This window comes from Nicotiana tabacum, chromosome 5 (assembly GCF_000715075.1).
Source record: "Nicotiana tabacum cultivar K326 chromosome 5, ASM71507v2, whole genome shotgun sequence".
In the NCBI taxonomy this organism is placed as follows: Eukaryota; Viridiplantae; Streptophyta; class Magnoliopsida; order Solanales; family Solanaceae; genus Nicotiana; species Nicotiana tabacum.
This window is the reverse complement of record NC_134084.1, coordinates 19,225,857-19,297,945: the sequence shown is the minus strand read 5'-3', so window position 1 is coordinate 19,297,945 and position 72,089 is coordinate 19,225,857. Positions and strand designations below refer to the sequence as shown.

The window sequence follows — 72,089 nt, the reverse complement described above, 5'->3', positions numbered from 1 at the left end:
AACCATCATGTAGGGAGTAGCCCCAGTTGATGTGCATACTGTGGTACGATAACCCAGTAAGGCGAATGACAACTTCTCATGCCACTGTTTGTGCTTTTCAATCATCTTCCTTAGTATCTTCTTGATGTTCTTATTGGCTGCTTCTACAGCTCCATTCATTAGAGGTCTGTAAGCCGTATAGTTCTTGTGTTTAATCTTGAATGTTTCGCACATTGCCTTCATCAGGTCGCTGTTAAGATTAGAACCGTTGTCGGTGATGACTGGTTCCGGAACCCCGAACCGACAAACCATACGATCTCGGACGAAATCTGCTACTACTATCTTGGTGACTGCCTTATATGATGCTGCTTCAACCCATTTAGTAAAGTAATCAATTACCACTAGGATGAACCTGTGCCCATTTGACGCGGCTGGTTCAATTGGTCCAATGACATCCATTCCCCAAGCGGCGAACGACCATGATGAGCTTGTTGCAGTAAGCTCGTTTGGAGGTACCTTTATCATATCTGCATGTATTTGACAATGGTGGCATCTCCGGACGTACTGGATGCAGTCTACTTCCATAGTCATCCAAAAATATCTTGCTCGGAGTATCTTCTTTGCCAAGATGAAACCATTCATATGCGGTCCACAGGTCTCTACGTGCACTTCCTCCAATAGTTTGGTTGCTTCTCTTGCCTTGACATATCTTAATAATCCCATATCAGGAGTCCTCCTATACAGGATTCCCCCGCTGTGAAAGAAGTTGTTGGATAATCTCCGAAGTGTCCGTTTCTGAGTAGCATTGGCAAGCTCTGGGTACTCTCCTGTTGTCAGGTATTTTCTGATATCGTGGAACCAAGGTTTCCCGTCAACTTCTTCTTCGACGTGAGCACAATAAGCTGGTTGGTCGTGAATCTTGACCTGGATGGGGTCAATAAAGTTTGTATCTGGATGCTGAATCATAGATGACAAAGTGGCCAGTGCATCGGCGAACTCATTTTGTACCCTGGGAATATGCTGGAATTCCGTCTTCCTGAACCTCTTTCTCAATTCCTGTATGTGATGCAGATAAGGGAGTATCTTGGGATTCTTGGTTGCCCATTCTTCTCGAACCTGATGTATGAGTAGGTCCGAGTCTCCGATTATTAGTAACTCCTGAACGTTCATATCAATGGCCAGTTTAATCCCTAGAATGCAGGCTTCATATTCGGCCATATTGTTGGTGCACAGGAACCTGAGCTTGGCGGATACCGGGTAATGCTGACCGATTTCTGATACCAGCACTCCTCCTATGCCGACTCCTTTGAAATTTGCGGCTCCGTCGAAAAACATCCTCCAACCGTCATAGGATTCTGCAATGTCTTCTCATATGAAGGTTATCTCCTCATCAGGAAAATACGTCTTTAGAGGTTCGTATTATCCTCCTACAGGATTCTTGGCGAGATGATCTGCCAAGGCTTGTCCTTTGACTGCCTTCTAGGTAACATAAACGATGTCCAATTCACTTAACAGTATCTGTCACTTGGCAAGCTTACCGGTTGGCATGGGCTTCTGAAAGATATACTTCAATGGATCCATCCTGGATATGAGATAAGTGGTGTAAGCACAGAAATAGTGTCTCAATTTCTGAGCCACCCAGGTTAGGGAGCAACAAGTGCGCTCTAATAAGGAATACCGAGCCTCATACGGGGTAAACTTCTTGCTGAGGTAATAGATGGCTTGCTCCTTTCTTCCCGTCTAGTCATGTTGTCCCAAAACACAACCAAATGCCCCATCCAACACTGCAAGATAAAGCAATAGGGGTCTCTCTGGCTCGGGTGGAACCAAGACTGGCGGTGTTGACAAGTATTCCTTGATTCTGTCGAAGGCCTTTTGACAATCATCAGTCCATTTAGTGGCGACATCCTTCTTTAGCATCTTGAAGATGGGTTCACAAATGACAGTGGACTGAGCTATGAATCGGTTGATATAGTTGAGCCTTCCCAGAAAACTCATTACATCTTTCTTGTTCTTTGGCGGTGGCAACTCTTGAATGGCTTTGACCTTTGACGGGTCCAATTCTATTCCCCGGCGACTCACAATGAAACCCAATAACTTTTCGGCTAGGACCCCAAACGCACACTTGGCGGGATTCAGTTTTAAGTTGTATCTCCTCAGTCTGTTGAAGAATTTTCTCAAATCTCCCATGTGATCTGCAGCTTTCCTAGATTTAATGATGATGTCGTCCATATACACCTCGATCTCTTTATGTATCATATCATGAAAGATTGTGGTCATCGCTCTCATGTAGGTAGCACCAGCATTCTTTAAACCGAACGGCATCATTCTGTAACAGTATATTCCCCACGGCGTGATGAATGCCGTTTTCTCTGCATCTTCTTCATCCATCCATATCTGGTGGTATCCAGCAAAACAATCGACGAATGACTGGAGCTCATGTTTGGTGTAGTTATCAATCAGTATGTGTATATTTGGTAAAGGGAAATCGTCCTTAGGACTGGCCCGGTTGAGATCCCGGTAGTCGATACAGACTCTAACTTTCCCATCCTTCTTCGGTACCGGCACAACGTTGGCTAACCATGTTGGATACTCCACTACTCTGAGAACCCTGGCTTTGACTTGCTTGGTGACCTCTTCTTTGATTTTCAAACTCATGTCTGGCTTGAACTTTCTGAGTTTCTGTTTGACTGGTGGGCATGCCAGATCCGTTGGCAGCTTGTGAGCCACGATGGATATGCTGAGACCGGTCATATCATCATACGACCAAGCGAATATATCCTCATATTCTTTCAAAAACTCTGTGTATTCTTCCTTTTCTGATGGTGACAAGTGTACGCTGATACGTGTTTCCTTGAATTTTCTGCGTTCCCCAAATTGATGACCTCAGTTTCGTCTAAGCTAGACTTGGGCCTGTTCTCGAAATTCTTGATCTCCCTGACAACCTCTTCTGGTATCTCATTCTCTTCTGAGTCTATATCTGTTATCGCACTGTCTCATTGCAAGTCACAGTTGTTGGTTCATCATCAAGATATGTAATAGTAATGCTGTGTAAAATAAAGTAAATGGTAGAGAAAATAAATGAGAGCGAAACGTAAAGATAAACTTGGAAAATGCTTTTTTATAATCGTTTAAAATATTGGAGCTCTTTTCAAAAGTAAAGACAATGCGGAGAAGTAAAATCAACTAAAGTAAAGTGTGATGCATATGTGTCGTTTAGCCTTGCTACCCCGAGGCTCTCCGGGCACTGGTGGTCCTGATTGACCAATTGGTGAGGTGCTCTCCTTGGTTCATAGCTTGAATGGAAGGACCTTCCTCCACTTCCTCCTCGAAGATAACACAACAATCCATATCATCTTCCAGAAACAGGTTCTTTATTGCTGCTAGTGCCTCGTCTTCCTCTTATCCGTACGAAGTGTCGGCTGGCTGAAAAATGTGTTCCAACTGAGGTATAGGGTGCTCCAGCGGATGGTATGGTCTGCGCCATGGGGGTGACCAGTGGTTGAACTCCTCCCAAATGTACTCATACCCTAGGCCAAAAGTGGTATCGTGCTTCTTCAGCTTGATAGGTTTGGTGATACCCTGCAGGTTCTTGCCAAGTCCTTTTCCGGGTTCATACCCGCTCCAATTCAGGATGCTCTCAATTTTGTTATCCCACCACTTGTCTTTGTCTATGGCGTTGACTCGCTCGATGTGATGGTATGTTTCTCCGCCGATTTCCTTCTACCTCCAATCATCGGGATGGCCTGGAGACTATATATAGGGTTGCTACCATCGCCATGAATGATTACTTCCTGATGATTCTATTCAAATTTTACAGCCTGATGCAAAGTTGACGTCGTAGCCCCGGCGGCGTGGATCGAGCGTCGTCCTAGCAAAAAAATTGTAGGATGCTGGTACGTCAATGACTTGGAACTCGACATCGAACCAGGTGGGTCCCATATGCAGGCATAAGCTAATTTCTCCAATGGTGGACCTCTGAGATCCATCAAAATCTTTGACAGTGATAGCCCCGTCTTTGATCTCGTGCAATCCCTTACCCAATGTCCTGAGAGTTACCAACGGACAGATGTTGAGGCTGGATCCCCCGTCGACTAGAATCCTGGTGACAAAGTGATCCTCGCATTGCGCAGTGATGTGCAACGCTTTGTTGTGACCAAGCCCTTCTGGCGGTAATTCATCTTCATTGAAAGTGATCTTATGGCTTTCCAGTACCTGCCCCACCATGTTTGCTATTTCGCCTCCTGTTATGTTGCTGGGAACATAAGCTTCACTCAGTACTTTTATTAAGGCGTTTTTATGTGCCTCTAAGCTTTGTTGAAGAGCCAGAATAGAAATCTGTGCTGGCGTTTTGTTCAATTGCTCGACGACCGAGTACTCTTTGGCCTGTACCTTCCTCCAAAGGTCATCGGGTCCAGTTTCAACAGCCCACCCGGAGGCCTGCTTGCTGGACTCAACCAAGTGTTCTGGGGTGTATACCCTGCTTGTCCTGGTCATGCCCTGTGCGGCAATCGCTTCCCTAGTATGTCTTTCCCTTCCTTCTAGCCTCGGCGGTGTAATCCCAAGGTATAGCATTTGTCTTGAACGGGGTTACGTCTATCATGGAGACTAGAATTGGTGCCTTAGGAGGTAACACAGTAACTTCAAACGGCGTAGGCACCCTTGGAACTCCGAACTCAACCTCAATTGGTTTTGGCGCCTTTGAAGGTGGTGCTTCAAACTCGAGTGGTACGGACACATTTACCACGTCGCCCTCAGAGGGCTGAATCTGGACAACAATGGGATTGAGAGTAACTATTGGCTTCTTAGGCTCGTCTCCTTCAGCTATCAACCCGATTGACCCCTTGGGGTCCCAATCATCTTCGATCTCGATCATGTGGATGCCTCTACCCTCGTGGTCGGGCAGAGGATTGTTGCAGACATTAGGAGCGGGCTCCTTTGCTATAATGATCTTATTGTCAATCAGGTTCTGAATCTTGTCTTTCAACGAGCGACACTCGTCGATGGTATGGCCCTTCATCCCGGAATGGTATGCGCAAGTCTTGTTTGGGTTGATCCACTGGGAAGGATTTTCTGGAGTTACGGTTGGGATAGGGGTAACGTAACCAGCTGCCTTGAGTTTTTGATATAATTGGTCAATTGGCTCGGCTATGGCGGTATATTGTCTAGGAGGTTTGCGGTCGAAGTTTGGTCTAGGTCGAGGGAAGTTTTGACGGGTAGGAGGTGATGGGTAGTGAGAAGGTTGGGAGTTATATGCTTGGTATATAGGTGCGGGTTGGGAATATCTGTGTGAAGCGGGTTCATACGTAGGTGGTGGAGAAAGTGATGGAATTTGGTAGGTGGGTGATGGTGCTTGGTAATTTAGGGTAGGTTGATATGTGAGTGGAGCTGAGGGATAGGTTTGGTACTTCATAGGGGAGTTGTTCCTTTGCGCAGCCATCACAGAATTCACATCCTTTTTCTTTGATGAGCCACCAGACTGTAAAGCCTTGTTGGTAGCTTGCAATGCCTCGAGGTTAGTGACCATACCATTTTTGATGCCTTCTTCGATTCTTTCTCCCAACTTGATGATTTTGGAGAACCTTTGGCCCTCTATTAGCATCAGCCTCTCGTAGTACTGCGGATCCTGAGCACAGACGAAGAACCTGTTCATTTGTTCTTCCTCCAAGGCCGGTCTGACCTTAGCAACTTCTGACCTCTAACGAGTAGCATACTCGCGAAAGGTCTCTGTGGGCTTCTTCTTGAGATTCTGGATATAGAACACATCTGGTGCGTTCTCCGTGTTGAACCTAAACCGATCCATAAAGTCAGATGCCATGTTCACCCAACTAGTCCATTTCTTTGCATCCTGGTTAATATACCATGATAAAGCATCACCCTTCAAACTCCTCATGAACAGCTTCATGCGAATCTTCTCGTCCCTTCCGACTCCTACCAGCTTATCACAATACATTCTGAGGTAGACCCTGGGATCAACTATACCGTCAAATAGTTCGAACTTGGGAGGTTTGTACCCTTCTGGGAGCTCAACATCTGGCTGAACACAGAGATCTTCGTAATTTAACCCTTCAACACTTTTGTTACCTTCGAAATCTTGGACCCGGCTAGTTAACTTCTTGATCTTAGCGGCCAAATTCTGAATGAGGGAGCTCTTGTCATCTGTCTCGATTGAACTGGCGATTGGCTGACTGTAATGTGGCATGGTGTCCACAAAGATTGGAGTGTTATGGTCTTTTGTGGTATTTTGTGTTTCAGGAACGTGCAGTGGAGTGTTGTTGCAGGTGTTGCAGGCTTGGGCATGAGTGAGTTGTGCTGGTGGTGTAGTATGGTTCTGGTTGTTGGCATCAACAGCGGCAAGAGTGATTGACAGACTTGCCAGGTTTCGAACTTGTTCCAATTCTTCTTGAAATCTTAGCAAAGTTTGCTCAAGATGAACAACAGTTTCCTTAGTGATTGAAGCGTTCTGAGAGGTTTCCTCGATTTCCTTTCTAGCACTTGTATCTCCCATTTCGCCTTTGTTCCTGTTTCTGGTAGGACTTGGAGGAGGAGGAGGTGGAGGACCCTTGGATCTTGTTGAGTATACTGATGGTGCCAGAATATACGAACTAACCTTTGGGGAGGGGAATAAAAATAATAAAAGAAAAAAAAGGGTAAAAAGTTAGCGCGGATTCTGGTAAATAATATTGCAATATTTAAACACATTGTGCTGGAATATAAATCGCTTCCTGATTTGGGTGTCTCGTTGTGCCCGAGGTAAGCCTAGCGACAAATTAAATTTGGAGAACGTATAATGCTAAATGCCTCATTTTATTGATAAAAACAAGACGAGTCTTAAAACAACTGAATGATAAAATATCACTAATGGCCAGTGGCCTTATTACATTATGAAAGCAGAAAATAAGAGTCCTACTACTTGATCCCAGAAGGACCTTCCCCAGATTCGGTACTCTTGCCTCCTTCGTACAGCTGCACCAGCTCGCGCAGTCCCAGCAGCAAGTAAGCTCGGGCCAGGTGCCCACCTTCATTACCCTCAGCATTCTGACAATCGTCGATCCTCTTCAGAAATTTACCTTCCAATTCCACTAAGCCTCATTCCAGATACACCAGCCGGTTGTTGGTGTTGACAGCCATATCCTTCCACTTGTTGATCAGCTTCTCGTGGGCTTTCTGTATTTCCCGATGTTCGTTCTCGCATTCTCGCATCCTTTTGCGTAGTTGATTGTATTTAACCTTTGCTGCAGTCTTTTCATCAATAAGCTTATGACCAGGGACAAACCCTGGGTGACCCAAACCAATGTGATCATCTTCCAGCCAACCTGTGTAGTGCGGCACACACCCGGCATGATACCTGTCTGGTTCAATAGACTCCTTCCCTAAAATGAGCTTGCAGTGCCACATATGCTGAGCGTGACACCTGTGCGGGCTATCATCATCTTGAAAGTCAGCCCTGAAATGACTCATTTTCTCTATCCTGGGTATGATTTGTTTCCTTCCGGCTTGCCTCATGACTCGGAGGGGGAAGTAAGGGTGAGTTCCCCTCAGGCCAATGAGTATGAGGAATGGTGCGTCTCGGGAACGGATAATGAACTCCCCTGTTGGGAACCACTCGAACATCCACTGAATCTTCTCTTCTTTTAGATTCTCAAACAACTCTACCCATCCACTGGCGTCCTCTGGCTGAGCGAATATATTGGGCGTGAAGTTCATTCGCTTTGGGTGATGAAAAGCTATGTGGTCATCCCAATCCCTGCGTATGATTTCCTATCTGTAGTCGCCTTTCTGAAGGTGTTCTATAAGCCAAAGCTGAAGTAACAGATTACAACCCTCGAAGTGTGGAGCCCCTTGTTGACATTTTCCCAAGGCTCGATAGATTTCAGCGATGATCATAGGGAAAATTATCATGCCCAAGAAGCAAAACATGAACACGAACACCCTTCTATGTATTTGCCCCAAAGAGGTGAGGGCGAATTCGTCCATGTAGGTGCGATAGGACTTGCTGTGGCCATACCTCTCGTATAAGAAGTCGAAGGGTATGTAGGAGTCCTTCAAGCAAGAAAGGTTGGGGTTTTTCTTGAGTCCCATCATCTTAAGAAAGCCTCTACTTTTGCGATTCTCCGGCATAAGCAAACCCAGAGTTTCCCAATGGATACCAGCTAGGCCCCCTATCTCTTCTAGTAGAGGGGTCATTTCCAAGTCTCCGAAACGGAACACTGATCGATCACCATCCCAAAATAAAGTGGCAGCCTCAATGATCTTGTTATTGGGTTGGATTTCCAAAAGTGAGGGTAAATTCCCTAAGTACTTGCGGACGAGTGTTTGATCACTACTATGAAGATCTTCCCACCAGCTTAGTAACCTTGGGTGGATGTTGGATACCATACCGAATCTGGGGACCTCGTACCTCATTTTCTACAAAACAAAATGTTAGGCCCTTAACCCCCACCGGACTCGACTATTTAAATCAATAATTAGCAAAAGGGCATTTAGTTCTCCAAATAAATGCACATAACGTGGAGGTGTCCGTTTGGGTTTCGAGGAAACCCGATGGACTTTGGTTTAGGCTATCTTAATGAGTCATTATGCGGACAACATAACTGACTCGACTAAGTTTGACCATGATGCATGAACAGTTTAATAGAGTAAGGTTTCTACTTTGAAGTGCTAGACAAGGTACCCTTGAGCGGACAACTCAAGAGGGAAAGGCGTGGAACCGTCGACTACACCGTTGATCGACTGGTTTTACCGCAAATATGCCTTTGCCACATTTAGGGGTTATGATATCGGAAGGGCTCAACCACTCATTATAAGCGTTGCTATAGGATTTGTTTTGGCACGAGTGGGATATGATGTTGAGAGATACAATTACAATAATAAAACAAATCACATGTATTTTCACGTTCATAAAGTAAAGATTACAATAAATGCTCGGAAATGAAAACAGAATTGAGATAATGGTAAAGCAGTAAAGGGGAAAGCAATTAAAGGAAAAGAAAACACAAAGAGTCAAGTTAGTATTCATGGAGAAATGATTAAAAGCAGGAAATAAAGGTAACAAAGGAAGCAATAAAGTCATAAAAAGAACATAATGGTAAAAGCCTTAAAGCATCTCCCCAACAGAGTCGCCATGCTGTCGACGCCCCCCTTTTTCCCTGCTAAAAGAAGGCGAAATCGGGTTTACGACATTATGGGCAAAACAACTCTTATTCCCCTTTCGAGTAATCGGGATATGGAATTTGAAGAGTCGCCACCTAATGATTATAGTGCATTAGGACACTTAAAAAAGGATTTTGAAAGATAAACCAGAGTTCGGGTAAGGGCTTGAGATTATCTCGAGGGGAAGGTGTTAGGCACCCCTCAAGATCCACTAGTGTGGTTCCCGGCCGTGCTTAGTTATGACTTTAAGAAGAGTAAGAATAAACAAGCAAAGTTTGCACATAGGAAGTATAAACAAGTTGAAAAAAAAATTGAAAGAAGAAGGACACAAGTGATTTTGAAAAGAGAAAGCTTAGTTGAAGAAAACATTAATTTAAGAAAACATTAATAACTAAAGAAGGAGAAAAGGGGTCCTAGGTTTAATTATAATATGAATTAGTTTGGTGCAATACCCAGCAATCATTCTTGCACGAGATATTAGCGCACCGTCATCATCTCCATATTCTACCCTTCCCACCCCGTCAAGGTATTAAACGCGATTAGTCTCGTTTTGCTTATTGCATGCTAGTACCCGTCCCGACCTATTAGTCCCGGGGTATTTGGACTTCTAATCCTAAAAGGAAAGAAAGGGGTAGAGGCATATATGGGGTTTAAAAGGATAAAATACTAGTTTCGACAACCAAAACAAATAATAAGTAAGGGGATTGACAAACAAACATGCAAGGCTCACATGAAACCCCGTAAATCAGATAACACTTAGTTTAACATGCCTTACACATACTAGTTTGGTCTTAAAATTAAAACTTAAGCGGCGAACGGATCAGTTTAACACATAGAACTAGATAAAAGGTCTACATTAGGCAACTTGGATCCAATTATTAGGATCTGGAGTATTTTACCAAATTGTTAATTAAGGACTAACATAAACAAGTTTTGAAAGAAGCAGAAGTTGCAGAAGTTCAAAAAGATTTAGGAAAATCACTGTGACTGTTTAAGGAAATGTACAGCAGAGTTTCAGAAGTAAAGTGTTCATAAAAAGGGGCGAGAGTTTGAAAGTTGTTTGAAAGTATCCTCATGAATAAAAGTTTAGACAGAGAGTTGGAAAACAATTTTAGCAACAGAAATACAAGTTCTTTGCAGACAGGTTTGGACGAATTATGTTGAAAACATTGGGATAATTGCCAGATTACTAATTATACGACTTAAGCGAGTTCTGAGATCCTATGGGCAGGATATCTATTCCAATTTTTTTTTTTGCTATTTTAAACGTTTCAGGCAGGCGATAGTTGTGTTACCCTATTGTTTGTCTATTATTATTTCGATTCTATAGGCATGACTTCTATATATGCTTGAATGAAGAAAAATGCAAGCCTATGGACATGATCTCTAGGTGATTCAAACGTTAAAAGTCTATAGACATGATATCTAGCAATTCAAAGTAGTAAAAGTCCTATAGGCATGGTATCTGGGCGATATAAAGTATTAAATCCTATAGGCATGATTTAAAGTATTAAATCCTATAGGCATGATTTCCACCCTTTAACATGCAAACAACTAAAAAAAACCCTCCCATACCCTTTACTACTATATTCCCCAAGTTTTATTACAAAGTTATTATTATAGAGCCAAAAGGTAAAAATAAAATACATCATAGCCCACAACTAGATCCAAACTGCCTACTGCAATCTCGATATCCAATTCATGTGTTTTACCAAATCTGGGTTTCAGATTCTAAGGCCTTCTCTTAGAGTGTTTCAAAGTTCCAAGGAGCTTCAAGAGCCCAGGCAATGCTTACACCCTAAAGAGTGAATGTGGTAACAGAGTAGTGCAATGTGTGGAATTACCAGCCCTTAGGCATCCAAGTTCAGAGGGAGCTCTAGGGTCCCTAAGCATGGCTTACCAGAGGGGGGTAGAACTTAAGAGCTAGGAGTAAGTGTGAAGTGAGGGAGGAACCTTAGCAGGAGGTGGTCATACCCAGCCATGGCATAGACTGGCACACCCCTAACCCCTTGCTTAGATTCAAACAAATAAGAGCAGACTCTTAGAGAGTCAAACTTAGGTCTGAATGGTGATTAGGACACCACCAGACCCAAATTAGAGCTCAGCACATTGAGGGGAAATGGAATGGGAAAATAATCGAGTAAAGACTCAGAAGAGTCTAGTTCTGGATCACAGATAGCAATTCATAGTGCTGCTATGACCCAGGACAATACTCACATACAAAGGGAGTAGACGGAAAGGGATTAACATAACATAAGAGACATAACATGCTTGAAGGTAATTAAATAGTGCAGGATAGCATAAATAAACACATAAAGAAAGGGGTAGAAGCAGAGAAGTTGAACAGGGATGCTATTTAACATAGAAGAACATACCAGTTATAAATTCTAGAATAGCGGGATAGTAACAACAAACAGACAGCCAGGAACAACAGGAACAGACTCAAGAAAACTCCCCAATTGCTTAGAAGTTCAGACAGCATGAAGTACAGATATAGAATGCTCAGAAGTAGTGTAGAGAAATAGAGAGTAGTAACAGTAGTAGTAAAGAAGACAGAGAGATGAATTCTGGTTTTGATTTTTAGTCAGAATTCGATGATGAAGTGAAAATAAGAGCATGTATTTATACTTGAAATCAGTCATGCAAGCAAGGAAAGAAAATTAGTCGAGTATCAATTAACAGAGGTTCCTTTAATTAAGGAATCCCAATTTGATCAGTAAAGGACGAAAAATATTTAAGGAAAGGGGATCAAATAAACAACATGTGCATAGTATACAAATAAGGGTGAATACATAAAAGTTATTTAAGGAAAAGTTTTTTGAAATACACGGTTTGTGCAAACAAGGTAAGAAGACCAATTAACAAACAGTAAATCAAAGGTCTGAGATTTTTATACGAATGAATCCAGTCTGAAAAGAGAGAAGGGCTTTACTTAGGTCGAGTCACGGGCAAAAATGGAAAGAAATCAATAAAGCTGTATTCAGAAGAAATATTGGACTAATTGCAAATTTGAAATACCATTTAGGGGGAACATCATAGTATATAAGGAGCATACGAACACTTCAAACATGAAAGAAGGAAAATCTAGCTTTTGGCAAAAAGGTCAGAACCATATGAAAACAGAGATGACTTTCAGAAATTGAAATCAAACTAGTTCAAAGGTGAGAACATGCAAGTCACATACACGTGGTCTGAAAACCCCCAAATTCTAGGGTTTTCGTCATTAGTCTAGTGTAGTGACGAAAACGATCAGATCAAGCAAGAGCAAACATAGAAAACCCAAATGAACTTAATTGTTCCGTGAAAACATGCTGAGGGAAAACACAGTAAAAGAAAATAGAAGGAAACATTAGAAAAAAATACATAGGAGTCAAAGTAGAAACAAACAGGAGTCACAGTAAGACGAATACAGTAAGAAACCACATAAAATCACAGTAGAACGAGTAAAATCAAAGAAACCCTAAATCGAAGAAGATGAATAGCTTTGAAACCAGACTTTTGAAAGAGATTTAAGAAATCATTTTGTAAACCTTAAAACAAGCATGGATCTAGAGAGGATCTAGAGAAATATAGGAAAACCTAGAAGGGCTAGGGTTTCAGAAGAACCCTAGAAGTGAGAAAGGCCTGGAAAAGGGTCTGCTCTAAGCCAGGTGAGCCAGAGATAGGCTCATAGGACCAGGACATGCCGGAGATGGCCGTGAAACTTGAATCGGCGACGATCTGAGCGAAAATCTTCAAGGTCAGACCTTGAATCTTCCAGTAGCAGGTGTACAAGAGCACATAGAGGTGAGTACAGGCCACCCAGGGCTTGAAGATGCCATGGGTTCCGGTGAAACATGGCGGAAGCCGGTGGGAGAGGGCTAGGTTTTCGAGGGGGCTAGAGAGGATTTAGGAGACGAAGGGATTTTAGGGCGGCTATTTGTGAAAAATGAATTAGGGTTAGGGGTAGTTGGGAAATTAAAAAGGAATGGGGAAATCGTGGCTGTTGATCAAAATGATCAACGGCCTGGATTAAAACAATGGCCGGATGGGTTTGGAAATGGGTCGGGTAATTGGGTCGTTCAATTAGGTTAATTGGGGTCAGAATTGGGCTGTAATTGAAATCAAAAAGAGGCTAAAATTGAAATAGCCATTTTTCCCTTTTGAATTTATAAAAATAGTAAAAGATGTTAAAAATCAAATTAAAAATACTGGGTTGATAAACAATATATAGGTATTAATTTAAAAATATTAGGATTGATTTTGTAATAAAATTGCTATTAAATCTAGAAGTAGGCTAAAATTGCAATTTCATGCAATTTTAGTTTAAAAATACCAAATGGACTTGTAAAATCATGCAAAAAATCATGTAAATTGTATTTTGACGTAAATGTGAGAGTGAAATAAATTATTCACCAAAATGGCAAGTTTTAGGAATAATTAATGGATTTTATAGTGCAAAAATAGGCCATAAATTGGTTTTAAAAATCCTAAAGAATTTGGGAAAAATACCAAAACCCTTGGGGATGCTTATATATACATACATATGCTATTTTGAAAGTATTTTGAGTATAAAAATACATAGGAAAAAATTAGGTATCAACAATAACTGAAGTAAAGGAACGCCAGTACGAGGATCCTGTGTTAGTTCATTATAGGGATACCACCCTTTAGAAGGAGAAGACACCGTTTGAAATTACAGAAGATGGGGTCCTCAAATATCGAGAACAATTATGTGTCGCTAATGTTGCAAGGCTACATCGGTAGGTTATGGCAGAAACTCACTATTCTCATTATTCTGACCATCCAGGAGTGACCAAGATGTATCATGATATCAGGGAAGTGTATTGGTGGGATGGAATGAAAAAGGATATAGCGAAATTTGTTGCTCAGTGTCCTAATTATCAGCAGGTTAAGATTGAGCATCAGAAACCCAGTGGGTTATAGCAAGCTATGGAGATTCCGACTTGGAAATGGGAAGTAATCAATATGGATTTTATCGTAAGCTTACCTCGTACCCAGCGTAAGTTCGATTCGATATGGGTGATTGTTGACAGGCTTACAAAGTCAGCCTATTTTCTGCCCGTTAAAACCACATATTCCTCAGAGGATTATGCAAGGCTTTATATTAAGGAGATAGTACGATTGCATGGTGTCCCTATATCTATTATCTCGGATAGAGGAGCTCAATTTACAGCTAACTTCTGGAGTTCCTTCCAAAAAGGATTAGGGACTCAAGTAAGTCTTAGTACAACATTTCATCCCCAGACAGACAGACAGGCTGAGCATACTATTCAGACACTAGAGGATATGTTACGAGCTTGTGTAATAGACTTCAAAGGTAGCTGGGATGATCATCTACCGCTTATTGAGTTCGCATATAATTAATAGTTACCATTCTAGTATTCAGATGGCTCCTTGTGAAGCGCTTTACGGACGGAAGTGTAGGTCACCTATAGGGTGGTTCGATGTTGGAGAATCTGGATTACATAGGCCAGACCTGGTTCAGCAAGCCATAGAAAAAGTAAATCTTATCCGGGATCAACTATTGACAGCTCAGAATCGTCAGAAGTCATATTCTGACATGCGACATCGAGATAGAGTTCGGGGTTGATGATTGGGTATTTTTAAAAGTGTCACCTATGAAGGGTGTGATGAGGTTTGGCAAGAAAGGTAAACTTAGTCCACAGTATATTGGTCTTTATAGGATCATTCGGAGAGTGGGCCAAGTAGCTTATGAGTTAGAATTGCCCTCGGAATTGGAGTCTGTCCATCCGGTTTTCCACGTATCTATGTTACGGAAGTACATTGGCGATCCTACCCGAGTGGTGCCCACAGATGATGTACAGGTTACAGAGGACTTGTCATACGAGTAAATTTCAGTTGCCATCTTAGACCGACAAATCCGCAAGCTACAGAATAAGGAGATAGCCTCCGTGAAAGTAATTTGGAGGAACAACAATGTGGAAGAGATGACTTGGGAGGCCGAGGAAGACATGAAGTCTAGATATCCCTACTTATTTCCTCCTCCAAAGAAGGGTCTGACTGAGACGTCATAACCATAAGGTACGTGTATAAATTCTTGTGTTGGTTATTGTCGTTGGTCATGTGAGGCCATTGTCGTTATTCATAATTATGGTCTTGTGTGTCGTTAGGTTATTAAGCTTCTACGGGGAGAGTTGGTAGTGGTGTTGTTACAGAGGCGACCTTGCCAAATTTATATAGATCACGGGGAGTTGAACATTCGAGGACGAATGTTTCTAAGGGTAGGAGGATGTTACATCTCGCGTTTTTGTACCTTAAAATTTCATTTTTAATTAACCGACATGGACTCGGGGATGAGATAATCTCGCGATTAACGTATTTACGCTATTTATAGCAAGCTATAAATAAGTATCATGAAGGATAAAGGGTATTCGAATTAAATAAAACGAGTTTCGTTGAAAGTGGCCGATTTGGGATAAAATACGGGTCAAGCGATAATACTAGATAATTATGAACTAGTACCATACAAGGTACTATATGGTCGTGATAATATGATATATATATATATATATATACATATGTAAAGTATATTAAAAATGAGTAGTGTTTTTAAGTAATTTGAGATAATTTTTAAATTAAGCGGGTAATTGATTAATTATCGGATAACAGGATATTACCCAGTTAACTAATAAGTGGGTAAAGATTAATAATCCCCACCTCACTCCCCACGTGGCAGTAGGCCACTATTCAAACATATGACTAATTAAGTCATAATGCTTAGTGGCTAAAACGTGTAAGCCACTGAAATTTTATAAGAAAAACTTTGGTCATTTTAAAACCTTGGTCATTTAAAAGCTTGTTTTCTTTGAAGATTCGTTCATTTTGGTCATTTTAAAAGCCTTGGTCATTTAAAAGCTTGTTTTCTTTGAAGCTCCATTCATTTCTTTGTCAGAATGAAATTTCATTCTTGCTTCCTAAATTTAACTTTCCAAGAATAGTGAAGCTTCGTTCATTTTTTTTGTTAGAATGAAATTCCATTCTTGCTTCCTAAATTTAACTTTCCAAGAATAGACGCCAAGTTTCAAAAATTCCAACGGAATTCTTGCAAACAGTTATAACAAGAATTGATTAGAACCGTAGCAACGTAAAATTTTGCGATTCTAAAGGAGTACGGTGCAATCTTCTCCAAGAATATTATATAGAGTTTTTCCTACTCCAGGTATGTTTAGGCCATCCCTTCTTTCTTTTGGCATGGTCCAAATTATATAGAATAAACGAGCAAACACACAGTTTTCATAAATTACTCTATTCATAGAAATAGTAGGGGTGTCTATATTCTTGATTCCCCATGAGAATTATTATTTTCTGTTCATGGGTCTCAGAATAATACGCAGTTGAAAAGGTTTATCCGGAAAGAATATTGAGATTATTACGTATTTTTCATGCATTTCACCCATTTATACATGTGCATTGACCCATGACCAGTTGGCATTATATACACGTATATATGTAAATATATGTATATGGGATATGGGAAAAGGTTACGACGTTATACATGCACCACCACCTGATCAGCTGGTATATGTTGATGATGTTGCCCACAGTGGCCGAGACGATATGATGGGATGCCCTCAGTGGCTTGATGATATTATGTACACCCATACCTATGCATGACACGACATTTATACGCATGTGCATGACATTATAAACGTTTCAGAATTTACAAAGTCATTCAGATTTAAAGATGTGTTTCTTTATTCCATGGTTCATCTATGTCTTTTACGTACTAATTTTCATGCCTTACATACTCAGTATATTTTTCGTACTGACGCCCTATTTTACGGGACCTGTGCTTCATGCCCGCAGGTGCAGGTAGGCAAGCTGACGGTCCCCCTTCTTAGGATCCCTGATCAGCGAGAGTTGGCGTGCACCACTTGATCTGGAGTTGCTTTTGATTTTGGTATGATACGTTTGTGTATATATATATCAGTCTCGTCTTTGTACAGTTATGTTTCTATTAGAGGTTTGTAGGCAGTATGTCTAATTGGGTTGTATGTGACCTTGTCAGCTTTCGGTTTTGGATGTATAGTTGTCTATAGCAGCCTTGCTGGCTCGTCCACTATATTCTGCATGTATACGTATATATGCCTTGTTGGCAGGTCTCCTTCATGTGTGTTATTTTCGTAACAGCAAATGTTATTCAGGTTCATATCTTAGACACATGCTAGGGGTGTTTGACATGTAGGATTCAGTCACCCGTCGCGGCCCATCGGTTTGGGTCGTGACAATCCCGAGAAGGCGGCGGTGCTAGATACGTGGGCCTGCTAGACTGGCACCTCACAAACTGACCTTTGCCCCCAGACGGAGCACCACTGAACCCTCCAGAATATCGAGACCGCTTGTCTCTGCTAGAGCCGCTCGAACTGACCCCGTAACTCTTCTCTCTAAGAGGGTGGGATATATCTCTCCAGAAAGAGACATGTGAACTGGTCCAAGTCAAAGGAGGAGAACATACTGGTCTGCTGAGAAGATAGGACTGCCACCATCTACGGGCCCTGCCCTTCAGCTAAAAGGTCGTAAAATCCACCCTGTGGGACTCTAATACTCTCATGTTGTGCTATCTGTCCCTGCAATGATCAATAAAGTCTTGGGAGTCCTCATGTAGCTCATTGCCAAAGGCAGAAGGATGTAACCTGGTCCATCTATCCAATAGCTTTTGTAGCTCGCCTGTCGCGGCTGGTCTAGGCTCTGGTATAGCCACTGCAACTGGCCGAGCCCCATCCACGGGTAGTGAACCTGAGGTCTGATATACGGTAGGAGCATGCCCTGGAGCCTGAGCGGTAGGGGTCTTTGCTCTCCCTCTCGCCTGAGATATGACTGGGTCCACTAGAAATAAACTAGCCTGCGTCATAGAGTCCGTGAATCGCAGCATATAGCCTATGACCTCTTGGAATGGTGTGAACATGAAAGATGCTGGGGCAGGCTCAACTGCAGGTACCTCGCCCTGCTCATCAATAACATGATCCTCCACTGGATCAACTGGTGGCACAACTGGAGCAACTCTAGGATGCCCTTGTCTTCTGGCAGAAGCTGGAGCCCTCCCTCGGCCTCTAGCAACATAGGGAGTAGCTCTTCCACGGTTGGGTACATCTGCCGCACACGTTCTCATCATCCGTGAGAGAATAATAGAAAGATACTTAGCACAACATTAATTGCACGATAGGAGATGAAGAAAGAGAAGTTTCCTACCACTCTATAGCCTCTCGAAGATAAGTACGGACGTCTCCACACCAATCCCAAGACTCTAGTAGGCCTGATCATGACTTGTGAGACCTACGTGAACCTAGTGCTCTGACACCAAGCTGTCACGACCCAATTTCTCCTATAGGCCGTGATGACGTCCAACGTCGCCACTAGGCAATGCAACGATGGATTAGTCATGAAATTATTTTTAAAATAATTTCAAAGTATTTGATTTTATTTATTAAGAGAATGATTAGTAAAAATTTATAGAAAAGTAAAGCATAAACTAACGAAAGAGTAAATACAGTGAATTTAATACTCAAAACCATAAAGTGTCTACTAGAATATTCCCAAAACGCGGTGTCACAAGTATATGAGCAACTAGTAGAATATACAAAACCTCTTATACTACTGTCTGGAATAATATAGACAGAAAATAAATACAGAAGAGAGGCTGTATGCGCTGCAGAATGGGCACAGAGAGAAGCTCACCACTATGCCTCGGGGTAGCGGGGGTGTGCGCCTGAATGACTACCAGATGCACCTGCCTCAGATCCTGCATGGTTAGTGCAAAAGTGTAGCGTGAGTACATAAACAACATGTATCCAGTAAGTATCTAGTCGAACCTCGAAGAAATAGTGACGAGGAATCGACATCGACACTTACTATGGGCCAATAAATAAAGTACAGAAATTCTAAATAGGCATGGAATACATCAATAGTAATAACGCAGTAATGAACAATAAATAAATGATCTTTTAACTAGATGTCAATTTAAGATCTCCAATTAACATATAGTAACTTTAACCAACATGAGCCATCAAGTAAATTATAAAGTCTTAAGTCATGTAAATAATAAAGTGTAATCGGACTTCGAGCATTATGCCGAGGTCATACCCAGAATAATATATACACTGCCGAGGGTCGACCGACGCAAATTATAGATGCATCTATTATACTGCCGAGGCGTTTGGCCCGCTCCACAAGAAGAGAGAATACTCTACGAACTCCAATATAACAGCTACTACAAGACTAATACACAAGGAGGCACAATTTCTACCAACGGTCAAGTAACCCGCCAAAACTCAAAGTAAATGAAATAAACTCAAAGTAAATGAAATTCGGTCTTTATGAATCCTTCATCAAGTTTCAATATAATTTAAGCACTTAAATTAAAAAGTAGAGTACAATTAATATAAGTATTACATCATAGAGTCCTAAAACTACCCGAACATAAGCATGATTTGTAGCTACGCACGGACCCTCGTCACTTCGTGTGTACGTAGCACTCACAATTAGTAGCAAATAGTAATTTAGAACACCTATGGGGTAAATTTCCTCTTACAAGATTAGGCAAGAGGCTTACCTCGTTCCAAAGTTCACTTTTCGATCCCCAAATCACTTTAAAAGCCTCAAGTCAGTGCCGAACAATCCAAAACTAGGCAAATATTATATAAATTAATCAATATATACTCAAAAGTTCATAATTTAGCTATTAGAGTAATTATCCAACTCAATTTGGAAGATTCCTAAAATTCATCCCCGGCCCACGTGCCTGAATTCCGAATTTTTTTTTAATATAAAAGTTACCCATAACCTCCCCGAACTCAAATATATAATTTATTTCAATTTCCACCACCAAAACCATGATCAACCTAGTTTCTTCACAAAATCCCACTAATTTCACAATTTTTCTATATTTAATCTACCCGTAATTCTCGTGTTTAGCTATAGAACTGATCGGGATTGTTTACCTCTTGATATTGATGAAATTCCCCCACAAAATGCTCTCAAAATCGCCTAAGACCAAGTAGAAAATGAGGGAAATGAAGCTAAGTCCCGTAATAAAAAGCCCTTGTACTAGTCGCAGATGTCGCAACGTAAATGCGATGGTCGCAAATGTGACAAAAGCATCGCAAATGTGAAGACTGGCCATCTCTGTCAAGGTTGCAATTGCGACCAAAAAATTTACAATGCGAAGATGGGCAGCTCGCAAAAGCGGCAGGAATATTCGCAAATGCAAAGACCTCAGTGTTTTCCCCAACCTCGCAAATGTGAGGTTCGCAAATGCGAGTAAAACCTCGCATTTGCGAGACCTGCAGCACCAGACCAAAACTAGAAAACTAAAGTTCCTTCAACACTCCAAACGCGCTCGAAACTCACCCAAGCCCCCGGGACTCCACACCAAACATCCACACAAGTCTAGAAACTTCATACGAAATCGCTCGCATGATCAAAACATCGAAATAACATCTAGAATCACGAATCAGATGCCAAAACGCATGAATTCAATCATGAAACTCAAGATCCTCTAGAAACACGTCCGCATGTCGGATTCCTACCAAATCAACTCGGAATGACGCCAAATTTTGCGTACAAGTCATAAATCACCATACAAAACTATTTCCAATCTCGGAATCCTAAACGAACCTCGATAACACCAAAACCTACTCCAAACCAAAGTTAAAGAACTTGAAATCCTTCAATGCGCCAACTTTCATCATTAAGCGCCGAAACGCTCCCGGGTCACCGAACACACGCCCAAGTCCAAAATCACCATACAAATCTATTGGGACCGTCAAATCCCGGTTCCGAGGTCGTTTACTCAAAACGTTGACTCAAATCAAACTTGGCCATTATGGGCCACTATTAAGGAACTAAGTGTTCCAATTTCAACCTGAACCCTTTCAAACACGAATCTACCATCCTCGCAAGTCATAAAACAGTAAAGACACATACGTGGAGTCTTAATTAGAGGAACGAACATCTAAAAAGTAAAATGACCGATTGGATTATTACAGTGTCCTTCCGTTAAGTGGACTAAATCTGCTCAACTTTTACAACTTTGAAGAAAGATATATGCTCACCTGTATATATAAATGATGAAAATGACTTTATCTCCGGACATAAAGGATAGTTTTGGTTATGAACTCATACTTTTAGCGAATAAATTGGCTCCAACCTTAAAATTTAGTTCAAGGCTTGTGGTGGAGTAATAAATACTGTTTTATCTTTGTATTATGAAATTATCCGCGGTAATAACTCCCTAGTGAAAAAGAAACTCAAAAGTCGGCTTCGGCACATATAAAGCCACATGTTCTACTTGCGTGCCGTTACATAAACCGTCCACGTAATTCTCTCCCTCTAACCTTTAAATATACATAGCAGCAGCAGCAGTACAGAAACAATTCGCAGCGCTTAGCAATTCAAACGAAAGGTGAACGGATCATGTCACGTTTAATCCAAGCTCGATTTTCTCTCTCCAGATTCTCGTGAGCTATTTTTAGCCCTAATTTTACATTTCATCTGTTTGAATTGGTCGAATGTGAAGTTTATTTTATTACACTAATCAGAAGCTAAATTTCTCGGCTGTTTTGTTAATTTTCTGCATTATTAATTGTTTATGTGTATTGTGAAATTGTGGATTTTGTTCTGTGCTATTCTTAATGTGTTCAATTTGGGATTTCTGTTCGAGCGTATGGGAAATGATGATCGTTATATTTATTGACATTTGTTTCTTATTCTTTAGTTAGATTAATTGAAGATGCAAGTCTTCGTTTGGACAATTTGTTATTATGTCTTTTTTATCAAGCAAAGAACAATTTCTTTAGGGGTCGTTTGATTTGTGAACAAGTTATACTTGGATTATAATGCGAGACTATAGTGTGGGATAAAATAATGATGCCATTATTTGGTAGACACTTGGCAGATGTTTAGTTCATTGGACTAAAAATGAGGTATACAGGATATCATATAAAACATTGTTTGATGTAAACTAGATAAACTTGGATAAACCTCTATTTCTAATTTTACCTTGACTTTCTTAAAAGACTTTGAGAGAAAAGCTTGGGAGAATGGCAATGTGTCATTTTGTTGTTTTTTTCCCGTGATATAATCCCGGGATTGTAATCCCACATAGAGTGCGGTATAAAAGTAATACCACAATTATGGTATAAACAATCCCAGGAGCAATCCCGGAATTAAAAGAATTCTACTGAACATAAGATAAAAGTAACATTTTTCCCCGGGTTGTAATCCCTTATCCTTGTAACCCAAACGACCCCAATATTCTCCTAGAGTTAGTTTGCAATGTTCTTTTCTTTGTTCTCCTGTTGTTAGTTTCTTGCAAAGTCAGATCGTTAGTATTTCTGAGGCAAAATGAAAAATATGGGAATGTGTAACAGTGGCTGTAATACATCATAAGGACTTTGAATTTTCAAATATAATGCGTCTTGGGCTGATCTCCAGGATTTTAATTGAGTTAACAAATATTTTGCCTGATAAGAGGTTTTAAATCTAAAAAGATGGAAGGAAGATTACTGTATGAGCAAATATTAAGCAAATGTGCTAAAACATTCGTATATATCGCCTGAGCATTTGGTAGATTCCCCTGTAGATTCTCTTATTGGTAATTAAATGCATTGGTTTTGGAAGTTTAAAAAAAAAGAATTCCATTTGTGCATTATATGCACAGCTGAAGCGATATTTTTCCTGCAAGATAACACAAATGCTATTAACAATAAAAAAAGACACCACAATATTGAAGGTGTAGTTGAAATATGGGACATGTTCTTGAGTTTCCAAGTTATTTATTGATAAATTAGACTACAACATCGGAAACAATTTATTTCTGTTGCAGATACAATTCTGAGTATCCCTTTACCTCCATATTATTCCTTGAACTTCTGTTTTAATATTTTCACTGGTCTTGATATTATTTTTGTTTAGATATCAGTAGACTATCTTTACACCTCGAGGATTGTGCATATGGTGATTTGACTTCTTTTCTCATTGTTTCTTTATTCTTAATTCTACTGGGAAACCGTTAATTTCTTTTGTTGTAAAAATGAGGTATAATTTCAATCATTGGGAGACAATATGTTTTTCTAGCTTTGCTGATTTACAATTTTTTAAACAGGAGTGTCGCCTCATCCAGAAATGTTCGGTTTTTGTCATCGGAATCCAATAAAACAGATGAGCCCTTTAAAGTTGAGAAAGCGACTGAGTCCAATAAAAGAGATGACTCCTTTAAAGTTGAGGAAGCAGAAACAGTAAATATGCCTCCACCCCCAACAGAGAAGGTGTTGACGTTTTAAAGTTTTATCAGGACTATACCGATGTCATATGTTATTGCTTGCACTTGCTCATTTGAAGTGACTCTTTAAACTTTCACTTCAGTTACTTGTGCTTGGTGGAAATGGATTTGTCGGCTCACATGTCTGCAAAGAAGCTCTGGATCGTGGTCTTACAGTTGCTAGTCTTAGCAGGTATTTTGCTTCACTTCCGCTGTGTCAGTTAGTTATGTATGTCTTCTACACTGGAGCATGAGCATTTCTCTAAGAACTGTCTTGTTGCATACTTCTAGGTTTCGCAGAGTTTGTCCCTTTTGTTTTGGTTAGCTCCAGCTGTGAAAGTGTGATTTGACAGACTATTAGTGAGCCTGTCATTTGAATATTATATTGAGTTTTCCATGGGCTCTTTCTTTTCCAATTGAGCATTTGCATATCTAAGATGACTTGACACATTACGTCTTGAACATCCGAAACTGCTATTTTACCAACTGGGAAGACACCTGAACTGCGCATTGCCCATGCTGGTTGAGCAGGATTGGCTCTTTGACTAGAGTAAAGGATATTGCCTTACAGGGAAAAGGGAAAACAAAATCATATTGGCATCCCACCTTCCCATAGTTCACATTGTTCAGATTAGTTTACCTTCTCCCTGCTTCCACGCATCTAAAGCATCTCCCTACCCTTTAAAGACCTAGATGAAAGAGATAAGGAAAAGGAAAACGTATTAAGAAAGACTGAAGAACATGAGAAGTTGCAATATGAACAAACAACAAAAGAAGAGTATGAAAACTTTGCAGTGTGAGATGAGTCTAGATATCTGAATTGTTTGCATTTAGGTACTGTCATTCTGTATAATCTCACCTCATCTTCATTCACTTATATTGCCAAAATTTATAGTATGTATTCAGTTTTATTTCTAATTTTCCTAAAATCTCTACTCTCTAGAGTGCTTCTCTATAGTTCAAGTTTTGCTTGACATCCTTGCTAGTTTCGACTAATATAATATTGTCTGCAAATAGTATACACTGTGGGACTCTATCTTGTATATTGTTAGATAGCTCATCCATAACTAGAGTAACAATGTAGGCGCTCAAAACAAATCCCTGGTGTAAACGAATAGAAGAATTTCTTTGTTTATCCTACCACTAATGTGGCTGTACCTTCATACTTACCCTTTTTATGAGATTCATATATTTGATATGAATTTAGTTCTTATGGAATCCTAACAAAAGCCTCCTTTTGATTCCCTTTCATATATTTTCCTCTAGGTCAATGAATATCATGTCTAGATCTATTTTCCGCTCCTTATAATTTTTATCTTTAGCAAGAATCATAGCATCAGATAGCAAGTAGTATTGCCAAAAACTCATCTAAGGCGCGCTTAATCCCTGAAGCTCAAAAAAGCTCAAGGAGGGCGCTTTGCCTCGCTTTAGTTGCGTTTTAGTGTAAGGCAAGGCACTAACGCGTGCGCCTCATTGCCTATGAGTTCTCTCCTGAATCAAGAGGCACTAAACAACAACTATAATCAGAAATAAGTGTATTAGCTGCTAAGGGAAACAATATGAATGAATTTGTTACTTTGTTCTTGAATTACATATAAATTTTAATTTATTTTCTTCATTGCGCCTTTTTTAACTAAAGCCCATACTTTAAGTCGCTTTTCACTTAAAGCCCAAATAGACCTAAAGCGCTTGTTAGAGCTTTTTGCCTTTAACAATACTTATAGCAAGCATAAATCTAAATTGGTTTCTGGCTCTAAATCTAAGCATTGTCATTATTTACCACGTTTTCATTGTATAGCTCAATAAGTTTGCTCCACTTGTTTGGCATCCTTCCACTTGCTAGTATAAAATTATATAGCTTGGTACGTTGCACTACTCCAATCTCTCTGAGTCACTAACAAATCTTTAGAAGGTAGATTCATCAAATGCAAGTTGCTTATGATCATTTAGAGGAAACAGTTTTGTCTATAATGCCTCTCAATATTAGGCACTAGGTTTTGTAGGTTCTTTTTCCTTCCCCTTTTTGTTTCCTTATGTCATTGAAAACGGATGCATATCATGAATTTTTTTTTAATTTTTTTTGAAGTTCATTGTGCATGACCGCTATATGTAATATAAATGTGCTTAAGATAGTTTCGGACTCAATCAAAGTGTGTGGGGCAATCTAAGAGTGTCCGGTTGTGTCTTCTATTATCTATCATATTCTTCTAAGGTCCCCTTGGCTGCTTCTCTAGTTGGCGGATTTTTATTAGGGTTCCTATCTGTAGGTCATGTGTCGACCTACAGATGCGTCGACATGTCGGTGCGAAACTATGGTGAGTGAAGGTGTTAAAGGGACGTGGTAGACCTAAAATCACATGGAAAGACTCGAAAGACCTACAACCTCTTGGAATCAATGCAGACTTAGCTATAGATAGAGCACAATCGAGGAGACGATCCATATAGATGATATCTACTAGTTGTGAATAAGTTTTATAGCATGTATGGCCAAGCTTCTAAAATCAACTTATTTTGCTAAGTGTTTTTTCTCAAAAGTACTTTTGGTGAGAAGCAGTTTATGTTGGCTAATTAATTTCAAAAGTACTTCTGAGCAGCAATTAGTATTTGGCCAAGCTTTTAAAAAGTGCTTCTAAGTGTATTTTTCTCAAAATGCTTTTCAGAAATGTGCTTTTGGGGGAAACCACTTTTTTCTGCTTCTCTAAAATTGTGTCTGCTTCTACTCAAAAACACTTTTTTTTTTCTTTTAAAAGCTTGACCAAACACTTCAACTTTGAAAAAAAAATACTTTTTTTTTTGAAAAAAGTGCTTTTGGCTTTGGAAAAGCTTTGGCCAAACGGGTTATTAATCTTGTTAGAGAACTTCTATCATTATTATTATTATTATTATTCGCTTTTATTGTATTTGATATGATGATGACATGAGTTGAGGTTAAATGGAGAAATAAGGATTCATATAAACGATCCCTACTTGTTTTTTGGGAATGAGGCGTAGTAGTTGTTTTGTTTTGTAGAACAGGAAGGTCATCCATACAAGATTCTTGGGCTAACAATATTATTTGGCATCAAGGTTTGGCTATTCTCATTGTGCAGCTACTTTTGCTCTCCTTTTGTATTGATTCTGATTGGCGTCTATGCATTTTCTCCTGCTGATAGGAAACCTACTTTCAACTGATTCATGGAAGGATGCACTCAAGGGAGTAACTTCTGTTGTATGTACTGCCTTTAACCCTGGATTTTACCATATTTGCTATCTGGAATCTTACTGTAGTTTAAAGCACACTGAAGCAGAAATGCTACTACCTATCTTTTGTTGTCTCTGTTTAACCCTGGATTTTACCATATTTGCTATCTGGAATCTTACTGGAGTTTAAAGCACACTGAAGCAGAAATGCTACTACCTATCTTTTGTTGTCTCTGTTTGTCTGTTCTTTTCGGGTGATAGAGGGGGTGGATCATTTGAAAGTTTCGGTGGTTTCTGGCAAGATTCTCTTCCTTATCTTAGTCAGTGACCCCGCCAAGAAAGTTGTTGACTGCGATTTTGAAGGCTATTTCCTTTTCTTAAAAAAAAAATAGTAGATTACTATTTGAAGGCTATTTCCATTTCTTAAAAATAAATAAATAGTAGGTTTAAATTTTTTACGAGATGCGTGGCTAAGTTGTGGTATTTCTAAAAAATCGTTTTTATGGAGAAAGATGCTAATCTGTGGTAATTTCTGAAGAATTTTTTTGGTGAAATATGCTAATCTGTTTCTTTTTATTTTAACCGGAAATCTTGAGAGTTTATGCTAAGAACAATTAAACCATGGCCAAAATCTACAGAAAACAAATAGCTTCCTTTTGGTAATTTAGGTCAGAATTAGCTTTCTTTTGGTAACTTGTGATGCGAGCAGGGATAGCGGAAGACTTTTAAGTTAGAAGATAGAAAGATAGGAGGATTGAATCCTTGAAAGAGATGAACCCAAAATTCAAGTATATGAAGTTGAATCCTTGTTCAATGCTCAAAGAAGCAATGAATCAAATATAAAAAAGAAGAAGAATCAGAGGTGTAGATAAATCAAAGTAGACAGCTTACCACTAAAGACATCCAAACTTTGGCTCAAAGTAGGATAAAAAAGCAAATTCCTACAGAGAACCTTACAAAGGTCTCCACAAGCCTCAAGGCTGTCAAATGGAATGTTCACTCAACTACAACGAGAAGGCAGCCGATCATGCCATCAAGAAACCTTTGACTTTGACTGTGACAACAACAACAATAACAAACCCAGTGTAATCCCACAAGTGGGGTCTGGGGAGGGTAGTGTGTACGCATACTTTACCCCTACCTTCAAGAAGGGAGAGAGGCTGTTTCCGGTAGACCCTCTGCTATGAAAGGTAAAAGGAAGGGCAACAACAAGCACACCAATTAGAAAACCGAAGCAAAAATACAAAACTAACACTAGGTACTGCAATCAGAAAGTTGAAACGAAAGCAACAATCACAGAAGTCCAGGAATACGAAAATACACAAATAACACTAAATCATGTACTAAAGCTACTGTTGTTACAGATAAGGACAATGCTCGGCTACCTATCCTAACCCTTTAGGTTTATTTTCAACCTCCGCACGTTCTTATCCATGGTCATGACACACCTCCTCACTGGTTCATCTGTGCATCTCCTCTTCACATGCCGGAACCATCTAAGTCTCGCCGTCCACCTTGTCCCGAATAACTTCATGACTAATTCTATTTAACCTGGTATGCCCGCACATCATCTCAACATCCTCATTTCAACCACCTTCGTCTTTTTGGGAGTTCTTGACTGGCCACACTTCGCCTCATACAACATAGTTGGTCTGACCACCACCCTATAGAACTTACCGTTAAGTTTTGGTTGCACGTTCTTATCACACAAAACACCGGATACAAGCCTTCATTTCATCCACTCCGGCCCAATACGGTGTGTAGCATCATCGTCGATTTCACCATTCCCTTGTATAATTGACCCAAGGTATTTAAAACGGTGTCTCACAGGGATGACTTGCGAATCAAGCCTCACGTCTTCATTCACTACCTGGTCCGCACCACTGAACTTGCACTCCAAGTATTTTGTCTTGGTCCTGCTCAACTTGAAACTCTTAAATTCCTGGGTCTGCCTCCAAATCTCTAACTTCTCGTTAACACTGCTTCGCGTCTCGTCAATCAGAACAATGTCATTTGCAAATAACATGCACCACGGCACCTCTCCTTGTATGTGGCACGTGAGTGCGTCGATCGCCAAGGCAAATAAAAATGGACTGAGGGCTAACCCTTGGTGCAACCCTATCTTAACTCGGAAGTGTTCTGAGTCCCCTCCCATGGTCCTCACTCGAGTCTTTAATAGCCCTAATGTATGCAACATAAACACCTCTAGCCTCCAAACATCTCCACAGAATCTCCCTTGGCGCTTTATCGTAAACCTTCTCTAAGTCGATATATGTAAATCCCTCTTCCTCTCCCTATACTGCTCTATCAACCTCCTAACAAGATGAATAGCTTCCGTAGTCGAACGTCCCAGCATAAATCCGAACTGGTTTTCAGAAACAATCACAATCCTCCTCCATCTCAGCTCCACCACCCTCTCCCAAACTTTCATAGTATGGCTTAGTAACTTGATGCCCTAGTAGTTGTTGCAACTTTGGATATCATCGTTGTTCTTATACAGCGGGACCATCGTACTCCATCTCCATTCTTCGGGCATCTGCTTCGTCCTAAAAATGACATTAAGTAACCCAGTGAGTCACTCCAAGCCCGCCCTACCTACGCTCTTCCAAAATTCCACCGGGATCTCATCTGGACCGGTCGCTCTACTCCTGCTCATCTTACGTATAGCCCCCTCAACTTCCTCGACTCTTATATGTATACCTACAATACCCAAAGTCCCGACGACTCACAGAGTGTTCTAAGTCACCTAGCTTAATACTCCTATCCCCCTTTTCGTTCAAGAGTTAATAGAAGTAAGTCCGACGAAAAAAATGACATTAAGTAACCCAGTGAGTCACTCCAAGCCCGCCCTACCTACACTCTTCCAAAATTCCACCGGGATCTCATCTGGACCAGTCGCTCTACTCCTGCTCATCTTACGTATAGCCCCCTCAACTTCCTCGACTCTTATATGTATACCTACAATACCCAAAGTCCCGACGACTCACAGAGTGTTCTAAGTCACCTAGCTCAATGCTCCTATCCCCCTTTTCGTTCAAGAGTTAATAGAAGTAAGTCCGACATCTTCATCGAATAAGTGCCTCATCCAACAACACTCTGCCTTCCTCGTCCTTGATGCACTTCGCTTGGTCCAGGTCACGGGCCTTCCTTTCTCGTCCATTGGCTAGCATGTACAACTTCTTATCCCCTCCTTTGCCTCTTCATATAGGCGTTTAAACGCGGCAGTCCTGGCCGCAGTAGTAACTGCTAACTTCGCTTCCTTCTTGGCCATCTTATACTGCTTCCTATTCGTCCTCTTCACCTCATCGTCGACGCTCTCCAGAAACTTCAGATATGCCGCTTTCTTGGCTTCCACTTTCCCCTGAACCTCAGTACTCCACCACCAATCCCTTCTGCGGCCACCAAATGAGCCCTTTGAGACCCCAATACTTCTTTAGCAGCCTCCCTAATGCAATTCGCAGTCGCGGTCCACATACCACTTGTGTCCCCACTACTCTTCCATGCTCGTGCTCTCATAGCCAGCAACTTATCTCCTAACTCTTGTGCTCTGTCTTTAGTCAAATCTCCCCACTTGATCCTAGGTAGACCAAACACAACCCTCTTTCTTCGCTTCCTCATGATCTCTAAGTCCATGACCAGAAGCCTATGCTGAGATGTAAGGTTCTCACTCGGGATGACCTTGCATTCTGCGCACAGACCTTTTTCAGACCTTTATCAGACCACTTCCTGAAGAGTAGATAATGAAGAGTAGATAATCAATATGAAGAGTAGATAATCAATCTGGGTTGTGGCCATCGAACTCTGAAAGGTGACCAAATGCTCCTCCTTCTTAGGGAAACTAGAGTTAGTTATCACTATATCAAAAGCCTTAGCAAAATTCAGCAGTGAAGTACCACCTCCGTTTCTAACTCCAAAACCGAAGCCGCCATGCACGTCATTGTAGCCCCCAGACGTCCCCCCTAATGTGGCCATGAAATCCCCTCATATGAAAATCTTCTCAGTGTGCGGAATACCACGCACAACCTTGTCTAAATCCTCCCAGAAACGCCTTTTGACCTCCTCGTCCAAGCCCACTTGAGGTTAATCACGTTTAAAGTAAAACACCCAACAACTAGTTTAATGCTCATCAGCCTGTTGTTCACCCTCCTAACGTCCATCACTAGCTCTTGAGATCCCTATCAACCAAGATACCTACCCTGTTCTTGCCCCCCATGCGCCCAGAGTACCATAGTTTAAACCCGTCTGTATTCCGTGCCTTATCTCTCACCCATCTAGTCTCCTGGAGACAAGCTATATTGATCTTCCTCCTATAGAGAATCTTCGCTAACTCTATAGACTTTCCCGTCAAAGTCCCTATGTTCTAAGACCCAACTCTCAACCTGGAGGCATCCTTACCACCCTTGCCCCCCAACCCCCTATCTCCTCGGAGGACCCTCCCGAGGACATGACCTTCCCCCGCCATTGTTTGGTACAACCACTATAATCTTATACACACTAAGCACGAACTACCACAGAAGTAGCGGAGAACTAAAAAACAGTGCAAGTAGTTCGAAACTAAAATGCACAAAAGTAGGGACACAACTAATGAACTAGGAATGATAGTCGCAGCAAGGTATGTGAGACCAAGTACCCTAAAGAATGCTAAAAGGTCCGTAGACAAATACAAATGAGCTAGACAGATTAACCACCATTAGAGGGAAACGACTATAAAGAGCACACTAGAGGCAAATCAATAGGTGACGGAATATCGAAAACGGAATGTAACAAAACAAGAACACATCAGGAACAAAGCAGCAAGTTTCAACAGAATATATTGAAAATAGAGTGCAACAAAACAAGAACACACTAGGAACAAAGCAACATGTCTCACATAGTTTAAGCAACAAAATATTTTATATATATATATATATTGGTATTTTAAGCAAATTGATGTGTATAGAAAGTACATATATTAAACGAATATAGTAATAGACTACATTGTAAATAAAAGTATTTTAAAACTTTGAAAAAAAAGAAAGAAGAAACATTTGTTAATTCTAGTTGTCTTCTTGTAGTAAGCTTGAAAAGTACGTATTACAACTATCGAAGGCATCATATGTGTGAGGTCATTGTCTTTCCCATTCATAGATGAAAATGTTGGTTTATGTTTAGTTAACAATGACATGCTGAAAATGTTGGTTTATGTTTAGTCAACAATGACATGCCAATTGGAAGAGTTGGTGGAAAGAGTTGGTGTGGATGCTAGGAGGAAGCTTCCTCCTTTGATGTCACCCATGACATCAAGAGGAGGTAGTTTGATGTCACCAATGACATCAAGAGGAGGTCTTTACCTCTATAAATAGATGCACTCCTTCACTTGTAGAAATCATCCCAAAATAATACAATACATTGTAGTGAGTAGAGAGTTAAGAGAGAAATTCTCTTAAGTGTAATTGGGAAATCTCCCCTTCCTTTGTTAATATTAAAAGGGCAATTGTTCTCTGGTGGACGTAGGATTATTTTGATCCGAACCACGTTAAATCTTGTGTTCTTTCTTTTACGTTTCCGCTAACAATTGGTATCAGAGCGACAGGATTCTTTAACGATCCAAGGAGAAAGAACAAGCAAATATGAGTTCCATGAAGTTTGAAATTGATAGATTCACTGGACGCAACAACTTCAATATCTGGAAGATCCAGATGATGGCGTTACTGCGGAGGGAAGGTTCAATCCATGCTATTGACGGAAAGTATCCTACGGATATATCAGCTCCCGACAAGGAGAAGATTGAAGGGGATGCATTGAGTGCAATCCAACTATCCCTTGCACCTAACGTGCTTTGTGAAGTGAGTACGGGTACCGAAGAGACGGCCAAACAGTTGTGGGAAAAGCTAGAAGGGCTATACCAAGACCGATCAGTGACAACAAGAATGTTGTTACAACGGCGTCTTCACACATTTAAGATGGGGTCAGGTACTTCGTTACAAGATCATTTAGATGCGTTTAATAAACTTGTCATGGACTTACAGATTGCAGGAATTAAAAGGGAGGAGGAGACGCTTGCATGTGCTTTGCTATTTTCATTGATTTCAGGATATCGTGATATTGAGAATTCAATGATGTATAGCAAGGAGCCTATCAAGCTTGAGCAAGTGCGGCAAACACTTAACTCTAGTGATGTGCGGAGGCACATTGAAGGAGATAGAGATGACCAGGCAAGTGGCCTCTCAGGGAAAGACCAAATTAAAGCACAGATCAAAGTCTCGTGTGAACAAGAAGAATACAGAGTGTTGGGGTTGTGGCAAGAAGGGGCACTTTGAACGAGATTGCCCAATGTCAAAGTCCAAGGAAAAGGCGAGTGCATCTACAGTTGAACAGGTACATAATTTTGATAATGATTATGTACTAACAACATCGTGTAATAATAATAGTAGTTATGAAAACAAATGGGTGTTAGACTCTGCTTGTACTCTGCATATGACGTTCCGAAAAGACTGGTTTAGCAGCTACGAGAAAAGTGGAGGAACCGTAGTAATGGGCAATAATGCAACTTGTGCAATAGTTGGCATTGGCTCAGTTCGGGTTCGCTGCCATGATGGAATCGTGAGGACTATTACACAAGTCCGTCATGTTCCTGATCTGAAGAAGAATTTGATCTCCTTGGGTACTCTGGATGAACAAGGCTACAAGTACATGAGCGAAGCAGGAACTATGAAGGTGACTAAAGGTTCTTTAGTCATGCTGAAAGGCAAGCTGGAGAACGGCCTTTACACATTGGCCGGAAGCACCATTGTTGGCTCTGCAAATGCATCTACAGTGCAGTTATCTAATGATGACAAGGCAAGACTATGGCACATGAGACTGGGTCATATGAGCGCACGTGGACGGGAGATGTTGAGCAATCGTAAACTTTTGGAAGGTGAGAAGATCAGCACGCTTGACTTCTGTGAGCACTGCGTTCTAGGGAAGCAGAAGAAGGTCAGCTTCAGCACTGGCAAACACAAGACAAGAGGAGTGCTAGACTACATCCATTCAGATTTATGAGGTCCTTCTAAACTTCCATCGAAGGGCGGAAAGAGGCATCTTCTCATTTTTATTGATGATTTCTCACGAAAGGTTTGAGTGTATTTTTTGAAGGCAAAAAGTGATGCTTTTGAAGCATTTAAAGAGTGGAAGATTTTGGTTGAAAATCAAATGGAGCGGAAAATCAAGTATCTTCGCACAGACAATGGCTTGGAGTTTTGCAATGAAGAGTTTAATGAATTCTGCAAGGTTCATGGGATCTCAAGACATAGGACTGTCAGGCATACCCCACAGCAGAATGGAGTTGCCGAGAGAATGAACAGAACTCTTCTTGAAAAGGCTCGTTGTATGCTCCTACAAGCCAAAATGTCCAAAGTATTTTGGGCTGAAGCAGTTCACACTGCTGCTCATATTGTCAATCGATCTCCAGCATCGGCAATTGACTTTAAGACTCCGAATGAGGTATAGTCAGGTGAACCCTCTAACTATTCATACTTACGAGTATTTGGGTGTCCAGCTTATTATCACGTTAATGAAGGAAAGCTTGAACCAAGGGCTAAGAAGGCCATATTCGTAGGGTATGTGGATGGAGTAAAAGGGTACAAACTTTGGTGTTTGTCTTTACTCAAATTTATAGTTAGTAGAGATGTCACCTTCGATGAATCCTCTATACTTGATCCCCGTAAAGTTTCCGTGGAGTTTTCAGGAAACAAGAACAACGAGCAGGTGGAGCTTCCGGTGGAGCTTGCCAAGGAAAAGGATCAAGAGACTCAGGTTAAAGATGAGTCAGAAGATGTAGGCGTTGAAGAACTTGCTGTCAATGAACCATACACAATTGCGAAGGGGAGGGAGAAGAGGCAGACACGAGAACCGGAACGCCTTATAAATCAAGCAAACTTGATTGCATATGCGTTCGTAGCTGCACAAGAAGAGATTAAAGATCTGGAGCCCTCCTCGTATATTGAAGCAACTTCTTGCAAGGATGCCGCACAATGGCGGTTAGCCATGACTGAAGAGATGGAGTCTCTTCACAAGAATCAGACATGGGTCTTAGTGAAAAGACAAAAGGGGAAGAGGACAGTTGGATGCAAGTGGGTCTACCGAAAGAAAGAGGGAATTCCTGAAGTGGAAGATGCTAGGTTCAAGGCGAGATTGGTTGCAAAAGGTTTCAGCCAAAAGGAGGGAATTGACTACAATGAGATTTTCTCTCCGGTCGTGAAGCATAGCTCAATTCGCGTGCTACTAGCATTGGTTGCACAATTTGACTTGGAGCTTCAACAGCTTGATGTCAAAACTACTTTCTTACACGGTGATCTAGAAGAGACAATCTATATGGATCAACCTGAAGGTTTCCTAGCTGAGGGAAAAGAAGATCACGTATGCCAACTAAAGAAGTCTTTGTATGGTTTGAAGCAATCCCCTAGACAGTGGTACAAGAGGTTTGATGCATTCATGACTACACATGAATTCTCAAGGAGTGCATTTGATAGTTGTGTGTATCACAAGAAGATGTCTGGTAACTCAATGATTTATTTACTGTTGTATGTTGATGATATGCTTATTGCTGCTAACAACATTACAGAGATAAATGCTTTGAAGAAACTATTGAGTAAGGAATTTGACATGAAGGATTTAGGAGCTGCAAAGAAAATCCTTGGTATGGAGATTTCAAGAGAAGACGATGTTGTACATCTTTCTCAGAAGAGGTATATTGAAAGGGTTCTCGAGAGATTCAATATGCAAACGTGCAAGCCTGTAAGTACACCATTAGCTCCTCATTTTAAACTTTCAGAGTCACAAATGCCTCAGTCCGAGGATGAGGTGGAGCATATGTCAAAGATTCCTTATGCCAGTGCAGTTGGTAGTATTATGTATGCTATGGTATGCACACGTCCAGATATTGCTCAATCTGTAAGTGTGGTAAGTAGATACATGTCCAACCCAGGAAAGAGGCATTGGGAAGCTGTCAAGTGGATATTGAGATATCTCAAAGGAGCTTCTGGTGTTGGTCTTACCTTTCGAAAAAGTGGTACAGGTATTTCAATTCTCGGTTATGTGGATTCTGACTATGCAGGAGATCTTGACAGAAGAAGGTCCACAACTGGATACATCTTTACCCTCGTTGGCAGTGTCGTCAGTTGGAAGTCGACTTTGCAGTCGATTGTCGCTTTGTCTACGACAGAAGCAGAATACATGGCAGCAGCGGAGGCGGTAAAGGAAGCTATCTGGTTGAAAAGTTTAGTAGCGGAATTGAGTTTGGTTCAGCTGAAATCAACTCTTAGATGTGATAGTCAGAGTGCTATTCATCTAATGAAAAATCAGAGATTTCATGAGCGCACTAAACACATTGATGTCAGATTTCATTTTATTCGAGATGTTATCAAGGTCGTGAAGGTTATCACAGACGATAATGCTGCAGACATGTTGACCAAGATAGTCCCGCTCGCTAAGTTTGCACACTGCAAGGACTTGGCGGGGGTGTGCATCAACTGATGCAACTCCGAAGAGAACAGTTGCTAGGTGGAGGTGGTATGTTCAACAATGGTTTGATTCTTCTTGTTTCTTACAACGGGGTTGCCCAGTAAGCTTAGAAGTTTTGGCCAGAGTTGTTCACACGCTCGAAACGCAAACCAAGGTGGAGATTGAAAATGTTGGTTTATGTTTAGTTAACAATGGCATGCTGAAAATGTTGGTTTATGTTTAGTCAACAATGACATGCCAATTGGAAGAGTTGGTGGAAAGAGTTGGTGTGGATGCTAGGAGGAAGCTTCCTCCTTTGATGTCACCCATGACATCAAGAGGAGGTAGTTTGATGTCACCAATGACATCAAGAGGAGGTCTTTACCTCTATAAATAGATGCACTCCTTCACTTGTAGAAATCATCCCAAAATAATACAATACATTGTAGTGAGTAGAGAGTTAAGAGAGAAATTCTCTTAAGTGTAATTGGGAAATCTCCCCTTCCTTTGTTAATATTAAAAGGGCAATTGTTCTCTGGTGGACGTAGGATTATTTTGATCCGAACCACGTTAAATCTTGTGTTCTTTCTTTTACGTTTCCGCTAACAATTGGTATCAGAGCGACATGATTCTTTAACGATCCAAGGAGCCTGAATTCTCGTGATTTGACTTAACCAAAGAATGTCACAAGAATGGTTCAAGTTACATTTTTTGAAGGCATCAGACACAATATAGTACAACTAATAATTCTTTTAAAAGAAAAGAACAAAATAATAAAGAAAAATTCAGGATGCATTTAGCAAAAGGCCCGATGCATCTGTACTTCTCAAGATCTTCAGTGATTGTCTTTTTCCTATAAATAAACGTAGGGGTCCACTCTTTAATGCAAGGAACAAAAGTAACCATCTTCATAGTTTAAGCCAGACAAAAATTCCATTTCCAGTTGATCTTCCTTAGCTCACTTCTTCTTTTCCATGGCAACGACGCCAAAAAATTTGACGAGCTTCTGGAGTATAGAAAATTATGGCTCGTACACTGTCAAATAGTTTATGATATCGTCCCACATAGATTGGACGATCTATGCTGCAGATTTATTGGTATTTTAGCTACTATCTGAGAGAATCAAATTGGTGAAAGGAGAGTAGGATTTTAGAATTATAAATTTACTTAAACAATATCAAACAACTTCCGGAAGATTTTTATTTAGGAAGAGTTGGGAATCATGGAATTCACTTGATAATGTTATTATAAAACTATTCAGTTTCACATATATTTTGCCGAAGAATAACTGCTTATTGCTAATACAATTATATTTACTCACTCTAAAACAATCAATTAATATCACTCCATGAGGTTATATATATTAATTAATTGATAGCTAGTGACGGTAAAAACTGAAATAATGTTCTTGCCTGAATTGTACTAAAATTAGTGAAAACTTCTTGAGATTATTTTCAGTTAATCATTAATCTTAATTGAGTCAATCCCTTCTTGAGAATTAGAATTGAAAGAAATAAGATAAAGATTTTTGAATTAGTCGCCTTGCTTGAGTCAATTCCTCCTTGAGGATTAGATTTAAAAGAAGTATGATTGAAGATTCGGAACAATAGATAGTTATAAATTACTATCACTCTATTTTATTAAATAACTATATAATTTATCAATTTTGCTTCGTGATAATTATAAAATTTATGCAAGAATAATTAAGAAATAAAATAGATGAATGTGACAATAATAACTGCAATCTATCATTCTAGTACATAATAGATTTGAAATAGAATTTTCATGACAAGCACATATGAAACTATAATAATATATCAAGCTTCATCGATTATCCCAACAAAAAGAAATTACTCCGTAAAGAAGCATTTGATTTTAAAAAGACAAGAAAGGCGAACTCTTGAAAGAGTATTATTTTTTACTTGCAAAATAAAAGACTAGAAGAAAACTTAAGTTAAAGAGTGAGAGACCAAGATAACAATGCCTACTCCTTAATACTTGATATTTTCTCTTAACCTTGCTAGTGTATTTATAGGATTGTAAGTCATATGGATCCTGAGTTACGGCCTAGATGAATCCATGACTTCATTTCTTCTCTTTTTTGATTCTTTGTCGTGTCCCACAGATTTCTTCCATTTTCTTCATTCCATTATTTTTTCTCTAGAGTTTCATATTTTGTCTTCGTCTATGTTAATTCTTCTTCCTGCAATACGTGTTAGAAAATATGAGTTTTGAGCATAATATTTATTTATTTCATGATAAAAGATATATTATTAGCTATGAAAAATATATGAATAATTTTTATGCATCAAACAAAACAAGAACACACTAGGAACAAAACAACATGTCTCACAAAGTATATAGAAAAAGGAATGTACAAAACAAGAACGTAGAACCTAGTTTATGGATGACGTCATGATAGTTGTCGGAGGTGATGTATCCGGTGGAGGTTGCCGGAGAGCTGCCCGGGGTTGTTGGTCACGTCTGAAGTGGCTTAGAACTCGGTGGGATGAGTCCGGTTCAAGGGAGTAACCACCCGCGGTACACGTCTGGCCGGAAACGCGCCGCATCACAAACAAAACAAAAACACGCACTCACACACACAGAGGGTTGGGGAACGAGGGGGAGGGACAAAATTCAAGGGTAGGGAGATGAAACCGGCCGGCGAGGCCGCTGGTGGTAAGAAGGGAAGAAAAAGAAGAAAGGGGAAAGAAAGAATAGGGAGGAGGGGGGTGAGGGGAGAGAGAGAGAGATGAGAGGTGAGAAAGATGAGGGAGGGGTGCAGGCGAGACCGCCAGCAAAGAGAGGAGAAGAAAAAGAGGAAAGGGGGAAAGAAAGGAAAGAAATAATGGAGAGGGTAGGGGTGGGGGGAGAGAGAGAGGGGGAGATGAGAGGAGAGAGGTGAGACAGAGGGGCTTACCTTGCTGGGGTGGGTGGTTGCCGGCGGCTCTGTTGGTCGCCGGTCGGTCAGTGACCGTTGGGGCAGAGAATGAGAGAGGGTCGCGTAGAGAGAGAGAGAGAGCGTAGAGCAAAAACCATCAAAACCTCTAAAACATGATCAAAAGCAGAAAATAGGCACATCGTAGTTTAGAGTAGATCTGTCTTAGTTAACTCGAAGTTGGCCCTCCCGAGCTCATATCAACATGCATCTTGTTGTGTGGTCCAGCTAATGTGACCGAGAGTTCTTGAACCTTATTCAAATGATTTTTTGGATCCTGTGTTTGGTGCAAAAGTTAATTTGATTATGATCTGCAGAATGCAATAGTGTCTTTTATACCCTAGTTTATACAGAACTTCTTAGTGAAGGTCACACGAGGGGTTTCAGCACAGGTCCTCATCGATGCTGATATAATTCCGTTGGCTGTTGCTGATGGATTCTCTTTCTTATTGAAACTTCTCCTTAGCTATGTGCACGTTAATTCATAGGAACAGTCAATTCTCCACATTTTGGAGGGACTATCTCTTGTATCTCTGTTTAATAGGGCGCAAGGAAGTTAAATATATTATGCAAATAGGCAGTCGGTCAGATTGGTTGTACCAGAGTGAGAGTTTTGTCTCTTGTGCTGGTTATTGGGCACACTGATAGAAATAATTAGACCAATTAATGCAGGTGTATAATTGGTGCCAGTCTAGTCCTCATCTCTGCTATCTTATTACTTTCAAAATTGGAATTTTCACCATGTGAACAAAGGAAAGTAAGTTGGATCTCTAGTGGTTTGACAATGAATAGGCATTACTTCATAGAGCTTCACAATATTCACAAACAGTTGAATTTACCTGTGCTGGTGGATAGTCTTATCTATTTCTTTTCTTCTACAGCTTCAATTAAATAGACTTAGTGATAAAGTAAGTTTGCCCTCCTCTTAGGTTTTGAGATATTTGTCTATAGTTTTTCCCTTAAAGTTACTGATCCAATTCAATCTGATTCTCATGAAGCTCTTTCTGAACAGCTACTATGTTCTCAGCTTCTTCTTATGTTATTTATATGAGAAGTTAATAGCACTGGCTGTTTTCTCTCTTATGCGATGGCAAAAATGTTTTTGCAGATTTCTTGCGTTGGTGGGTTTGGCTCTAACTCATACATGTATAAAATAAATGGGACAGCCAATATAAATGCCATCAGAGCTGCTTCAGAAGAAGGTATTAGCTAGCTGTAGTTAAGCACCTCTCCATATTGGTATGAGATTCAGCTTTATACGTTTTTTTTTTTCAAACCTTGAAAATGTGATCTTTCAATTCCATAAGAGGAGCTTAGTTATAAAATGTAGATAACTTTACCTGAATGTTAGAATAATATAATGTTCTGAAGTATTTAATTAATTGCTATGGATGGAATCCTTCCCCTTCTACCAATTAAAGCACCTTCCACAGTTTTAAGGTAATTCATGTTCCTTTTTTTAATTTTCTCCCGGGCCCTTAATATTTAAAGTCTTGCCTATTTGGGAATCCACATTGGTTATAAAACCACTGCTTCTACAGTTGATTGCTTTGTTTTGACCTGGATTTTTATTATTTAATGGTGCCTCTAGGAGGTAAAAGTAGGTTAACTGCCTGTAAGGACTGATGTTGGTAGCATTTGTAAGCGATGTTGAACAGTTAGAAAGGGTCTTCGTTATCCTTTGAGGAGCATATTGCACTAAGCAAGCTTGTCACCTCTTTTTTACAAATCCCAATGGGAGTTGTGAAAATGATTGATATTTTTAAGTACAACTTTCTTTTGATAGGTAGAGTTGAGGTATGGGGGATCTTAGTGACTGGACCTCATGAGCCTATCTAGGTATGCAGGAGGAAAATTGGGTCTATGTAATTCAACGCCCAAATCCTTGTTAGGAAAATAGTTTTTGGTATATGTAAATGAACCTAATCCTCTTTGATGTGGTGATTACGCCACCGAAAACATAATGGTGGATATATTGGTTAAATTTTCATAGCATAGTTGATGGGAAGCAAAGTGGTTAGCTGAAAAATTGGTGCATCCATAGGCTCTGTTAGAGATAGCTATGTAATTGTCCCACATTGGAATATGAGTAGTATCCCCTTTGTATAGAGTAGCTATAAATAGCACCTCTTGTATTGCATCACACACAATATCAATATATATCATATTTTCTCCCGTGCCTTCTCACATGGTATCAGAGCTATCGTGAAAGATTTATCGCTGTGCATAAATTCCAGCGATTCCGGGAAGTAAAATCAGTCACCGGAACCCTTTTTTCGGCGACTTTCAAAGTTGTTTTGCGTCTGCTTTGTCTCGGTCAGTGTTGTGCACAAAATCCAACACTACCACAAGAGTAGTCACTGTCCGGCGACCAAATCCCAGTGAAAATCTCCGGCGGTACTGTAGCTGTCCAAAGAAAATTTTCTGGCGAAGTTCCAACGTTGCGAGGGCCACCTTCCGGCCATTTTTTGGCGATGACTCTTCAGGACAGATTGTTTCCCTTGCAATTCCGAGCCTACCCATCTAGGTTACACCAAATTCCGCACACTTTTTTATTTTTCCGGCGTGAATAATGATTAAAACAAAAAGTTGACTTCCGGCCATTTTTTGAAAAAGTTCCTTAGAACAGTTGGGTCTTCTGGTAATTCCGATCCTACCCCTACTGTTTTTATTTCATTCCGACCACTTTGAATATTTTCCGGCTGCAACAGTAACTTTCCAACTGCTACAGTAGTTTCCTATTCTGGTTCAGTGTTCCTTACTCTATTTTCAGTGGATTACAGTTGATTATTTCTCTTATTTGGTAATAATTTACAAGATGTCTTTGGGAATTGATGTTTTTGGGTCTAAAAGCATGAGTTCTGGAAACTCTAATGTTATGATTACCTCGGAACCTTTAATGGGAGGTTCAAACTACTTAGCTTGGGCTTCATCTGTCGAGTTGTGGTGTAAAGGTCAAGGTGTGCAAGATCATCTGATTAAACAGTCTAGCGAAGGAGATGAAAAGGTGATAGCGCTTTGGGCAAAAATTGATGCTCAATTATGTAGCATCTTGTGGCGTTCTATTGATTCTAAGTTGATGCCTTTGTTTCGGCCATTCCAGACATGTTATTTGGTTTGGGCAAAGGCTCGTACGTTATACACTAATGATATATCTCGTTTCTATGATGTGATATCACGGAAGACAAACTTAAAGAAGCAAGAATTAGATATGTCTACTTACTTGGGTCAGGTACAGGCAGTCATGGAGGAATTTGAGACATTGATGCCAGTTTCTGCTAGTGTGTCAAAACAACAAGAGCAGCGACAGAAAATGTTTCTAGTTCTTACACTCGCTGGACTTCCTCATGATCTTGATTCAGTACGAGACCAGATTTTGGCGAGTCCGACTGTCCCTACAGTTGATGAATTATTCTCTCGATTACTTCGCCTTGCTGCAACACCAAGTCACCCAGTGATTTCATCACAGATACTTGATTCCTCTGTTCTTGCATCCCAGACAGTGGATTTTCGGGCATCTCAAGCTATGGGGAATAGACGAGGAGGCGGTTGTTTTGGGAGATCTAGACCCAAGTGTTCTTATTGTCACAAACTTGAACACACTCGCGAAATGTGTTATTCCTTAAATGGCCGTCCACCCAAAAATGCCTACGTTGCTCAGAGCGAGACTGCAGGTAACCAGGGCTTTTCTGTATCTAAAGAAGAATATAATGAGCTCCTTCAGTATCGAGCAAGTAAGCAAACATCTCCACGAGTAGCCTCAGTTGCCCAGACTGATACTCCTATTGCTAGTAATTCTTTTGCTTGTGTTTCCCAGTCTAGTACTCTTGGACCATGGGTCATGGACTCGGGCGCTTCTGATCACATCTCTGGTAATAAATCACTTTTGTCGAATATTGTATATTCACAGTCTCTTCCTACTGTTACTTTAGCCAATGGATGTCAAACTAAGGCACAAGGAGTTGGACAAGCCAACCCATTGTCTTCTATCACCCTATATTCCGTTCTTTATGTTCCTGGTTATCCTTTTAGTCTTGCATCTGTTAGTCGTTTGACACGTGCCCTCAATTGTGGTATATATTTTATTGATGATTCTTTTATTATGCAGGACCGCAGTACGGGACGGACAATTGGTACAAGTCGTGAATCAGAAGGTCTTTACTACCTTAACTCGCTCAGTCCTTCCACAACATGTCTAGTTACAGATTCTCCAGATCTAATCCACGTTTAGGACATCCGAGTTTATCCAAACTTCAAAAGATGGTGCCTAGTTTATCCAGTTTGTCTAGATTAGATTGTGAGTCGTGTCAGCTTGGGAAACATACCCGAGCTTCCTTTACGCGTAGTGTTGGAGAGTCATGCAGAGTCTGTTTTCTCCTTGGTTCATTCTGGATTTCGTTATTTTGTTAGCTTTATTGATGATTACTTAAGATGTACTTGACTTTTCTTAATGAAAGATCGTTCTGAGTTATTCTCTATATTCCAGAGTTTTTGTGCTGAAATCAAAAACCAATTTGGTGTCTCTATCCGCATTTTTCGCAGTGATAATGCCTTAGAATATGTATCTTCTCAGTTTCAGCAGTTTATGTCTTCTCATGGAATTATTCATCAGACATCTTGTCCTTATACCCCTCAGCAAAATGGGGTTGCAGAAAGAAAGAATAGGCACCTTATTGAGACTGCTCGCACACTTCTAATTGAGTCTCGTGTTCCGCTGCATTTTTGGGGCGATGCAGTTCTCACAGCTTGTTATTTGATTAATAGGATGCCTTCATCTCCCATCAAGGGTCAGATTCCACATTCAATATTGTTTCCCCAGTCAGCCTTATACCCTCTTCCACCTCGGGTTTTTGGGAGCACATGTTTTGTTCATAACTTAGCCCCGGGGAAAGATAAGTTAGCTCCTCGTGCTCTCAAGTGTGTCTTCCTTGGTTATTCTCGTGTTCAGAAGGGATATCGTTGTTATTCACCTGATCTTCATAGGTACCTTATGTCAGCTGACGTCACATTTTTCGAGTCTAAACCTTTCTTCACAACTGATGTCACTTCTGCTGACCACCATGACATATCTGAGGTCTTACCTATACCGACTTTTGAAGAGTTTAGTAATCCTCCTCCACCTTCAACCACAGAGGTTTCACCCATACCAACTTTTGAGGAGTCCAGTGTTATCCCTCCTAGTTCCCCAGCCACAGGAACACCACTCTTGACTTATCATCGTCGTTCGCGCCCTACATCAGGCACATCTGGTTCTTGTCCTGCACCTGACAAGGCTCCTACTGCGGATCCTGCTCCTAGTACACCGATTGCACTTCGAAAAGGTATACGGACCACACTAAACCTTAATCCTCATTATGTTGGTTTGAGTTATCATCGTCTGTCATCTCCCCATTATGCTTTTATATCTTGTCCTCGGTTTCCATCCCTAAGTCTACAGGTGAAGCATTGTCTCATCCAGGATGGCGACAGGCTATGAGTGACGAGATGTCTGTTTTACATACAAGTGGTACGTGGGAGCTTGTTCCTCTTCCCTCAGGTAAATCTACCGTTGGTTGTCGTTGAGTTTATGCAGTCAAAGTTGGTCCCGATGACCAGATTGATCGACTTAAGGCACGTTTTGTTGCCAAAGGATACACTCAAATATTTGGGCTAGATTACAGTGATACCTTCTCTCCAGTGGCTAAAGTGGGCATCAGTTCGCCTTTTTCTATCCATGGCTGCAGTTCGTCATTGACCCCTCTATCAGTTGGACATTCAGTTGGACATTAAGAATGCCTTTCTTCATGGTGATCTTAAGGATGAGGTTTATATGGAGCAACCACCTGGTTTTATTGCTCAGGGGAGTCTCGTGGCCTTGTATGTCGCTTGCGTCGGTCACTTTATGGTCTAAAGCAGTCTCCTCGAGCCTGGTTTGGTAAGTTCAGCACGGTTATCCAGAAGTTTGGCATGACTCGTAGTGAAGCTGATCACTTTGTGTTTTATCGGCAGTCTGCTTCAAGTCTATGTTGATGATATTGCTATTGCGGGCAATGATCAGGATGCTATTACTAATCTGAAGCAGCATCTCTTCCAGCACTTTCAAACTAAGGATCTAGGCAGATTGAAGTACTTTCTAGGTATTGAGGTTGCTCAATCTAGCTCAGGTATTGTTATTTCTCAAAGGAAATATGTTTTAGACATTCTTGAGGAAACAGGGATGACAGGTTGCAGACCTGTTGACACGCCGATGGATCCGAATTCTAAACTTCTGCCGGGACAGGGGGAGCCGCTTAGCGATCCTGCAAGCTATAGGCGGCTGGTTGGTAAATTAAATTATCTCACAGTGACTAGGCCCGACATTTCTTATCCTGTGAGTGTTGTAAGTCAGTTTATGAATTCTCCCTGTGATAGTCATTGGGATGCAGTTGTCCGCATTATCCGGTATATAAAATCGGCTCCAGGTAAAGGATTACTCTTTGACGATCGAGGTCATGAGCAGATCGTTGGGTACTCGGATGCTGATTGGGCAGGATCACCTTCTGATAGACGTTCTTCGTCTGGATATTGTGTTTTAGTAGGAGGAAATTTGGTGTCCTGAAAAAGTAAGAAACAGAATGTAGTTGCTCGGTCTAGTGCAGAAGCAGAATACCGAGCAATGGCTATGGCAACATGTGAACTAGTCTGGACCAGACAATTGCTCAAGGAGTTGAAATTTGGTGAAATCAGTCGGATGGAACTTGTGTGCGATAATCAAGCTGCACTTCATATTGCATCAAATCTGGTGTTTCATGAGAGCTCTAAACACATTGAGATTGATTGTCACTTCGTCAGAGAAAAGATACTCTCAGGAGATATTAATACGAAGTTTGTGAGATCGAATGATCAACTTGCAGATATTTTCACCAAGTCCCTCACTAGTCCTCGCATTAATTATATATGTAACAAGCTCGGTACATATGATTTATATGCTCCGGCTTGAGGGGGAGTGTTACAGATAGCTATGTAATTGTCTCACATTGGAATAAGAGTAGTATCCCCTTTGTATAGAGTAGCTATAAATAGCACCTCTTGTATTGCATCACACACAATATCAATATATATCATATTTTTTCCCGTGCCTTCTTACAGGCTCAACTATCAACAATTTGAAAAGGTACTGCATATTCAAGGGCGTGATCATTCATTTCATGAGTTTACCTTCCTTTCTTCTGCCTAGTGTCCTTAAGAGTAGATAAGAACGACATAACTTACCTTCTGGAAGTCCCTTTAGTTTGGACATCCCCTTCTAGTTTTAAATTTTGAGCCTTCCCCTTTCTGCCAAAGGGAACTTAATTTCTTTTCTTAGTATTTCCATTTTTTTTTCAAAGTTTTGACCGTAGAGAAGTGAATAATTTCAAAATCAATTTGGCTTTCTCCAAGTACCATGACTGCATCCCATGCTCAAGACATGTATTTGAAACCAATTCTCTCCCCCTGTCTTCACTGAATTTTTTCGTTATGCCTCGTTTCTTTGCATTCTCACTTTGGAAGTGCGCTTTTGCCTTTTTTGTTGAATGGTTAAGTTCTCATTTTTCAGACAATATCGAGACAAACAATTTGATTATGGTAGACTAAATTTGAGTGGTTTATAACCGTTAGAAATCCTAAAAATTAGCCTCTTTATTTGAAAGATAAAGTTTTGAGTCAATATTGATACTTTCCTGGAATTCAGCTCACTAGTTCTGTGATAGTTTTTCTTATCTTTTTTTGAGCTTATCTTTTTTTGAGCTGAGAAGTTCTCTCTTTTGTAATCTTTGCATCTTCTTGATGCCCGTTAATGATATATCACTTATTTCATCAAAAATTGAGACATTAGTTGATTATGGTAGACTACATATTTAATGATTTGTAGAAAGCCTAAATATTTGTTAAGTTCTTGTGAGAAGACATGGGAGAAAATATGATATATATTGATATTGTGTGTAATGCAATACAAGAGGTGCTATTTATAGCTACTCTATACAAAGGGGATACTACTCCTACTCCAATGTGGGACAATTACATAGCTATCTCTAACACTCCCCCTCAAGCCGGAGCATATAAATCATATGTACCGAGCTTGTTACATATATAATCAATGCGAGGACCAGTAAGGGACTTGGGGAAAATATCTGCAAGTTGATCATTCGATCTCACAAATTTCGTAGTAATATCTCCTGAAAGTATCTTTTCTCTGACGAATTGACAATCAATCTCAATGTGTTTAGTTCTCTCATGAAACACCGGATTTGATGCAATATGAAGTGCAGCTTGATTATCGCACACAAGTTCCATCCGACTGATTTCAACAAATTTCAACTCCTTGAGCAATTGTTTGGTCCAGACTAGTTCACATGTTGCCATAGCCATTGCTCGATATTCTGCTTCTGCACTAGACCGAGCAACTACATTATGTTTCTTACTTTTTCAGGACACCAAATTTCCTCCTACTAAAACACAATATCCAGACGTAGAACGTCTATCAGAAGGTGATCCTGCCCAATCAGCATCCGAGTACCCAACAATCTGCTCATGACCTCGATCCTCAAATAGTAATCCTTTGCCTGGAGCCGATTTTATATATCGGATAATGCGGAAAACTGCATCCCAATGACTATCACAGGGAGAATTCATAAACTGACTTACAACTCTCAAAGGATAAGAAATGTCGGGTCTAGTCACTGTGAGATAATTTAATTTACCAACCAGCCGCCTATAGCTTGCAGGATCGCTAAGCGGCTCCCCCTGTCCCGGCAGAAGTTTAGAATTCGGATCCCTCGGCGTGTCAACAGGTCTGCAACCTGTCATCCCTGTTTCCTCAAGAATGTCAAACATATTTCCTTTGAGAAATAACAATACCTGAGCTAGATTGAGCAACCTCAATACCTAGAAAGTACTTCAATCTGCCTAGATCCTTAGTTTGAAAGTGCTGGAAGAGATGCTGCTTCAGATTAGTAATATCATCCTGATCATTGCCCGCAATAACAATATCATCAACATAGACTTGAAGCAGAGTGCCGATAAAACACAAAGTGATCAGCTTCACTACGAGTCATGCCAAACTCCTTGATAACCGTGCTGAACTTACCAAACCAGGCTCAAGGAGACTGCTTTAGACCATAAAGTGACCGACGCAAGCGACATACAAGGCCACAAGACTCCCCCTGAGCAATAAAACCAGGTGGTTGCTCCATATAAACCTCATCCCCAAGATCACCGTGAAGAAAGGCATTCTTAATGTGCAACTGATAGAGGGGCCAATGACGAACCGCAACCATGGATAGAAAAAGGCGAACTGATGCCACTTTAGCCACTGGAGAGAAGGTATCACTGTAATCTAGCCCAAATATCTGAGTGTATCCTTTGGCAACAAGACGTGCCTTAAGTCGATCAATCTGGCCATCGGGACCAACTTTGACTGCATAAACCCAACGACAACCAACGGTAGATTTACCTGAAGGAAGAGGAACAAGCTCCCATGTACCACTTGTATGTAAAGCAGACATCTCGTCACTCATAGCCTGTCGCCATCCTGGATGAGACAATGCTTCACCTGTAGACTTAGGGATGGAAACCGAGGACAATGAAGATATAAAAGCATAATGGGGAGATGACAGACGATGATAACTCAAACCAACATAATGAGGATTAGGGTTTAGTGTGGTCCGTATACCTTTTCGAAGTGCAATCGGTGTACTAGGAGCAGGATCCGCAGTTGGAGCCGTGTCAGGTGCAGGACGAGAACCAGATGGGCCTGATGTAGGGCGTGAACGACGATGATAAGTCAAGAGTGGTGTTCCTGTGGCTGGGGAACTAGGAGGGATAACACTGGACTCCTCAAAAGTTGGTATGGGTGAAACCTCTGTGGTTGAAGGTGGAGGAGGATTACTAAACTCCTCAAAAGTCGGTATAGGTAAGACCTCAGATATGTCATGGTGGTCAGCAGAAGTGACATCAGTTGTGAAGAAAGGTTTATGGGTGAAACCTCTATGGTCGAAGGTGGAGGAGGATTGATACCAAACTCCTCAAAAGTCGGTATAGGTAAGACCTCAGATATGTCATGGTGGTCAACAGAAGTGACGTCAATTGTGAAGAAAGGTTTAGACTCAAAAAATGTGACGTCAGCTGACATAAGGTACCTACGAAGGTCAGGTGAATAACAACAATATCCTTTCTGAACACGAGAATAACCAAGGAAGACACACTTGAGAGCACGAGGAGCTAACTTATCTTTCCCAGGGGCTACAAAACATGTGCTCCCAAAAACCCGAGGTGGAAGAGGGTATAAGGCTGACTGGGGAAACAATATTGAATGTGGAATCTGATCCTTGATGGGAGATGAAGGCATCCTATTAATCAAATAACAAGCTGTGAGAATTGCATCGCCCCAAAAATGCAGCGGAACACGAGACTCAATTAGAAGTGTGTGAGCAGTCTCAATAAGGTGCTTATTCTTTCTTTCTGCAACCCCATTTTGCTGAGGGGTATAAGGACAAGATGTCTGATGAATAATTCCATGAGAATAGACATAAACTGTTAAAACTGAGAAAATACATATTCTAAGGCATTATCACTGCGAAAAATGTTGATAAAGACACCAAATTGGTTTTTGATTTCAGCACAAAAACTCTAGAATATAGAGAATAACTCAGAATGATCTTTCATTAAGAAAAGCCAAGTACATCTTGAGTAATCATCAATAAAGCTAACAAAATAACGAAATCTCAAGGTTGAACTGACACTACTAGGACCCTAGATATTAGAATGAACCAAGGAGAAAACAGACTCTGCATGACTCTCAACACTACGCGTAAAGGAAGCTCGGGAAACACACGACTCACAATCTAAGGTAGACAAACTGGATAAACTAGACATGTTGTGGAAGGACTAAGCGAGTTAAGGTAGTAAAGACCTTCTGATTCACGACCTGTACCAATTGTCCGTCCCGTACTGCGGTCCTGCATAATAAAAGAATCATCAATAAAATATATACCACAATTGAGGGCACGAGTCAAATGACTAACAGATGCAAGACTAAAAGGACAACCAGGAACATAAAGAACGGAATCTAGGGTGATAGAAGATAATGGGTTGGCTTGTCCAACTCCTTGTGCCTTAGTTTGACATCCATTGGCTAAAGTAACAGTAGGAAGAGACTGTGAATATACAATATTCGACAAAAGTGATTTATTACCAGAGATGTGATCAGAAGCGCCCGAGTCCATGACCCATGGTCCAAGAGTACTAGACTGGGAAACACAAGCAAAAGAATTACCAGCAACATGAGTATCAGTCTGGGCAACTGAGGCTACTTGTGGAGATGTCTGCTTACTTGCTCGATACTGAAGGAGCTCATTATATTCTTCTTTAGATACGGAAAAGCCATGGTTACATGTAGTCTCGCTCTGAGCAACATAGCCATTTTTGGGTGGACGGCCATGTAGGGAATAACACATTTCACGAGTGTGTCCAAGTTTGTGACAATAAGAACACTTGGGTCTAGATCTCCCAAAACGACCTCCTCCTCGTCTATTCTCTATACCTTGAGATGCCCGAACATCCACTGTCCGGGATGCTAGAACAGAGGAATCAAGTATTTGTGATGAAATCACTGGGTGACTTGGTGCTGCAGCAAGGCGATGTTTAAAGTTAACTTGTTTTTAAATATAGAAAAACGTCATTCTTTTTTGAACAAACTAATAAAGAAATACTGCCACCTACAATGATACAGACTACAGAGGGATTTTTTTAGATCATTTAACCATTAGAATTCTTACACATTCCGGGGATATGTTTACAATAGATGTACTTGGTAAATACTCCAATAATTATTTGATGTTGTTCTTATCAAATAAAAAATTATATCTCCACTCGACTCTTTAATCTATATGAGCATTTGATCAGTTTGCACATCTTCAGTCTGCATGATGATTGTCTTGTTTAGGCGTCAATTTTGGATAAATTACTAAAAATGTACTTTTGCTGAAGAACTGCAATATGCATTTTTATGTAAACAGAAAGGAAAATTTGGCCTTGCTGCTGTATTGGTATAATATGTTGTTGATGCTGGAGTGGTGGAAGCGATGTTGTTAATATATGTTTTATTTCTGTGTGCAGGAGTTAAAAGATTTGTTTACATCTCTGCTGCAGACTTTGGTGTTGCAAATTACGTGCTACAAGGTTATTATGAGGGGAAGGTATTAGCTCAATACGTTTGATTGATGTAGACGAGTTACTAATTATATGCAGAAGATGTTGCCTTTTACAGTTCTACTTAGAGAACAGTGAAGGACGTTGTGTGGTATGTTATCCTTGGTGATTCAAACTTACACTTTTGGGGGTTGTGGTCCAAAGAAATTTCTGCCGAGGTCATGCCAAGAGCTATTGGGGGTCCTAAATCGAGCCAATCCTGAATCTTAAGTCAATAACTTGTTTTTGTTCTTCTGAAAAGCTTCTAATTTTTGGTGAATAATCTGGTATTCTTCAATTGTTAGGTCCTTTTTTCAAATTGGATCCATGGTTGTATAAGGTCGTAGTATAAATTTCCTTTCTAGAAACATACATTAGATTTTATTATTATTTTGTTCTCTTTAGTCCATCTTTAAACATTTCAAAACTACATCTCTTAATGGTGGTCTGTGAGCCCATTATATTCAGTTGCAATGGGAGGGTTGAGTACATAATGTGGGAATTTCATGTAGGCTGTTTTGTGGACTCGGGTATGAGTGTCGCATATGAAATTCAAGTAAACATAGGTATATACTATTTTATATATATGTATTATTTGTAAGGGAGCGTGTAATGTTACCATTACCTTCGTCCTATCCTTGGACCAGGTTTTCTAGGAAGGCTCCTGATAAGATCTTCGACCAGGTTTTCTGGGAAGGTTCCTGATAATAGCCTCTCCGAGGGTCTCTTAGAAATCAAGTGACATCTAATAGCTGTTAGGTGGCAATGAAATATTTGAGGAGCCTGTTGCTGAAAAAGAAAGCATTCCAGCCGCGAAAGAGGAGAGAGAAGCAAAAACGTCCTCCCCCTAGTTGGCAGAAGTTACTTGATATTCTACCCGTATCACAGAGATTATGATACCATGTCGAAGTAGATTAGAGCCTTTTATTAACTTGATTATTGACATTACAACTGTGGCTCCTTATATACGAGTCTTAGACTATGTAGAATATGATTAGGCAATAATGCCCGGTACTAGTAAAGTAACTAAATGTTCTATAATAAATACCAAATATCCTAAGGTATTTTGTGTAGTATGTTATAATATTTTCCTTAATCCTGTTTAATGAATGCAGACATATATCAGTCTGGACACACATTTCTTGATGTTCACCATAATTATAATACGCTACTCAGGGTCAGGTGTATGTAGTTGATATCATTTGACTAATTATAGATGTTTTCCTTGTTCTTTCGGTGGGTAATTTCCCTATCTACTTGAACATTCCCTGTCTAAGAAAGAGGCTTGGGGCTGGTTGATAGTCCCAAGGGGTCTTCCCCTGTCTGGAATCATAGTTTTTAAACTAATAAACACTACAGCACCAGTTATGTCAATTCTGCTTCCACTCCCCATCTTTACTTCAAAAAGAAAAGGCAAAGGTAAGAAGATTCTTCACGACTTAAGGTACCTCAGATGTAAACAACTTTGGAGGACTTGCACTGACAAATGTTACAAAAATAAAATATTAGTGTCTAGGACATAATAAAAGGAATAACCAGCACCCAATTGTGGAGCTCACTGTTCAAGTAGGTTGAATGAGGGGATGGAATTTGGAGAACCTCTGAAAGTGACCTTTTTGTTCTTTCGTCTCATGTCTGTATATGTTATGCAGAGAGCTGCTGAAACTGAGCTGCTAACAAGATATCCATATGGAGGTAAGCTGTTCCGGTTTTCATTCATTACCTAACTACTTTGTGGTGTGCTCACTATGTCTGTCTAACTGGTCGACGTGCTAACTGACATAACATGCAAAATTGCTCCTTAGGCGCGATATGGTTATTTTTGTTCAAACTTTTGGATAAGTTATCTTAAGTAGTTGTCATCAGATCGTAAAACTTATGCCTTCACTTCAACCCAACCCTTTCTGGTAGGAGAGCTAACTCTAATGAGCAACGTAACACAGTATTAATTGCTTCTTTTGGGGTTTTCCTTCCCAATCATATAGTTTCATTTCTTGTTATATCTTTAAGAATTACAGCACCGCATTAGAGATGGCTTATGTAACATGTATTGGTCTTGTTGAGGAAAAGGAAGAGGAATGATGTGAGTAGCATTTAGATCAATGGAAGAGAATCTGCTGAATTGGTGGCCCGTTAAGAGGCTCAAAATAACCGGTAAAAATGTTGAGGATTTTCCACGTTTAGTGCTTATTCTGACCCAACTCTACAAATCATAGGAGAAAAAGTGCAATGGGTGAACAGAGGAACACTCTCCTTGTTATAGCTGGAAACTTTCATTGTATTGCAAAAGATAGTGATATTTGAAGTTAATTTCTACTTGCAATTGTATTTTTGTTTTGATGATTTAAGATAAGTGTTGAGACTTATTCACATGTTTGTAAAAACCCATCTGGTGATATCTAGTTTTTTTCAGGAATAATTCTGAGGCCTGGATTTATCTATGGGACCCGTCGTGTCGGGAGCATGAAATTGCCCCTCGGTGTAGTTGGTTCTCCTCTAGAGATGGTGTGTATCCTTTGCTTATTCTTACTCCTTTTCATGCACAACTACTGCATATACTGCTTATTCATCCTGGAAGATGAACAAAAGTTGGACCGCCCACCTTCCGTTACATTTTTTCTTTTATAATGTACATCGAAGAGTAATTACTTTTTTGTTTCGTCTAGCTGTCATTCCTTAATGAAACTCCTTAGGTTATTGAATTGAACATGTGCTGTATTATCCAAAGATGAAAAGCCCCTCAAACCCCGTTCTCCTCTCTGCACAAAATTAATAAATAAAGTAATAAAAGAATTATTAGCTTGGAAAGGGAACAGGAGTCTCTTTCCTTACCTCATGACAGATCCATACAATGAATGGTTGTGCTGTATGACTCTCATCCATACAATTTTTGCAATTATTGTGCATTGTGATAGTTTCTGTTAGTATGTTGATATATTGTTGGTTAAAGTTTCTCTTGGTTACATTTTCAGATTTTGCAACGTGCAAAACCATTGAGTCAAATACCCCTTGTCGGGCCACTGTTTACTCCTCCTGTGAACGTCACTGCAGTAGCTAAAGTTGCTGTAAGAGCGGCAACAGACCCTGTATTCCCTCCTGGTGTGATTGATGTTTATGGAATCTTACGCTACAGTCAGCAGAGATCTGTATAAGGTGAAATGATTTCACCTGAAAATAACGATACCTACTGGGAAATTCCTTTTTAATCCTCATAGACCCAATAAACTCCACTTCTCAAACTTATCATGATGGTAAAGTGTACTACTTGCGAGATAGATATGGTGCCATTCAATGAATGATGTTTTTGGAGTTGACATTATCATCTGCTTGTAGTTAAATAGCCTACATATGGCAGATACCAGATGCTTATCCTCCCCCCCCCCCAGTGTGGATGTTGTTCAGTTGGTTTCCCCAAAGAGTCAGAAAATGGATGCAGTAAAGTACAAGGATCAGTTTCTTTTTCTTTTTCCCTTTCGTTTTAGTTTCAGGCAGAGCAGCTTATTTTGGCACTTCGTAGGATGAAAGAAAAAGCAGAGCAGCTTGGTTCAGTTCATCAATTTGTTCTGGTGGAGAAGGCTAGTTGAATCTATGCAAGTGCTTTAAATATGAATAAATGACAATTCACTATCAGATGAATAAGCGGATACACGAATAAAAGAGCAGCAAATTGCAGTTCCGGGCAAACAGTTGCTTTTACCGAAATGTTGTAGTTTTTCCAGTAACTTGGTTTGTATTGGTTGATGAATATATTGTATTTGGCCTATTTTTCTTGACCAAATGTTTGGCGAGGAAGTAACCGAGTTCATTTTCATCGACGGCGTGCATGTTGTTAATGTTGATTTGCAGGCGATTAGAGATGCAGAGTAGTTCATGAGTTTATTTCCATTTTCCGATTTTGAACTTTGAACTAAGGCGTGGTTCATTAGTATGCGTAATTGTCTGAGTTTTACCATGTGAAGCGAATGTTTTGGTTCGCACTGTCTTATGTGGGAGTTCTGAAGCTGCTTTAGGAGACGGTGAAATAAAAGATAAAAGTTATTTAATGTGTGGCCATTTGTCGAAAGGTTAGAGAAAGTATAATTTTATTTATTTAATTATATTCTCAATAAAAAGACAGAATTTATGTCCGAATTATCTAGTTGCACTTTCTTTACTAAGATTATGTCAAGGTTCTGTTATTTCTAAATTCATCTTTAAACTTGTCGTACTCTCATACACGTTGGGAGTACGTTGTTTAGCAATTACTTAAATATATATATTTTTTTCAAGTAATATATAATAAATAGGCACAGTTAATTGATGGTCATTTAATCAACTAAAATAAATATGTAGTTGAATGCATAGAGAAATTTAAAGTCATCCTCCAAATATAATGGCAAATTTATATTCAAATATAATGGCAGTCGTCCTTCAAAATGTTAAATCAAACTCTAGATAGAAATTTAGCTATTCATAGTCATGCCAACAAGCATGTTAATAATTGAAAATATTGATATACAAACTAGAAAGAATTGAAAGAAGAATTCTTGTGATCCGTTGCTTGCACTTGTTCCAGCCGACTTTTCTTGCTAAAATAATGTCTAACCCCCCTAAAAACTAAGTTTAAGAGGTATTTATATGCTAAAATAAATTTAGGGCAGAAATAATCAAGCCTCAAGTTGATTGTGAGTCAAAACATCTCGAAAAAAGAATTTATTAAGGTAAATGTATCTAAATTTTTCACTCTACAAAGTTAAGCTCTTTAACTTCACATGAGTATAATAATATTTTGAGCTAACATTTACATTTCTTATATTTTTCTTTTCCTTCTATTTTTCTTAGCTTAAATATTCAAATTGTTATGATTTCTACATGCAATCTTTTCTTATAAACCCAATCATAATTCAAAATGTTTTACTATCCATGTACAAAACGATATAATTTTTTCAATTTTATAGTAATTATATGGGATACACGTGCATTATACATGTCCATATATATATATATATATATATATATATATATATATATATATATATATATATATATATATATATATATATATATATATATATATATATATATATATATATATATATATATATATATATATATATATATATATATATATATATATATATATATATATATATATATATATATATATATATATATATGTGTGTGTGTGTGTGTGTGTGTGTGTGTGTGTGTGCCGAGGGAGCAACCCTATTTTTCACCTTGAATTGGTCAAAATATGCGGAATTTCTTACTTTCGTGGAGGATTAGATACTGTAACTGGGGGTCTGTGGCTGACTGATATTGCCCATCGCCATTTAACTATTGTATTTATTTTTCTCATTGCTGGTCATATGTATAGAACCAATTGGGCACAGTCAGCGAAAATGTTCAAAGCACTACCTTCGTCAATTATCTTGATGTCGAAAGGGAAGAGGACAGGGTCTTACTTACTTAAAAAAAAATAAAAAAGGATCACTTCTTATGGACTCGTTGAGAATGATTTTGATCTAGTTCATGGCCTATTAGAAAAATTCCCGCTCTCATTGAGGTCAGGGGTGTGTGTATATATATATATACATACTTGGAATTGGTCAATAGTAAAAGCTCAGGGAACACAAATAACAAAATCACGATTATTTAGAGAATGTCTCTACTTTAATTTATTAAGGAATAAATTAAAACTATCTCCTTCAGACGTGACTAAGCTAAGCTACTCCTCTTAGTCAAGTTCAAGGAGCAAGTGGATATTTTATTCTAGCACAATAGTACACACTGAGTTTTTTTATCGGATGTCCCCGAAGGGACCGCACACTCAGTTCATATTACTTGAAAATAGGGAGAACTCAATATACACTGTCAGAGTGAACTCAATCACTAACAGACGTGATAGAACGGATGAGATTGCTTCTTTCATAACCAAATGTTCGGGTTTGGGCCCTGCCAACGAAATTTTGCCTCAAATCGCGCGGGAGACGGGTTACACCAATCATCTCTTTTAAGTCCGCATAAGGCGGAGGGAATGAAGGGACCTGCAGGAGCTTAAGCTATGAGAATGGTAAAATTTCTGGTAGAGAATGTTTTCCCTTTAAATGGATCATCTGCGACACGAATTTGAATTAAGCGGAGTAATAATACCGAATATCGAATAATATATTTAAAAAATGGAAATTTTCTAAATCACCGCAACCTATATATTTTAAAATCTCTTACTTAAGCAATTAAGAATTAAATATGATTTCACCTTTTTCTCAATTTGGGAGGTTGCTATGCTTGTTTTTATAATAATTCGATGTTTAAAATATATTTGAAAAAAACCGTTTGATTCCACTAATGACACATTAGACGACGACCCACTATACTTATCATGATAATATAAGAGGTGCTTAAGGAAACTTCTGTGATATGCACGAGCCATTAAAAAAAAAAAACTTTTTGTTTACAATTTGCTACAACAAGGAAAAGTTTTACTGTTGTCATTTTCACTTTTTTTCTTTCTCTAAGTGTCATATCATAGAAACTAGAAAGTCAATGGAGGAACAAATGAGTCATTTTCTATGGTAGTTAAGCAAAGCGGAGCTATATTTTAATTATAAAAGTTATTATACTGAGCGGTTGTTATTACATTTTTTGTGATACTTAAAGAAGTTAGAGTGTTTTTTTGTCACAAAAAATACCTTAGTAACTTTAATACAATAAATTAAAGTTGAGCGATCATACGCGAAATTATTTCGGGGAAATAAATGCATAAAGGTCTGTAATAAAATAATTAGGTTAAAATATGTTCCAATAAAATATAGTACGTTGTTAGAATAAATTTGCAAGTCTTTTTCTTATGATGTTGTCCCCTTACGATCATTTGGAGATTGTGATCGTCAATGAATACGACTCGACTTAAAATAATTATTGAGAAATCATTTCTTCAATTGAGAAATTAATGATATTCAAATTCGTGGCTTAACTTACCATTATCTGCTTATCGTCAGCCATTCAGTTGACTTCATAAAATTTCAGTCTTTTTGCTGTACCTGTTTATATAAATCAAAGAAAAACTAACCTAAATAGTTGTCCATCCAACTGTTTAAATAAAATATATTCGATGAGTATATAATCTATATATAATCAAGTATAATTAATAAATAATATAAATATATCGGCTATAAAAAATAAATAATAAATTCGATCGACTATCTATGTGAAATTCTTTATTCAATAGTGTAGTTTCTAAAACAGTGAAGATTTGGTGTTCCAACTTGTATTATTCAGTCATGTAAAAGGGTACATTTATATCTGAAGAAGTATAATGGTAGTAGGAGTTTTGTAGACGAGGAAGAGAGGTTTAGGAGACATATCCAACAATTTGAATTCAAATGAGAATTTTAGCTCTGTTTATCCTTATCCTTATCATGCCCCCGCAAGATTGGCTCCACTGGTTGGAGGCCAATCTTGGTCACAAAGTCAGAGAAAGGTCGTCGAGGTAGAGGTTTTGTTAGGGCATCTGCAAGCTGTGAGGCATTGTTAATGTGCCGAACATCAATTTGATTCCTTTCAACTTGATCACGGACGAAATGAAAATAAATGGCCACATGCTTCATTCTACTGTGGAAGACAAGATTATGACTGAGATAAGTGACTCCAACATTATCGCATAGGATTTTTGGCGGAGTCTTAGGTGGAAGATGCAGCTCCTTAAGGAGATTAACAATCCAGTTTACTTCAGCTACAGCTCCTGCAACAGCTCGATACTCAGCTTCAGTGGATGAGCGAGCAACTGTTCGCTGCTTTTTAGAATACAAATTGATGGGATTGGACCCAAGAAGAATGACATAAGTTGAAACTGAGTGTCTTGTATCAAGCATTCCGCCCCAACCAGCGTCAGAGTAAGCATGAAATATGGTAGTGGATGAGGGCCTTATGAGAAGTCCATAGGTGAGTGTTTCTTTGAGGTATCTGAGCAAGCGCTTAGCTGCTTGCCAATGTCGAATTGATGGAGCATGTTGGAATTGAGCAAGCTTATTGATGGTAAAGCAAATATCCGGCCTTGTAAAACTAAGATACTGAAGAGAGCCAACGACCTGTCTATACAACTTCACATCTGCTGAACATGTTCTATCATTAATGCTTAGATGCTCACTAGTAGACATTGGAGTAGCAACACCATTTGCTTCCAGCATGTGAAATTTATCTAATAGCTCAGCGATGTACTTGCTTTGAGTAAGTAAGAGAGCATCTGAATGTGGATGACTTTGACACCAAGAAAAAAATGCAAAGATCCAAGATCTTTGATAGAGAACTTGTTGCCCAGCAACTTGATGGTGTGGTCGACATGCTTGATTGACGAACCAGTGACAACAATATCATCGACAAACATTATAACAAAGACAAGGATATTGTGTTGACACTAGACAAACAGTGAGTTATCCGAGTGAGTTTTGTTGAAACCACATTAAAGAAGAAAGTTCTTGAGCTCTGTATACCAAGCTCTTGGAGCTTGGCGAAGTCTATAAATGGATTTATGAAGTTTATAGACATAATTGGGATAAACAGGATCAACGAATCCGGGAGGTTATTGCATATAGACTTCTTCATGCAAGGTGCCTTGGAGAAAGGCATTGTTGACATCTAGTTGGCGTAAGGGTCGCCTGAAAGACATTGCTAAAGAAATAATTAGACGAATGGTGGTATGTTTAATGACTTGACTGAAGGTAGAATGAAAATCAATACTAGGTCTTTGGTGAAAACCCTTTGTAGCTAGACGCACTTTATATCGTTCGATTGATCCATCTGCATTGTGTTTTACACAAAACACCCACTTGCAGCCTATCATATTTTGTAAAAAAGTTGGAGGAACTAGAGACCAAGTAAGAATTATTCAAAAAGGTTGAGTATTCAGCATGCATTGCATCGTGCCATTCAATATATTTGTTTGCTTGTTTAAACGTATGAGGTGCTAGTGGCAGTGTTTTGTTGGGCGAGATAGAAAGGTAATCAAAAACTTGTTTGGGCTTTAAGACATTATTTTGAGATCTCGTCACCATTCTTGAGGGAGGAATAGGTACCACTTGTGTGGTAGAAGAAGAGAGAAGAGGCGTAGTAGTGGAAGAAGAATAAGGTGGAGAAGATCATACCTCGAGTGAAGGTGAAGCATTATCCTGCAATGATAAGCTCGGAGAACCTTCCATGGGTGGCTGCTGACAAGGAGAGTTGCTTGAGGGAGGAAATGAGATAGGTTCAAATGCAATATCTGATTAGTTTTGTATTGGAGAAATATTGGTTGGTTCTGTGGAGTGGATCCACTAGTGCAAGAGTGATGGTTCTATTCTGGGAAGACCTAGCTGACTATTTTTGAATGGAATATATGTTCCACAAAGAGTACATGTCTTTAGATGAATATTTTGGAGGTTGAAATATCAAGACATGCATAACTATTTGTAGAAGGTGAGTACCCCATGAAGGCACAAGGTCTTGATTTGGGAGCAAGTTGTTGTTATATGGTTTTAACCAGGGGTAACATAAATAACCAAAAACTCTTAATTTCAAAGTGTTAGGGGATGTATGAAAGAGGCATTGAAAAGGAGAACAAATTTTGAGCAATGGAGTAGGCATCCTATTGATAAGGTAGACAGCCGTTTGACAAGCCAATGACCAAAAACGTAAAGGTACAGATGCTTGGTGCATTAAAGTTAGAGTAGTATCAATGATATGTCGATGCTTGCATTCAGCTGTTCCGACAATTTGAGGAGTGTAGGGAGGACTAGTGAGATGTTGAATGCCATGTTGCGTAAGGATATATTTTAAGCTTATGTATTCTCCACCCCATCTGAATAGAGTGTGCCAACAGTAAGGTGAAATTGGCTTTGCACCATTCTAAGAAAGTTCACAAATACTCCTTGAACATTTGATTTATTCTTTAATGGGAATAACCAAGTGTACTTTGTATAGTGATCCACAAAAATCACATAAAATCGAAAATTATCAAATGAATGAATAGGAGAAGGACCCAAGACATCAGAGTACAAAAATTCAAAAGGTCTAGAACTGCTAATGGAATTGTCACCAAAAGGAAGGCGATGACTTTTATTGCATAAGCATGAATGACAGAATATAAAGGAATCGTCTCTACTACTAGCAACATGAAGCTTAAAAGAAGAAACAAATGATTTCGTTATTCTAGGTTGAGGGTGACCAAGTTTGGCATGCCATAGGTGTAATGTTAGCGTCGATTTAGTTGTGAAGTGAGCATGAGGAGAAGATGGACGATGTTGTGACTTGTCAGCTGGCCATTCATAGAGGTCCCCTTTGCTCCGTCCTTGCATGAGGCGTGCCCCCGTATTTAAATCCTTCACACAAAAAGAATAGGGAAAGAATTCAATAGATGATTGATTGTGGCGACAAAATTTAGCAACTGAAATTAAATTTCTTTTGATTCTTGGAGAACAAAGAACATTATGCAAATGAAAAGGCTTAGTGTTATCATAAGAAAATGTAGTTTGACCAATATGAGTTATTAGTATTCCTTTACCATTGCCGATGATGATTTCATCATTGCCTGAAAAGTGAGTAGTAGACTGAAGGTATTTTGGATTATCTGTAATGTGTGAGAAGCCCCTGAGTCAACAATCAATGAACTTGAGTGATTGGCAGCAGTGTTTGCATGATTAGTAAAATTTGCCTGAGCTTCAAGTGCATCGTGAGATTTAGAGCGGCACACCTTGCTATATGACCAAACTTGTCGCAAAGTTGGAACTGCATTCTTTATTGATTATGCATGTTATTGAACGCCTTTGAGTTGGTCATTTGTCCAGAAAAATTATAGTTGTTAGGCATGAAATTGGAATGCCTTCCTCGTCGCCGAGAACCAGGAAGAGTTCCAACATAATATGCTGAAACACGAAAAGTTCCAACATAATATGCTGGATTATTAAGCTCATGTGTATAAATTTTCAGCATATTATGTTAGAATTTCAGCACGTTATAAAATTCCAGCATATTATGCTGGAATTTTTTTCTGATTTTTAAGGGTGTTTTTGTTCAAATTTATCTTTACATAAAAAAAAGTGACTAAATTTTGATTACTTTTGAAACTATAACTATATTTCAATTACCCGTTGTAAATCAGGCTATTTCTCATTTTTCTCGGGAGTCAACATTTTGTCTTTGACCAAGTAAAATTATTCCTAAACTTTGTAGGTCAACTAATTATTAAAAAATTTCGTAATAATAAATAGTCAAATCTCTTTCTATATATAAAACACAAAACACCGTCCAAATATTCTGTCTCAAAGGCATCTTTTGTCAAGATGAGAAAGAAAACATGCAAAGTCATTTTCTCATCTTCCTAAGGGTGTCAACTGGGGCGGACCAGGTAAACTCGACCCTCAAATTGGTAAAGGCATTTTCATTATATACTATTTTTAGGGCCGCCATTGAAGTTATACTCGTATTATAATTTTGCAAAGTGCACCCGCTCGGATTTGAATTAGTTCAATCTCTTCAATGCAACTTCAGATATAAAATATGAAGTTATTCTATCTTTCAAATGCAACTTCAGAAATTTGAATCTTAAGTAGTTCAATCTATTGAATGCAACTTCAGATTTCAAATCTTATGTTTTGAATCATAAACTTGCTCTTCGAATTTTAACAATCCAATACACGATTCAATTCCCAAATCTACTCCAAATGAGCTCAAATTTGAAGCATAAATTTCAAATATTATAAAGTACAAATATCAATCATCATAGTGTCAAACCAACAATATATTTAATAAGCTCATTTTTCAACTAAGAAGAAGAAGAAGAAGAAGAAACTCTAAGCACAAAGAAGAAGAAAACTGTCACGACCCGGATTTTCCACCCTCGAGAGTCGTGATGGCGTCTACTAATGTGAGCTAGGAAAGCCAATTATTTGAACAAATTGCTTCTTTATCCATTTTATACTCTTTAACAATTATAAAGCCAAAGCGTGTGGACATCGGAAAATTTCAATAAGCGGAAGAAATGCAGTAAATTATCTGAATATATATGTCTAATACAACTGTTTGAAACTCGACCACCCAGAACTGGTGTCACAGTACCACAGACAATCTAAGAATACTACATACAAAGTCTGAAAACAAACAATACACTGTTTCTGAATTAAGGAAATGAAACAGGAATAAGGGATAGAGGGAGACGCCCGGGCCTGCGGACGCTTGCAGTCTACCTTGGATCTCCGCGTGGACTGAAGGCAGACACACATTCTACGGTCCAAATGTTACTGTTCTGAGATCTGCACATAATGCAGAGTGTAGTATCAGCACAACCAACCCCATGTGTTGGTAAGTGCCTAGCCTAACCTCGGCGAAGTAGTGACGAGGCTAGGACCAGACTACCAAATAATCCTGTGCAATTTAGCTATATACAACGGAAAAGAAGAACATAAATATACGATCAAGTATGTGAGGGGTAACATGCTGCGGGGGAACTATCAATTTAGAATAGAAAGACAGCAGGAAATTGAAAGAAATAACATATTTCAGATATCAACAAAGAATCAGAAATCAATAAGTGCACGACATCACCCTTCGTGCTTTTACTCTCGTCCTCACCATATAGTCAATATGATCGGCACGGAATGGTACACCGTGCGGCATGGCATCACCCTTCGTGCTTTACACTCTTTCCTCACAAATCATACACGACATCACCCTTCGTGCTTTAACACTCTTCCTCACCAATACAACAATCACAAATAATAGGGCAAGGAAATAAATGAAATTACGATAAGAATCCCGGCAAGGGAACAATAGTTCAACAATCAAGTCCCGGCAAGAGAATAACATCAAAAGAAACATCAACATTCCGGCAAGCGAGATAGCATGAAAAGCAACAATATCCCGGCATATAATGATTCTCTTCTCTTTTTCACTTTTATTTCACAACTCACTTCACCACTTTGAACCAGTGCTATAAAAGGTTCAATTTCCACTTATACTTTCACATTTCATTTTACAACTTGAGCCAACGCTCCTCAATGTTCAAATGTCTCAATTACTTCCACAAACTTTGCCCAACAATAGAAATCATCATCAAAGCATGAATAATAAAACGACGCCATAATAGTCACAATATAAGACTCACGGGCATGCTTGACACCAACGTATAGATACTCGTCACCATGCCTATATATCGTACTCGACAAATACCACATAGCAAATAGGACTCGACTCATAATCCCTCAAGCTAATGTTAGACCAAACACTTACCTCGATGCCACGAATACAATTCAAGCCTCTACTATCATTTTACCTCTTGATTTCACCACCAATCCGCTCGTATCTAGCCATAAGTTACTTAAGTACATCAATAAATGTTAAATGAATCAATTCTAATGCATGAAAATGAGTTTTCTAAAGTTTTACCCAAAAAGTCAAAAATTGCCCCCGGGCCCACATGGTCAAAACCCGAGGTTCGAACCAAAACCCGATTACACATTCCCCCACGAACCCAAATATATAATTTGTTTTGAAATCGGACCTCAAATCGAGGTCCAAATTCCCAAATTTTGAAAAACCTAGGTTCTACCCAAAGCACCCAATTTCCCCCATAAAAATCATTGATTTTGAGTTGAAATCATGTGAAAAGTTGTTAATGATTGAAGAAAATGAGTTAAAATTGACTTACAATAGATTTGGAAGAAGAGTTGTCTTTGAAAAATCACCCAAGAGTATTTTGGTTTTGAAAGAGTGTGAAAAAATGAAAGATTTTTTGTTAAGTTATAAAATTGCAGGTTGCAAATATGGGAATTGCGACCAGGGTTCGCAATTGCGAACCCAAACCTCTGCTAAGTTCGTATTTGCGAAAATGGGCTCGCATTTGCGACGACTGGCCACAAACTGGGGGATCACATTTGCGATTAAAACACTCGCAATTGCAAGATAGGCTGGCCTGGGCTACTTTCGCAATTGCGACATAGCCCTCACATTTGTGATATCACATTTGCGAGCCAGGCTTCGCAAATGGGAAGCCTGCAGGCCTGCACAGAAACAGCTGAAGCCTACAATTCCTTAAGTTCAAAAATCCACCTTTTGGCCTATCCAAACTCACTCGAGCCCTCGGGGCTCCAAACCAAATACACACACCAACCTAAAAATATCATACGGACTCGCTCGTGCATTCAAATCACTAAAATAACATCAACAACTATGAATTTAGCATCAAAATCATGAAATTTCTTAAGAACTTCAAATTTTCCATTTTTTTCTCAAAAATGATCTGATTCACGTCATTCCAAGTCTGTTTCTTACCAAACTTCACAAACTTATCATAAATCACATATAAGACATGTACCGGGCGCCGGAACCGAAATACGGGCCCGATACTATCGAGTTTTAAACTCATTTCATTTCCAAAACTCAGAAATAATTTCAGAAAATAATTTTCTTTAAAAATTCATTTCTCGGAATTCGATTTCGGGCATACGCGCCAAGTCTCATGGGTCCGAGTCCGTTTATCTAAAATGTTGACCGAAGTCAACTTAAATCCATTTTACAGTCAAAATTCATCATTTTTCACAGATTTTTACATAATGGCTTTCCGGATACGCGTTCGGACGGTGCACGCAAATCGAGGTGATGCCGAAAGAGGTTTTTAAGGTCTCGAAATCCAGAATTCATTCAAAAACAATAGTAAAGAAGAAGAGAAAAGTGTATGTATATGAAGTTATCTTAAAATTAGGTGTGAGTTAAACTTTTTTTAAAAAGTGGGTACAAATTCAATGGGTGGCGCAAAACTGGTGTCACATGAAAAATTTACGAATTGGTGAGCCCTCGCGGGTCCCAATCCATATGGGCCGATATCGCGTCCGGTTTTTAGGTGGAATAAGATTTTTCGACCCAGCCCTTAAGAGATTTTGGCAGGGCTATCCGCGTCGGCCCGGATCCAATAAATTTTTAATTTTTTTATATTTATTATATTACTAAAATTGATTGTCACATAAGCTACATGCAACCTTTTGATGTTGAAATCTATTTTTTTGCATAAAAACCTTTAGGCAAAATACATAAAGAGACACCTAAAGTTGGCCCCAGATGTCTATCTCACACTCCAACTTACCAGGTGACCATATAGACACTTTATGTTGGTATTAGTATGTCAAGTAAATACATGTGTCTGGAAGGTAAAATGCGTGAGACACAATCGCTCTTACTTAGATAAATGAACCAATCATAATTTAACACGTAGACTACACGTTGTTAAACAAAAAAGTGATAAATAAAAACGGAAATGAAAATTCAAAAGTAGACCCCACCCAAATAATGACATGTGTAATTTTTAAATAAAAATTATCACATATATTTATATTTTAAAAATAAAAATAAATACAATGAGAAAGAAAAAACTTAAACCCTTCTAACTTCCTCTTCCCCGTCTACTTCCTCGTTTAGTCCATATCAGCACTCCCTTCCCAGGTTCTTCTTCGTCCTCTCCTCTCTTTCCAAATTTTTCTTTTTTTTTTCTGGCTAGGTAGATTGCCGTAGAAATTTTTCGATCAGCACTGTCGCAGAATTGGTTTTCTTTAAAGTTATGACGATTGATTCATTGTAGTGCCCAATTGGCATATTGTTCTCAACCTCCTCAGCAGCAGGAATCGATTGACATTGATCTTGGGCGATTTGGACCACTGGAACGCCATCTTCAACCAACTAGAGCTCGCTGGAGAGTTGTAGGTCATCAGACGTGGCGATTGCTACGATGAAATCTCCTGATTTTTGGTGGAGAGTAGCTCTTGGTGTGGAGAACAATCTCCACAGCTTGGAATTGAAATTTCCCGATCAGCAATGTCGTTCCGGTCAAGCCTGCTTTTGTTTCTTCCCCTATGAAAACACTTTTTTGGTGTGGAGAAGATGATGTCACTAGTTCTGCAAGAGTGATTCATCCGATTGAATGGAGAATTTTTTTGACTTTAGTAGTATAATTTAAGAATTAACAACCTGGTACTGCTACTACACCTATTACATTTAAAGGTTTTAATGGTGCTTTAACAGTGGTTGGCTAACGAGAAAGATGAAGAAGGATGGTAGGGCATTTGGGGTGAAATAAAGGTAATTTATAAGGGTAAAAAGAGAATTTCACAATACCTTTTTAGTTGAAAATGCGCTCAATTGTGAGGATAACACACGCATAGTTCCATGTCAGATTCAGGTGTTCACGAAATATACCTCTACCAATTTGAAGTGTCTATATGGTCACCTGGTGAGTAGGAGTGTAATATAGACATTGGGGCCAATTTTAGGTGTCTCTTTATGTATCTTGCCAAAATTATATATTGAAAGATTAAAAAAAATTACCAATTTGGAAAGAAATTTAAATTGATTAGGAATATAATTATTTTTCTAGAAATTGGCTCGGTCAAACTTTGGCAGTTTGTCCTCCCAGAACTGAAAAAATATATGAAAAATCAAAAAACAAATCATATAAATTGGATAAACGATCGGAAAGATGACCGTTTAAAGTCCAATCATTTACCGATAACTTTCTTTCTATTCCTAGTTTATTGTCTTAATGACTTATGATTAAAATTTTGAATTAGATTAGGCTAAGCAACTAAATTAGGCTAATAACATTGTAATATTGTATTAATTAGACTACTAATTTTTAGACTTCAATTGATAACATTGTAGATTCAAATTCAAATTTAAATTTCAAAGCTTGCAAGTTACAAAGTACAAACACGACTTTTCTAATTTAATAAAATTTAAAAAATAAAGAGAAACTTCAAATTCATGTTCTGAACGATCTTCTGCTCTTTCTTTATTTCTTCTTATCGATCCAATTCAATCTCAGACCTTCTAGTGGCCTTCTACTTTATCTTTTACTTGTGGGTGCTTATGAATCAAGTGTCGAATCAGATAATTTGTTCCCATGCTATTATTTCAAGCTCATGCTTAAATACTTGAGCATAAAATTTACACTGAACTGTATAATGAGAAACTTCAAATTCATGTATGAAGGTGTTGGTTTATGTTTAGTCAACAATAACATGCCAATTGGAAGAGTTGATGGAAAGAGTTGGTGTGGATGCTAGGAGGAATGTTCTTCCTTAGATGTCACCCATGACATCAAGAGGATGTAGTTTGATGTCACCAATGACATCAAGAGGAGGTCGTTACCTCTATAAATAGATGCACTCCTTCATTTGTAGAAACCATCCCAAAAATAATACAACACATTGTAGTGAGTAGAGAGTTAAGAGAGAAATTCTCTTAAGTGTAATTGGGAACTCTCCCCTTCCTTTGTTAATATTAAAAAGGCAACTGTTCTCTGGTGGACGTAGGATTATTTTGATCCGAACCACGTTAAATCTTGTGTTCTTTCTTTTACGTTTCCGCTAACAATTGGTATCAGAGCAACATGATTCTTTAACGATCCAAGGAGGAAGAACAAGCAAAGATGAGTTCCATGAAGTTTGAAATTGATAGATTCAGTGGACACAACAACTTCAATATTTGGAAGATCCAGATGACGGCGTTACAGCGGAGGGAAGGTTCAATCCATGCTATTGACGGAAAGTATCCTAAGGATATATCAACTCCCGACAAGGAGAAGATTGAAGGGGATGCATTGAGTGCAATCCAACTATCCCTTGCACCTAACGTGCTTTGTGAAGTAAGTACGGGTACCGAAGAGATGGCCAAACAGTTATGGGAAAAGCTAGAAGGGCTATACCAAGACCAATCAGTGACAACAAGGATGTTGTTACAACGGCGTCTTCACACATTTAAGATGGGGTCAGGTACTTCGTTACAAGATCATTTAGATGCGTTCAATAAACTTGTCATGGACTTACAGATTGCAGGAATTAAAAAGGAGGAGGAGACGCTTGCATGTGCTTTGCTATTTTCATTGACTTCAGGATATCGTGATATTGAGAATTCAATGATGTATAGCAAGGAGCCTATCAAGCTTGAGCAAGTGCGGCAGACACTTAACTCTAGTGATGTGCGGAGGCACATTGAAGGAGATAGAGATGACCAGACAAGTGGGCTCTTTGTGAGAGGTCGGACTAGCCAACAGGGAAAGAGCAAATCAAAGCACAGATCAAAGTCTCGTGTGAACAAAAAGAATACAGAGTGTTGGGTTGTGGCAAGAAGGGGCACTTTGAACGAGACTGTCCAATGTCAAAGTCCAAGGAAAAGGCGAGTGCATCCACAGTTGAACAGGTACATGATTTTGATAATGATTATGTACTAACAACATCGTGTAATAATAATAGTAGTTATGAAAACAAATGGGTGTTAGACTCTGCTTGTACTCTGCATATGACGTTCCGAAAAGACTGGTTTAGTAGCTACGAGAAAAGTGGAGGAACCGTAGTAATGGGCAATAATGCAACTTGTGCAATAGTTGGCATTGGCTCAGTTCGGGTTCGGCCATGATGGAGTCGTGAGGACTATTACACAAGTCCATCATGTTCCTGATCTGAAGAAGAATTTGATCTTCCTGAGTACTCTGGATGAACAAGGCTACAGGTACATGAGCGAAGCAGGAATTATAAAGGTGACTAAAGGTTCTTTAGTCATGCTGAAAGGCAAGCTGGAGAACGGCCTTTACACATTGGCCGGAAGCACCATTGTTGGCTCTACAAATGCATCTACAGTGCAGTTATCTAATGATGATAAGGCAATACTATGGCACATGAGACTAGGTCATATGAGCGCACGTGGACTGGAGATGTTGAGCAATCGTAACCTTTTGGAAGGTGAGAAGATCAGCACACTTGACTTCTGTGAGCACTGCGTTCTAGGGAAGCAAAAGAAGGTCAGCTTCAGCACTGGCAAATACAAGACAAGAGGAGTGCTAGACTACATCCATTCAGATTTATGGGGTCTCTCTAAACTTCCATCGAAGGGCAAAAAGAGGTATCTTCTCACTTTTATTGATGATTTCTCACGAAAGGTTTGGTTGCATTTTTTGAAGGCAAAAAGTGATGCTTTTGAAGCATTTAAAGAGTGGAAGATTTTGGTTGAAAATCAAATGGAGCGGAAAATCAAGTATCTTCGCACAGACAATGGCTTGGAGTTTTGCAATGAAGAGTTTAATGAATTCTGCAAGGTTCATGGGATCTCAAGACATAGGGCTGTCAGGCATACCCCACAGCAGAATGGAGTCGCCGAGAGAATGAACAGAACTCTTCTTGAAAAGGCTCGTTGTATGCTCCTACAAGCCAAAATGTCCAAAGTATTTTGGGCTGAAGCAGTTCACACTGCTGCTCATATTGTCAATCGATCTCCAACATTGGCAATTGACTTTAAGACTCCGAATGAGGTATGGTCAGGTGAACCCTCTAACTATTCATACTTACGAGTATTTGGGTGTCCAGCTTATTATCACGTTAATGAAGGAAAGCTTGAACCAAGGGCTAAGAAGGCCATATTCGTAGGGTATGTGGATGGAGTAAAAGGGTACAAACTTTGGTGTTTGTCTTTACTCAAATTTATAGTTAGTAGAGATGTCACCTTTGATGAATCCTCTATACTTGATCCCCGTAAAGTTTCCGTGGAGTTTTCAGGAAACAAGAACGACGAGCAGGTGGAGCTTCCGGTGGAGCTTGCCAAGGAAAAGGATCAAGAGACTCAGGTTAAAGATGAGTCAAAAGATGTAGACCTTGAAGAACTTGCTGTCAATGAACCATACACAATTGCAAAGGGGAGGGAGAAGAGGCAAACACGAGAACCGGAATGCCTTATAGATCAAGCAAACTTGATTGCATATGCGTTAGTAGCTGCACAAGAAGAGATTAAGGATCTGGAGCCCTCCTCGTATATTGAAGCAACTTCTTGCAAGGATGTTGTACAATGGCGGTTAGCCATAACTGAAGAGATAGAGTCTCTTCACAAGAATCAGACATGTGTTTTAGTGAAAAGACAAAAGGGGAAGAGGACAGTTGGATGCAAGTGGGTCTACCGAAAGAAAGAGGGAATTCCTGAAGTGGAAGATGCTAGGTTCAAGGCGAGATTGGTTGCAAAAGAATTCAGTCAGAAGGAGGGAATTGACTACAATGAGATTTTCTCTCCAGTCGTGAAGCATAGCTCAATTCGCGTGCTACTAGCATTCTTTGCCCAATTTGACTTGGAGCTTCAACAGCTTGATGTCAAAACTACTTTCTTACACGGTGATCTAGAAGAGACAATCTATATGGATCAACCTGAAGGTTTCCTAGCTGAGGGAAAAGAAGATCATGTATGCCAACTAAAGAAGTCTTTGTATGGTTTGAAGCAATCCCCTAGACAGTGGTACAAGAGGTTTGATGCATTTATGACTACACATGAATTCTCAAGGAGTGCATTTGATAGCTGTGTGTATCATAAGAAGATGTCTGGTAACTCAATGATTTATTTACTATTGTATGTTGATGATATGCTTATTGTTGCTAACAACATTACAGAGATAAATGCTTTGAAGAAACTGTTGAGTAAGGAATTTGACATGAAGGATTTAGGAGCTGCAAAAAAAATCCTTGGTATGGAGATTTCAAGAGAAGACGGTATTGTACATCTTTCTCAGAAGAGGTATATTGAAAGGGTTCTCAAGAGATTCAATATGCATACGTGCAAGCTTGTAAGTACACCATTAGCTCCTCATTTTAAACTTTCAGAGTTACAAATGCCTCAGTCCGAGGATGAGGTGGAGCATATGTCAAAGATTCCTTATGCCAGTGTAGTTGGTAGCATTATGTATGCTATGGTATGCACACGTCCAGATATTGCTCAATCTGTAAGTGTGGTAAGTAGATACATGTCCAACCCAGGAAAGAGGCATTGGGAAGCTGTCAAGTGGATATTGAGATATCTCAAAGGAGCTTCTGGTGTTGGTCTGACATTTCGAAAAAGTGGTAGAGGTATTTCAATTCTCGGTTATGTAGATTCTGACTATGC

At 39.5% G+C, this 72,089-nt stretch overlaps 1 protein-coding gene across 2 annotated transcripts; it reads left to right on the top strand.

The window, feature by feature from the left end:
* Window positions 1-21,449: 21,449 nt before the first annotated feature.
* Window positions 21,450-54,990, top strand: LOC107823340 (uncharacterized protein At1g32220, chloroplastic-like). 2 transcript variants are annotated; one of them, XM_075253394.1, is made up of 10 exons: window positions 21,450-21,611; window positions 23,258-23,420; window positions 23,518-23,606; window positions 26,424-26,479; window positions 26,566-26,621; window positions 40,102-40,195; window positions 51,108-51,187; window positions 52,832-52,874; window positions 53,583-53,684; window positions 54,152-54,990. In XM_075253394.1, the coding sequence occupies exons 1-10, from the start codon at window positions 21,568-21,570 to the stop codon at window positions 54,235-54,237; spliced, it is 813 nt and encodes a 270-aa protein (XP_075109495.1). In that variant the 5' UTR covers window positions 21,450-21,567; the 3' UTR covers window positions 54,238-54,990. The 2 variants fall into 2 exon arrangements, with proteins under 2 accessions (XP_075109495.1, XP_075109494.1); XM_075253393.1 differs by having other exon boundaries at window positions 21,452-21,611; window positions 53,593-53,684.
* Window positions 54,991-72,089: the final 17,099 nt, after the last annotated feature.

Bases quoted from the DNA above. Each gene is read 5' to 3' on its own strand.
- LOC107823340 (XM_075253393.1), top strand. From the start codon at position 21,568: ATGTCACGTTTAATCCAAGCTCGATTTTCTCTCTCCAGATTCTC. The intron at 23,607-26,423 runs GTATTTTGCTTC...TTTGTTTTGTAG, and splicing joins ACAGTTGCTAGTCTTAGCAG to AACAGGAAGGTCATCCATAC. The intron at 53,685-54,151 runs GTGTGTATCCTT...TTACATTTTCAG, and splicing joins TTGGTTCTCCTCTAGAGATG to ATTTTGCAACGTGCAAAACC.